At 40.6% G+C, this 72,089-nt stretch overlaps 1 protein-coding gene and 1 non-coding gene across 2 annotated transcripts; both read left to right on the forward strand.

Annotated features, from left to right (window-relative positions):
- The first annotated feature begins 24,108 nt into the window (after nt 1–24,108).
- LOC141619898 (small nucleolar RNA R71) lies at nt 24,109–24,214 on the forward strand. Its single transcript, XR_012531833.1, has one exon. It is a non-coding gene; the product is annotated as a small nucleolar RNA R71 (small nucleolar RNA).
- A 23,272-nt stretch (nt 24,215–47,486) lies between these two features.
- On the forward strand, nt 47,487–49,008 carry LOC141649737 (uncharacterized). Its single transcript, XM_074458418.1, has 3 exons — nt 47,487–47,692; nt 47,822–48,243; nt 48,560–49,008. The coding sequence occupies exons 1-3, from the start codon at nt 47,487–47,489 to the stop codon at nt 49,006–49,008; spliced, it is 1,077 nt and encodes a 358-aa protein (XP_074314519.1).
- Nucleotides 49,009–72,089: the final 23,081 nt, after the last annotated feature.

Consider the following 72,089-nt stretch of genomic DNA (forward strand, 5'->3'; position numbering starts at 1 on the left):
GAGACACCTTCAGAAGAACCTTGTCCCCAACTTGAAACTCTATATCCCGGCGATGTAGATCTGCATAACTCTTTTTTCCTATCCTAAGCTGCTCTCATCCTCTCCCTGATCATCTTAATCTGCTCAACCATCTCATGTACCATCTCTGGTCCTAAAACCACTGCCTCAGCACTGTCGTCCCAACAAATCGGGCTCCTACATCTCCTCCCATATAAAGCCTCAAATGGCGCCATGCCAATACTAGTGTGATAGTTGTTGTTGTAGGAAAACTCAATCAGATCTAACCTCTGTTCCCGGCTACCACTAAAATCCATCACACAAGCTCGTAACATATCCTCAAGAGTCTTGATTGTCCTCTCAGTTTGACCGTCTGTCGCAGGATGAAATGATGTACTCATCTTCAATGTCATTCCCAAAGACTCCTGCAACTCTTTCCAAAAACTTGAGATAAACCTCGAATCTCTGTCAGATACTATGTCTTTAGGCAGCCCATGTAATCTTAACATATACTTCTGATAAGCCATAGCTAACTGTGCCTTAGTCCAAGTATCTTTTATTGGCACAAAATGAGCTGACTTGGTCAGTCGATCCACTATAACCCATATCATGTTGTTATCCTACTGACTCTTTGGCAAACCCACGATAAAATCCATCGAGATGGACTCCCACTTCCACTCAGGTACCTCTAACGACTGAATCTTACCTTGTGGTCGTTGCTGCTTCCCTTTAACTCTCTGATATGTCAAACAACGGGCCACAAACTCAGTTGTTTCTTTCTTCATCTCAGGCCACCAGAAAGTCTTCTTTAAATCCGTGTACAGCTTGTCACCACCTCGATGTACCGAATATGGTGTACAATATGCCTCTGTCATGATTGTCTTTTTCAGCTCCTCATCATTAGGGACACACCACCTCCCATCAAACCTCAAACTACCGTCTGTATGAATAGAGAATCTAGACACTGTCCCGTTCTCTACTCCAACTCTCCACTCCACCATCTTGGGATCCAACACCTACTTACCGCGGATATCATCATAAAGATCAAGCTGCACTGTCAAATCTCTCATGGTATCCCCTTTCTGGATCATATGTATCCCAAACCTCCCAACCTCATCTCTCAATCTCATCAACGGTATAGCTGTGCACAAAGAATGTACACTCTTCCTGCTCAAAGCATCTGCAACCACATTGGCCGTCCCTTCATGGTAGATAATATCCATGTCATAATCGCCAATCAGCTCCATCCACCTCCTCTGTTTCATGTTCTACTCCTTTTGAGTGAAGATGTACTTGAGACTCTTGTGATCTGAAAATACCTTAAAGGTCGCCCCATAAAGGTAATGTCTACAAATCTTGAGAGCAAACACAACTGCACCCAATTCCAGATCGTGTGTAGGATAATTCTCCTCATAAGGCTTCAATTGCCTAGAAACATAGGCAATTACTTTACCGTTCTGCATCAACACACATCCCAAACCATTCCTTGAAGCATCTGTATACACTTCAAAGTTCTCACTCCCTTCAGACAATGCTAAGATTGGAGCTGTGGTCAAACGTTCCTTTAATGTTTGGAATGCCGTCTCACAACTCTCATCCCAACGAAACCTGTTCTCTTTCCTCATCAAAGCCGTCATAGGTCTAGCAATCTTGGAGAAATCTTTCACGAACCGTCTGTAATATCCTGCTAAACCCAAGAAACTCCTGATCTCAGCTACATTCTTTGGTGCTTCCCACTTGGTAACTGCCTCAATCTTTGCAGGATCCACAGCTACCCCTTCCTTTGAAATCACATGCCCCAGAAAGGCAACTTTCTCTAACCAGAACTCACACTTTGACAACTTGGCATACAACTCATGCTCCCTCAAGGTCTGCAACACAATCCTGAGATGCTCCTTATGCTCCTCCTTAGTCTTAGAATAGACTAAGATGTCATCGATGAAAACCACCACAAACTTGTCCAAAAACTGATTGAAGACTCTGTTCATCAAATCGATAAACACAGCGGGTGCATTAGATAACCCAAACGGCATCACCACATACTCATAATGACCATACCTCGACATGACAGCTGTCTTTAGTATGTCCTCCTCTCTAATCTTCACCTGATTGTACCCTGACCTCAAATCAATCTTAGAAAAGACTGCTGCCCCACTCAACTGATCAAACAGATCATCTATCCTTGGAAAAGGATACTTGTTCTTCACCGTCACTCTGTTCAGCTCCCTGTAATCTATGCACAACCTCAGGCTCCCATATTTCTTTTTCACAAACAGAACTGGCGCTCCCCACAGTGATACACTAGGTCTAATATATCCCTTCTCAATCAGATCATCTAACTGCTTCCTGAGCTTCTCCAACTCCTTAGGACCCATCCGATACGGTGCCTTAGAGATTGGCCCCGTCCCCGGTTTCAGCTCAACACTAAAATCTATCTCTCTCTTCGGTGGCAACCCCGGAATCTCCTCTGGGAAGACATCTGAAAACTCCCCCACAACTGGTATCTGATCAACTGTCGGACTCTCCATCCTGTCATCTCTCACATGGCACAAGATCATCGGGCACCCCTTCCTTAGATAGGACTTCAAGGTCACAGCTGCAATCAACTTAACTTTGGGTTTGACAACAAACCCACGATAAGACACACTAATGCCCTTAGGAACTCTCAGAGACACTTTCTTTTGATGACAATCTATCTTAGCTTTGTACTTTCCCAGCCAATCCATCCCGACTATCATCTCAAAACCGTCTAAAGGGAACTCTAACCAGTCTACAGGTAGATCAACTTGCCCAACTAACATGGATACATCTCTATACAAACTCCCACATGATACAGACTCACCCGAAGGTATAAAAACTTCCTCTCTTACAGACTCATACTCTCTCAGACCCAACTGTTTAACATGACTCGAAGATACAAACGACTGTGATTCCCCCAAATCAAACAAAACAAAGGTATAAACACCATTAACAAGAAAAGTACCAGTGATAACATGAGCGTCGTCCTCAGCTGCTTTCTTCTCCATCATGAACAGCTTACCACTGGTCATCTGCCCACCTCCCTGGACAGTACTAGCTGAAGTAGCCGGTTTAGCACCCGACCCCTGGTTGTTGTTGGTGTTTATAGCTGGTTTCTGATAAGAGTTACCGCCATTGCGGTTGGCCCCACCGTTTTTTCTCTGACCTCCCCTGTTGTTCCATGACCCAGCTGGTCTGTTGCTCGCATAACTCTGTGCCGGACCCTGAGAAAAGCTTCCCTGAGCCGATCTCTGAAAACCTCCCGGCATCGCACTGGTACACTCATGTCTCTTGTGGCCTACACAGCCACAGGTAAAACAGGTCATTCCCCAGCTACTGCTACTATTACCACGGCTACGCCCATAGGAAGCCCCAGCACTAAACCCCGAACCAGATGAATATGCTCTAGCCTGAGTGTGGTTGCCCTTCTTGTAATTAGATTGGCCACCACCCTCACTCTCAACCTTTCTTTTCTCAGCACTTCTCTCTCGGGTCATCTCTACCAGCCTCTCAGCCCTCCCAGCTCTCTCATAAGCTTCCTTAACATCTGTAAGGATTCCCACGGGTAACTTCTCCATGATCTTGGGGGTCAACCCCTTCTCAAACCTCAGAGCCAGGTTCTCATCACTCAACCCCATATCCTCAGCATACCTAGCCTTCTCATTAAATTGTCGGTAGTACTCAGCCACCGTCATGTCAGCTGTCATCTTAAACCCATCTAACTCCTCTCTCAGCTGACTCCTCACATGCTCCAACACGAACTCTCGCCTCACAGCCTTTCTAAACTCTTCCCAAGGAATAGTAGGTAACCCCTGCCTCGCATACATATCTCTAGCATTCACCTTTACCTTGTCTCGCCACTCTCTTGCCGCCTCTCTGAAGTAGAACGCAGCTTGTTCCACTTTCATCTCATCCGGGCAGTGCACCAAATCCAGGATGTTCTTCATCTCTCTGTGCCAATTATCCAGAAGAATTGGCTCCCCGGTCCCCTTGTACTCTTTTGGGTTAAACCTCGCTATGTAGCGACTAATCTTTGAATGATCAATATCCTTATCCTTGCCCACTATCTTTAAAGCTTCCGTAAGAGCATCTTGGTGCTCCAACATCTTAACTATGTCATCGGTGGTCATGCTCTCAGCTCTAGCATACAGGGCGTTTCTCTTAGGCGGCATCTTGAAACTATATAAGAAAAGGTAGATATATACACGCATACTTTAACTCAAGCACGTATATAGCCTGCACAGACCCCACTCGATCGAGTACCAAGACCCACTCGATCGAGTTTAGGCTACTCGATCGAGTGCCCAACATACTCGATCGAGTGCCTCGACTCCAGAACCTAATCAGACCTCCTTATCATAAACATACTCGACCAGCTGACATGCCACTCGATCGAGTCAGACCCACTCGATCGAGTCAGACCCACTCGATCGAGCACCTCACCTACTCGATCGAGTGCCCCCCACTCGATCGAGTCATGCTGACTCGTATACACTACCCGCATGTTATCTCACTCTCCCACCTTATATACATTACTATACTTTCAATGATATAATAAATATTCATGTATTTCTAGCAACTCTTTATGCAACCAACAAACACTTCCTTCATGTTATTGAAATGCCATATTATAAACACCCAACATCCTTTTTCATTCAATTCAACATATAAAACACGTCTCCTTCAAATTTTATCCATACTTCCAATTCTCCACATCTAACATCCAACAATTCACAACACATGCTATTAGGTACACATAAGACCAAAAGACAACACATACGACCCTGACACGTACTCCCATGTGACCGGTTTAAAATTGCAGGGCGAGTTCGCGACTTTAGGACGTCTCCCAAGCCTTTGCATTAGCTCCCACAACTTCTTCCCCGTGTTCATTTTAATTGACTCCCTATGTTCATTAGATTCATTGGTTACAGGTTTCAGGATCGTCGCTCTGATACCACTTTGTGACACCTCCATACTCCGAGTGCCTTACCAGGACCACTCATGTATAAGAACGTCACCATCTCGGTTTCCCGAGGCAATGATAATCAAATGACAATAAAGAAACATAATTTAAATAGCCAAACTTTTAAAAGTGATTACAAACCAAATCCAAACTGACAAACGGTGCAATACACGTTCTCAAAAATCAAATGTCTAAACAACTAAAATATGACAGCGGAGGACTCTAATCAGCTCGTGGTGACACATCCCAGCTAGCCCAAATGCCTCTCGTCAAACCTGCTCAACAACTGCTCACCATCCCCGAATGGATCACCAAAGTTTTTAAAATAATTAAACGGGGTCAGTACTAATCACACAATACAATCACAAAAAGACAAGAATCAAAACAGCTCAATCGTCACATCAACCCGAACTCCATCACCAACTCCTCAATATTGACTACACACTAAAGTGTGTAGCCCTGCCAGAGTACCCATCGCAACAGGTTACTCCTCGCCATCAGTGGGGGACCGCAGCCGTTCCCACCTAAGCCCCGCTCATCTCCATCGAGCGATAAACCCAAGTCCATTAATGTGCACATCCCTTCTGTGGCGGGTTCCATAGAAGGCAAACCATGGGCGTGAAGCCACTCCCCCAAGTAACTCCACTCAGCCAGGGATGCACCCCGAAGATCACAGACAGATACAATCAACAATAATCAATAATGATAAGATCCAACAACCGTCACAGTACCAATATTATACTTTAACAACAATCACAACCAAATCACCAATCCACATTATGTGACTAATACTGAGTAGGGAAACCCTACCTGGAATGCAAACATAAGCAGATGATCTTATCAGCTGTCTCAAAACCCTTCCTCTACGAATCCTCCTCCTATCACATAATCACATAATTACTAACAATACAACTAATCACAAAAACCCCCAATCCCATAAATTAGGGCTTAAACAAAGTCAATCAACTGCTATAAAATTGATATGTAGGACTTACCCTCGACGCAAGAATCACAAGGACACAAAGAACAACGAAATCCGACCTCTCAAGCTCCAGGATTTGACAATAACGCGGATGAAGAGAACAACGTAGTTTTAAATCTCCTTTGAGTGAATTAGAATTATGAAAAGCGTTTAGGGAAGAAGACGATATAAAATATATATGCTAAACCGCGTCATTAACAAAACCCGTCAAAATATTACCCGTCAACTGAGCTACTCGATCGAGTGCCAAGGCTACTCGATCGAGTACCCTACAGGAAGACTACTGTTTCGTATCCCAAAACACCCTTACTCGACAGAGTAAGGCCCATTCGATAGAGTACCCAGAGACTCATAAAACCGTAGTATTACATATTCGATGTTTGGGGTATAGATTATCAAGGACCGTTTTCTTCCTCAAAAGGGAATCAATATATTTTGGTCGCCGTTGATTATGTCTCTAAATGGCTAGAGGCAATCGCTACTCCAACAAATGATGCTCGTGCCATGATCAACTTATTCAAGAAGATCATATTTCCAAGGTTTGGTGTTCCAAGAGCGGTCATTAGTGATCGTGGTACTCATTTTGGTGAGAAACCACTTGATGCCTTATTAGAGAAGTATGGAGTCTATCATCGAAGAAGCTTGGCTTACCATCCACAAACTAGTGGCCAAGTGGAGGTTTCTAACCGTGAGATCAAGTCCATACTCGAGAAAGTTGTTGCCAAATCACGAAAGGATTAGAGTATGAAGCTCGATGATACCTTGTGGGCCTACCGTACCGCATATTAGACACCTATTGGTACCTCACCGTATAGGTTGGTGTATGGAAAGGCATGCCGTCTTTCCATTGAGATGGAACAAAAAGCTTATTGGGCGGTTAATGAGCTTAACATGGATCCAAAATTGAGTGGAGAAAAGCGGTTGTTGCAACTTAATGAACTCAATGAATTCCGCTTACAAGCTTATGAGAGCTCCCGTCTCTACAAGGAGAGAACAAAAAGATGGCATGACAAGAAGATATTGAATAAAGAATTTCAAATTTGTGATAAGGTGTTGCTATTCAATTCCCGTTACAAGCTATTTCCGGGAAAGTTACGATCACGGTGGACCGGTGCATATACCGTCACAATTGTCAACAAGTTCGGTTCCGTTGAAGTGATAACCACCAAGGGCGAAAAATTCAAAGAAAATGGCCTTCGTTTGAAGCTCTACCATGAGAATATGGTCGTTGGTGTGATAGAGGAAATGACCGTTCAACCTCTACCAAAGAAAGCTTAAACCGTCTCAAGCTTTCACGTCGTGCGGGATGTTAAACCAGCGCTTCTTGGGAGGCAACCCAAGCTTTTTATTTGCTTTTATTTATTTTTGTTTTTATTTTTCTGCAATTTATTGTTTTACGTAGATTAGTAATAAAATACTCGACTTGACGATATTTCTTTTTGTGATTTTTAGGTGAAAATGAAGAAAAGGAGGTTTATAAGAGAATCTGGCATGCTTCCCCATGTAAGAACCCCATTAGGGGACGTGGTTTTCAAGAAACAGAACAAAATTAAAAAGTAATACGGAAGAAAGTCAAAAAGCGAAGAATGCGTCAACCCTGATCATGGTTGCCAGCCCCGACCCTCGCGGTTTCGTGTTTTCTTGGCAGCTTTATACGGGTAAGTAAAAAAAAAGAGATAGAATTCATTCTATCATACTCAAACCCGACGGTACCTATTTCTCCCTTCTCTCTATCATTTTTCTTCATTTCTTCGCCTACAATCACAAGGAACATCACTTTCTTCATCAATTTTGCAAGAATCAATCAACCATTAACATCAATAGGTAAGTTTTCTTCCCTTTTCTCTTTAATTTCATCAATTTCAGTCAATTAAATCGAATTATGCAAACCCTAACTCAATTTAGGGGAATTTGATTTTGTGCTTTTTAGTACTAGAAATTGATTGTAGAATGCTTTACTCATGTTTGTAGTATGAATTAGTTCACTAATTCGTTCTATTATGTCTATTTGGATGAATTTTGGTTTGCCTTAAGATGAATTTTTGTCTTAAATTTCAGAAAAATGGCACCACCAAGAAGACCTCCTACCCAAGGTGCTTCTAAAAGGAGAAGAGGTGAGGCGGAATCTTCCCATGCTGCGGAGGATGTGCAAATGGAAGAGGTCCCGGAGTGGCAAGACCCGGATTTTCCCGGAGTGATCTTCAATTCACATATAACAATTGGGTCATCCTAAAGAGCAAAAGTATGAAACCAACCAAATTTATCAACCAAGCTTCTTTAAACAACATTGGAATTGAGAAAAATGTTAAAGCATTGTTTAAAAGTCTTGGTATGAAGCATTGTTATACAATGGATTATAAGACTTTTCCCGAACTCACCCTTGAGTTATTAAGCTCTTTTGAGTTTCATAGGTCTAGAAAACCCGGTTTTGTGCTTTTTGTGACCTTCCGATTGTTTAATGATGACCATAGAATGGACCTAGCGGATTTTGCCAACATCTTCCAATTGCCTCACAAGGACTTACCTACCGAGTTACCCGACTCTTACAATCCCGTTTTAACATGGAATTCCATTTCTCACTACCCCTTTCAAAGTTAGGACCATTGCCCTCATCAATATATACATTACCCCGACATAAGGGTTTGGCAAAGGTTTATGGGATGGACCTTTTTTGGGAGAAATGAGCCTCCCTCGGTGAGGAAGATTGAGGTAGAGATTTTGGGTGCATTCTTGAATGTTAATGGTGATGATGCTTGGGGAATCAATATCCCCTACCACTTTGTGGTTCACTTGACCAAACAATGGAACCCCAAAAATAGTTGTATTGTCTTGGGGGGTTTGGTTACTAAGATTGCACACCACTTATGTCGATTCAACCAAGAAAATACCAACTTGAGACCGTTGCTCGTGTCTAGGGAAAAAGAGGTTGGGCTTGATTATGAATATTTTATTTCTTGTAATTGGTTTAGGGATGCTCACCCTAACATGGTTTGGAAGATAGGTAGGCAAGACTCCATTAGTCTACCCGGAGAAAAGAAAGAAATTAAGGCTTTAGTCCACACCAAGCCTTATCATGGGAGTGCCCCTTTTACTAAACCTACTTACCATTTGGACCTAAGAGGTGAGCCACGTATCACCGTTGAGAAGCGTAAGGGAGGTCAACCCTCCCAAGCACGTCACTCCACCTCTAGCATTCATTCACCCTCGAGCCTTGAAATGATGGATATGATGCGGGAATTAAGCTTAAGTGTTAATACCATTCGTGATGACCAAAGACTTGCATTACATCCCATTTATGATCATTTTGTAAGGCAAGGAGTAATCCAACCCGAGGGGCCGCACCCTTCTTTTTATACTTATCCCCCGGGTGGATTTCCTCCTTAGCTTGTACTCCCCCTCCCCCTCCTCCTCCTAACAATGATGCAAGTACTTTTACTACATATGCACCCGGTCCGGATTTTTGTGGTTCGGATTATGGTGTTGAGGCATTACAAGGAGGCTATGAAGGTTATGGCGGATATGGAGGGTATGGTGGGTATAGTAGTTATGGTGATGGTCTTGGTAGTGGCCACAACATTGGTGAGTATATCACTCCTCTTCAAGAGGATGATTCAAGTGGAAGTAGTCAACAAGGTGAATCACGTGGTAGTGGTAAGAAGAAGAAAGGAAGAAAGAGGTTCAACTTTTGGCCATTTTCTTAGATGGTTGATGAAGAAATCCCCCGAATTCATGCTAGCTTGGGGGGAGGCTAGCAAGTCGAGTAAGTTTTTATTTGCTTTGTATTTTAGTTTAGGTCTTGCAATCCATTAAACATGACCTCTAGTCCTTCTTATTTTGTGCTTTGAGCCATTCTTATGGTTTCGTTGGGTAGATTTAATTGTTAGCACAATGAGGACAATGTTATGTTTAGCTTGGGGGAGATTGCATATGCATATAGTGTAGAAAATTTGAAAATTTTTGAGAGAAATTTTTGCTTTGTGCTTGCTTGTAGCCTACTTTCCTCTTTGATTATCCTATTTATAGCTTTTGGCTAATGATTTATTCTTTTATGATGGGATAATAGCTACATGGGAATGTCTTGACATAGTAGGTGAGAGATGGAGAATGAACCGAAAAGGCTTGATCTTGACTTTTGGCGAGCTACAAAATGGTAAGGTAGAGCCTCTTTAGACCAATGCATCCATATCCGGTCTCTCTTAGGTGAGTGTAGGTGTCTCCTTATGATGTGTGTTTCATCAAAACGCACAAGTATGGTTCTCATGTCATCTCTTGGTAAGCATGCTTTCATTTGTTTTAGCATTTTGGAGCCATTCACTTGAATATATTTGCCTTCTTGACCCCTTCACAAACATTTTTCCCTAGCTACATTATAACTTGCCTACCTTGTTGAGCTAGTAGCTTTGTTTGTCTTGTTTGGGTGCTCAATTGGGATTTGTTTCAAAGTTTGAAAATCATGTGAGCTTGGTCTTAATGCTCAAGGAAAAAAAAAGTGAAAAAGAAAAGTGATGAAAAAATGATGGAAAAATGAGAATGAAAAGAAAAAAAGTTGAGAAAAAAAGAAATGAAAAAGCATGAAATGGAAAAAAGAAGTATGAATTGAAATGAAAAAAAAGAGAAGAAGAAATTGATGTGAGAAACTCTCAAGCATTATTCATATATTTTGGAGAGTTTTCTTATAATTTGAATTACAAAATTTGGATTCCAAGCTACCTAGGATGCCAAGAGTTAGGTCTTAACCGGGTGATTAATTGCTCAATTAATCACCCACATAGGATTCTCCAAGCAATTAAGAGGAGAGTTAAGGTAAACGGGCTGGAAATACACGACCCCGATCGGGGCCCCCATCCCCGATTGGGGTTGCATGTCTCTAGCTTGTTTACGTTTCACTCCCTTCCCCTATATAAAGGCCACTTCATAGCTTATGCATCTCATTTTTACGTGTCATATACTTACAATAGCCTTAAGCATTATAATTCTCTCAATAGTTTTCTTATTTTAGATTTCAATATAAGTTAAGCTTGTAGTTATCAATATTTGGTCCTTAATACATTTCAAGCATTTGGTTTTAATTTGTTTCTTCCATACAAGTTCATTTCTATTAAGGTTTTTCTATTTCTAGTTTACATTTTACATTTTACATTTCTATTTAGTTTATGCATAGTTTATTATTAGTACTTTAATCACATTACATTAGCTTTATTTCTTTTACATGTTATATCATTTAGTTTAAATAAATCATGCAATCATGTTTAACATTTCTTACAATATAGTTTATAAATTACACTTCAATATGAGTAGCTAAATTTCCTAGTCTAAGGACTAGGGGAGCCATGCAAAATCAAGTATATAACATGTTAAAATAGGTTGATAATAATATTGTTCAATTGTTTCTATCACATATTTGCACCATAATGTTTAATCTTTGTTTAAGGCCTTATCCATAGATTAAGTTTGTTCATTTATTCTAAAAGTCGAGAGACACGGAATCGAATTAGACAAATCATGTGTAGTAGGACGACCTAGTCATGGACGAGAGATTCTCTAGGACCCGATCTATGGTTGATACTAATGCCGTAAGGTGGGTGTCTCTAAGCTTAAGCAATTGATAATGTTTTTAATACCGAGTTTAACATAATTATATATTTACCTTTGCATATTTGACCCGACCCCCTTAGACTCTCTTTTATTATATAGTTTACATCACAATTTTTATTAGTTATCAAACCAAACAAACAAACCCAAAACGAAATCGATCTTGATAGAAATCTTCCCATAGCATTTCACAACGCAATTCCCGTCTCCTTGTGTTCGACCCCTATTGCTACATTAATTTGTGTCTAGGGTAATTATCTTTGAATAGGTACACGATAAGCCTATCAGGAAGCGCTTTGATGGTATCATTTTTAGAAATTTTATGGAGCTAACGAAATCAGTTAGTAAATATGAGCAAGTATTGAGTGAAGAAAGTCAACAACGGTATAAAGCGTTCAATTGTGTTACCATTGAACAAGAGGATGATTTATGTGAAGTTAATTTAGCAGAAATGCAAAAAAGGCCTCCTTTTCAATTTGCGCCATTAGAAAAGAAAGAAGTTTCGGCTAGTAAGGACATGAAAAATACTAAAAACGCCTCTATACCTTTGATATAACCAAAGGAGAAAAACTTTTTAGGCACCTGCATGCAAATAATATTATTAAAATTAAAGGAAATCGGAAGATTCCTTCAACGCATGAACGTAAGGGAAAAACTTTCTGTTTATGACATAACGCTAGATCTCATGCTACCAATAATTGTTTTGTGTTTAGAAACGTTTTGCAGGATTTGATTGATAGTGGTCAGATTTTGTTTTCAAGTGGTGACAGTGTTAAAACGGATGATGATCCGTTCTCAGTACTGAACTTCAAATGTAATATGTTTGATCTCCATTCATTGCTAACAATTCCAAATTGTGATTGGAAGGAGGAGAGAGCACAACATTTTTTTGACCACTTGGTAGATAAGCGTTTGTTGGTTTTTCCGAAAGTGGACAGCGTGGAGATGAAAGGAATTTGCAAGTGGCATGTAACATTCCGTTTTGGTGGTTGATCTTGTTTGGCGGGTTGTCTTGGTATTGAGTTTGCTAGTGAGCGTTATGGAAGTAAGATAGAGTTGGCAACACTTATGTTGTTGGTATTCGATAGTATTATGGAGTTAGGTGAGTTATTTTATGGATGATGTTATGCTGTGAGCTGCATTGTTGAGATATGCGTTGTTGATTGAGTTAACATCGAGGATATAGGATTTGAGTTGAGTGATGTTGGTTGGCTGAGTGGCATGTGGGTATGCTATGTAAGTATGGGTTTGAACTTCGAGGACGAAGTTTGTTTTAAGGAGAGAAGACTGTAATACCACGGTTTTCTAGGTCTTGTTATTCGGCCGAATAGGCCTTACTCGGACGAGTAGAGCGTCGTGTGTTTTCTGGTCAGGCTACTTTCCAGGAACACTCAGACGAGTAGTGTAATACTCAACCGAGTTGATGTGACTCATATTTGAGCACATTTAATCCCGAATTTACCTCGTTCCCATGCTTTATAGTGCTAATTGGGTCATTTACTATCTTTAGTTTCCCATTTTGCATATTCTTTGAGGTTTTGTCCCCCTTGGTAGGAAAGAAGTGCTAACCTTGCATTTACATGGCGAAATGGAGCTAAATTGATCGCATCTAATGACCAAGCATCAAGGAGAAGACAATACTAGAAAGCCTAAGTAGATATTAAAGTGAATTGGGCAATGTTGAAAGGATCCTTGCATCCTCAACACGATCCTTGCGGATTGTTGGGGAGCAAAAAGAAGAGAAGCTGTCTGTCCCAGAATCCGAGCGGATTTCCCACAATCCGGGCGTCTCCCAACACCACAATCCGGGCGTCTTGTGCCCAGGACGAGCCTCCTACAGCAGCTCAAGCCGAGCGTCTCATCTGTGATCCGCTCGGATCACAACTCAGAACCAACCGTGCCACAACTCAAGACGCGCGGGACGAGCATATTGACGTGGGACTAGCAAGGCGGATATGCTCATTTCCCCCGAGAGGAGCATTTCCTTAACTTTTTTCAAGGGTCTTAATAGTCATTTAATCCCTTAGTAACCCTAATTTTTGTACTTAATCTTTAGTATAAATACCCCTTTGTACTACCTAGATTAGCATCAATTCCTAATCAATTTTTAGGCTTCCTTAATCAATCTTTATTGTTCTCTTAATCTACTCTTAATCATCTCAAATTAGTTGTAATACAATTCATCAATATTAATCACATCTTAATTTCTTCTTAATTTCTCTATTGTTCATCATTTATTTTGGGTAATTAGAAGATCGTTTGAGTTTATTGAGAGATTGACAACCTTCCATCAATCATCAAGTACTTCTATTATTCTTTCCTTTATTATTTTGGAATCTCCATAGGTATAATTCTCTTAACCCTTGTTTTAATTATTGTTAATATTTCTTACTTGTTCATCATGTTTTGCCTTGTTAATATGATTGACAACCTTGCTAGCATGTTAAACTTGATAATGAGTTAGTAGTTTCCTTAGCTAGGGTTAATGGGGAATTAGGGGAAACCAACATGGGGAATGATTCATGCTTAATCTAATATGTTTTCATAATTTATTCGCTTGCTTGTTGTGATTTCAACTTATGCACATGTTATGTTTGATGAAATGCGAGCCTATGAATCCTTGCATTTTTTATCCATCACCTATCTTTTCAATGAGGCTTGTAAGCATATAAACCAACTCATGCCTCATTAGACCATGCATATAGTTGAATAGGAAGAACTAAGTCGACTTGTAGGTGTTGTACAATCTTAACCAATTCGGCTCCGGGAACCAAACCTTCCTAGGGATTGTAAACTTATACACCAACTCAATCCCATCACAACAATAATCGCTTGTTTATAATTTGAGAATATGTTTGTATGATCAACTCCCATGAATCCCCTATGAACCCATGACACCCTAGTGCTTTTAATCAATTGTTTACATCTCCATTTATTTACCTTGATTTGTTTTTATTGTTGATTAGTTTTAGTTGATCTCCTACCTCAACCCTAAATTGTGACACCCTAAGACACGACCATTTGCAATTGAAAATCCTACATCAATACCCGTCCCTTGGGATCCGACCTTTACTTGCCTCTTTGCTAAGAGTAGTTTGTAGAGTTATAAATATTGTTTTGGTTGGTAGTTTTTGACGACAAGTTATAGCCACACCAAAAATGGCGCCGTTGTCGGGGACGGTGTTAACTTGATTTGATTTTTATTAATTGATTTACTTGTGTCTTTCTTTACCTTGGGGAAGTATAACTCCTCAATGTACTTCTCATCTTTTTCTCCTAGTGTACTTTACAAGATGGATATTATAGATTGTTTTGTTGAGGACAATATGAGCATCGCTTTCATCAAAGACCCTATGCAGGCATTGGAGGCCTTAGAAGCAAGTGAGGCCAAATATAAGCATTGGGAATTACAGTTAAATTGCTATGGGTCACAAGATGGGGGGTTTGATTATTGATTTCTAAACTAATAAAGGATTAAAGTAAAGAGAAATTAATTAAGAGCAATAAAAGTGAGAGAATTGTAAATAAGATGATCAAATAGAGAAAGCATGCAAGGATTTCGGTTCACCATGGTAGTCTATCGACTCGGCTGCAAATAGCCTAGACAATCTACTGTGAGATAGATAAGAGAAAGGTCCTTCCGGTCCACTTTCTATCCAAGATTTCCACTAACATAACTTCCATCCTCATTAGGGTAGTCGACTGTTCATAGTAGGTTTATTTAATCCAATCTTCCGATCCAGGAATAAATTTAACCAGATTAAAGGTAACTTAGAAGCGTGCACTCAACCAAGTCGATATTACAGTTAAATTGCTATGGGTACAGGTTCTCACAAATAAATCATCTAGTCTAGTCGCTATATCGTCACAATCCTACCATGGATTCCCTAATCCCGACATAAGAGAAATTAGCTACTCATATTACTAATGGCGTCAACACAATAATAATGAGTGTACTAATGAAAGGCATAATGAACTAACAATAATTAAGCATAAACTGATTAGGACAGAAATAATTAAGAAGAGACAAGGATTAAAGCAAACACAAATAATAAGATTAAGATTAAGGAAGAAGAGTATGATTACAATCTCAAGCAATCCGGAGTAAAGATCAATCCACTAAGCAAGCAAGAGATTAAAGGAAGAGTTTTAACAGTCAAAGAGTATGAGAGAAGGACAGCCTATGAGAAGAAGAGTAAAGATCAATCCACTAAACTTTATGGAGGCCTGGGGATAAATAATAGCCATGTTTGGAATATTGCTAGCATTGGTAAATACTCTTGGTGGGTTGCTAATAAGAAGGACAGCCTATGGGTGAAATGGATTCACCATTTATATGTCAAGCAACATGACTGGTGGAATTACTCTCCTAATATCAATTCGAGCTGGGTTTGGCGCCAAATTTGCAAAGTGAAAGATAAACTGAAGATGTGTTTGGAATATCAGACCTGGCTCCTGTCACCTTATTCCACTCAGAAAACCTATGACTGTTTAATGGGTACCAGAGAAAAGGCTAGTTGGATACCCTTTGTTTGGAACCGTGTATGTCTCCCTAAGGTCAATTTCATTAATTGGCTTTATGCTCAGAATAGACTTCTCACTAAGGTCAGATTACTGAAGTTTGGTGTAATTTCTGATGGTTTCTGTTGCCTCTGTGCGCATGCTCAGGAGTCCCAACAGCACCTTTTCTTTGATTGTCAATTCAGTGCCCAATGTTTGAGTCTGGTTAGACAGTGGCTGGGTGTGACCTGGTCTTTTTCCTTGGATTGCATTCTGCGTAAACGTTTTAAGAGTTTACTGCAGAAGCAGGTCTTAATGGCTAGTTTTGCATGCTTGGTGTACTTAATTTGGCTGAGCAGGAACACGGCTAAACATGACAGTATGATCCCTCGTCCTGCAAGGATTCTTCTGCAAATTCAGAGTATGATTAAATTCAGAGTGCATGCTTTGGAGACTCAGGCTCCTCTGAGAACCCGTGAATGGTTAAGTGCTAGAGGCTTGCTTACTTCCTAATGTTAGATTTGTACTGCAGCTAGTAGAGTCTGTTTTTAGGGCCTTAATTTATTTGGTCCTTCTATGATTGTAACCTTGTATTTGATTTGATGAGCTTAATGAGAATTTTCACATTCTACCAAAAAAAAAAAAGAGTATGAGAGAGAGATTAGGTGTTTTAGAGATGAAAAAGCGTACTAATGACCTAATTAGTGAATGCTTAAATAGGAAAAACAAAGGTTTTACGAAATAAATCCAACACGGGTTACTTAAGCCCGCCTAAGACTAAAACCTCTCGATCGAGTGAACTCAAACCACTAGATCGAGGTCTTCTCCAGCTTTTCCTCTCGATCGAGCAAATAAAGCTCTCGATCGAGGACTTCCAGTAATCAGCATTTCGATCGAGTAAACAAAAGTGCTCGATCGACCTCTCGTGTCCTCCAAACCACTCGATCGAACCAAAAGACTTCTCGATCGAGTGCTTTTCTTCAAAGTCAGCTTCTAATTCGTCTTTGACCGCTTCCTTGACCATCCTTCACGCACTCCAAGGCATGACTCTCGCTCTAACATCTCCGTCTCCTCACTATGCATGCTAAATAGGACGAATAGAGTATGGTTTCACCACTTTCAGGTTCATTCCTGCAATTTAGACAAAACAAACCAAAGTAGCCAATTTGGGGCATATTGCAATACATAACAGCACATAAATGCATAGAAATACGTGCAATATAAGACTAAAAATGCTATATAAAATGCACGTATCAAATCTCCCCAAACCGGACCTTTACTCGTCCTCGAGTAAACTAAATGTAAACTAATGGAATGTAAATGAAAACTTAGAGCTAGCTATAACTTGTCTACTTGAACCAATTTAATGCAAACAAAAATCAACAGTTATAGCTACAACAGTCAATACGCAAACGAGTTATAAGATGTCCATAAATAAAGCTGACCTATCGACCTTGCAAGACCAACAAAATCGGACTCTCACGTGGTCACTCTTCTCTCATGAAGCAAAGGGTGAATTATATATGTATAAGAGAGAAAGAGGAACAATCACTCTCCTAAACTGCGACCTACATAACATGCATGCAACAAAAATGATGGACGATTCAAGTACTATGCATACACTCCAACCAACAATGTCCGTCACAGCCGAGGGCTTACAAATAGTATCGGAAAGTGAGGTTCAGGTGATAAAAGGCAAAACAAATTATGGGAATCCGAAGGTAAAGCGTCAAGCTAGCTCCTAAACAAGACCATATAAGACCATCCAAATCCCAACTGACTGAAAATAAAGCACAAGTGCCCTTCACGGCACAAATCTCACTAACCAAATACATTATCTCCTCAAAAATGTATGAATAAGAACAGAGGAGTAGACCGTCACAAACTTCCCTTTTTTAATACGGTCATGTTTTCAATTCCAATCAAATTTTTCAATCTTTTCTTTCCTTTTCTCTTTTCTTTTCTGCCCGTGTGATTTCAACTTCTTTTTTCATTTTTTTTTCTTTTTTTTTTCTTTCATCACACGTTTTCTCTTTTTTTCTTTTTCATGTCTTTTTTTTCTCATTTTTTTCAATCATCCTTCCTCATTTTCCACCAACTCCAAACAACAAAATTGAGCCAAACTCGCAACATGGATCAACATACCACAAATGACACACTAAACTAGCTTGACTAGGCAGGCTTAGTTTTGGGTGTAGCTAATGGGTCAAAAATTCTAAATTTGGCTTAAGTGAAGCTAAATGGGTGAAAAATGTACGAAAGGGAAATTTGCAAGCACCTCCCTGCATGTGACGCCGACCACAAACTCGAATGTATGCATTTGACGAGAAATCGAATGTCATAAATGTGCAAAAATGATAAACATGCTATGCAAGGAGTACTACTCTCAATTCCTATGTAAACCGGTCATGAATGTCACCAATTATATGGCTCTAGAACTCAGAAATTATAGAGTAGGTTGCCAATTTATCAGGTCAAGTCTACACAGTCAGCTAAATTTGAACAAAAACTCGTAGATATGCGTAAGACTCAGCTAATAACTGTCAATAAAGTGCAAGGCTCAAGTAAAAATGACAATTTACAGTGCAATATCATCACGGAAATCAACCGTTTCGACTCAACCTATATGCAAAATGAAACGTGAATATTTTATTATTCTTTTGATTTTTCTAATTTTTTTTTTGGATTTTTGTGATTTTTTGAAATAAAAGAGAACAATGCAAGCAAAAAATACAAACGTAAATGCAAAAATAAATGCGAATGCAGACTCAAATGATGCATTACCCTCCCCAAACCAACACGGACAACGTCCTCGTTGTCCTCCAGCATACACCAGCAGATAAATACAGGGGAACGAGAAAATACAACCGATAAATGCATGAAAAACAATAAATAAAAAAGAAGACAAAAGAAATAAGAGAACAAGAATGTACATACAAAACACGAATTTCCCCAAACCAGCCAGAAAACTGGGGAAGTGAGTAGACCAGTAGCTACTCGTAAGCCTCGTCCTCCACCGTGAAGTCTGGGTCCACCTCCTACTCTCTCCTCTTCGCCTCCTTAGCCTGAGTACGCGCCTTCTCCTCAGCTGTACCCTCCTCCTCGTCACTGGCTGGCTCTAGGTACCCCTCAGGTAGGTACCGGTAGAAAGACGGGTGTGGCCAACCCTCAGGAACGGGGCGTCGTCGCATCATGTGATACTTGTATAGAGGGAACAAAGTAAGAGCTATGTCCCGCTCCCTACGAGCCTGCCTGCTAAGAAGCTCAAGCAACAAACTGTCACGGTGTCCTTGGTCAAGGACCGCGGACGCCTCAAAGGGTGGAGGAGGAACAAAATTAGCCGGGTAAATGGGTTGTGTCTGGTCGGGCGCAGGAGTAGGAGTAGGGATCGCGGTAGGAATGGCCGTCGAAGTCTGGCCACCTGTAGAAGGTGTGGATCCCTCTCCGGTCTCAGGTCTCTTCCGCTTCTTAGAAGCGGACATGGTAGGAGGTGGACCAAGTGGGAGGTGGTACATGGTTAGTGGTGGAGGTATCCTGCCCCTAACAGTGGGCAGGGGAACGAGACGAGGCAGAGTGGTGCAAGGTAAGGGTACAGACAAGGAACCGCAAATCTTCCATGTCTGATGGTCAGAAGTAAGCCAAGTCATAGACAGCATAGCTGCCAGGTCAAGGTACCTATCAGTGTCTAGGTGCTGTAGGTCACGAGGAAAGTCGGGGAAGATAGAACGGGCAAGAAAAGTGGCTATGCCACCGCAAACAATGGTGCCCGTAGTCTTCTGCTCCACCGTGTGAAAGTACTGGGCGGTCAAGTAAGCAATGTTAAGCACAAAGGGTCCCTCACTGTCAATGTTCAGGTACCCACCTAGAATAGACAGCTCAATGTTGTTCACATTGTTAGGTTCTTTACGGCCAAAGAAGGTCCCACCAATGAGACGCAAGAAGTAACGGGCTGGGGGGAAGGTGGACCTGAGCGAGCTTGCGCTCCTCGTAGCTAGTCTGTGCCAAGGTCCTCCACAACTGGCGGATGACCTTCCTAGGAGAGGCATTGTCACTTGTAAAAGAAATACCTAACCTAGTACCAAACTCCTCTAAGGTCCAAGAAAAAGTCCGGTTAAATAACCGGAAGGAAACAGAAGCACAGGTTGGGTCAGTGGCATAGGCGCCAGAAAAGAAGGTAAAGGAGCTGAAAAACTCAAGGGCCAGCTCCCTGTAGGTCAAGGCACACATGGTAATCAGCCCCGTCATCCCCGCCCCTCTCAAAATCTCAAGTACGGGCTCGTAAATACTAACCTATCAAGTGACTTACGACACAAAAACTTTGTAGACAGAAAATCACAGCTCGTTAAGGCAAATAAATGAGTACGATGAAAAGCGTTAACGAAAATTACCTCGGGGTAGTCGGGATACGGGTCGAGTGAATCATCAACTCGGATAGTGACACGGCCAGCAGAAGATGTAGATCGTCCGTGACCCCGACCTCTAGTACATGCAGAAGAAGCCCGTCCAGTAACGGGGCGAGGTACTAAGGCAGCCCGGTAAGCAGCTGTGACAGTTGGTGACCACGCAGCAGGGGTGGTCACCGTACCAGACGTAGAAGGTGTAGCTGTACGAGTAGAAGCAAAGGCACAGCTAGTAGTTGAGCTAGCTGAGACGGAGGCAGAAACAGAGCTAGCCGCGACAGAGGCGGAACTAGCGATAGCAACAGTAGTAGCAGTAACAACAGCAGCTAAAACAGGGGTAGTAGCAACGGTACTAACAGTCGAAACGACGGTGGTGACAGCAGGGACCATCGTCTCAGTTGAGGATAGAACAATGGTCAAACTAGTCGAAGGCAATGAACTACTTTCCATCCTAATCAAGTAAGCAAGGGGGAATAACAATCAATTAAACAAATAAACCACAGAATCCCCAAAACAGTCGGATTTTTCGAGCTAATTTGCAAAACCCTATTCCCTAATTACTCAAATAAATTCGAAACAATCAATAGATTAACAAAAGAGCAAAAGGGGAAACTTACTTGATCAATAAACCCACAAAATAAGCAAGAAAATCGACTCAAATTGATGCAAATGATGGATTTTCGAATGGAAAATCCGCAAACCCTAAATCCCAAAATCAACCGCAACAAGGACGAAATTTAAGGGGAAAATAGAGGGCAAGTGTCGAATTAAGCACAAGGATTAAAATGTGGGTGTTGGATTTGGTATTTGGGCAAGAAATATGGAGGATTTGGGGTTATTATCGCAAAAGAGGAAGAGCAAATGAAGAATGAAACAAAGTAATGAAAGAATAGAGGTTAAAGAAATAACTTCCTGTGTGCAAATAGCAAATCCACTCGATCGAGTGATTTAAAATCACTCGATCGAGAAGTCGGGCCTTCATTTCACTCGATTGAGCATAATTCCACTCGATCGAGAACTCTTCAATTTTGTTATTTCGATCGAGCAGTAGAAACCTCTCGATCGAACCTTTCTCCTGGGCATTCCTCTAGATCGAGTACAAAAAGTACTCGATCGAGTTCTTTTCTCGTGTAAATCATCCCAATGCAATATAAATTCCCCAAACCTGCATAAAAACACGCAAAAATACATCCCGACAATACCAAATCACACAATACGCAGTCTATAGTCTTTTCTAGCTAAGCTAAATAGTCTAAAAATGCAATAAAGAAGTTCGACGGAAATTTAAAGTTTTACAATTTGTTACAATGAGGCATTCCCCGCTTAATTCCTAAAACATTTCAGTAGCACAAAGGAGGGCTTCTGACGGGAGGAGGTCCCTTCAGCATCTTTGACCGTCCTCTTCGATTTCCATGAGCTTGAATTTGAACCAGTATAGGGTGAGTAGTTGACGTCCACGTATGCACGAACTTCCTTTGTTCCTTTGTCTTTCCCATCAGCTTTGACATCGGCATCTCCATTATTATTGACTTTATTCGCACTTTGACCGTTGACAACTTCGGCGTCTATTCCAGCTGTACATGCAGCAAGGAAAACAGAAGAATGTTACTCCTTTTCGCTCTCAGTCTGAGGCGGAGGGGTTACAATAGCAGCACAAAATTCAACATTCTCAGCCGAAGTGTCTATATCTGAGTCAGTAGAGGATAGGGCATTGCAAGGTTGAGCTTGCATGGGAGCCCTACGAGATTTAAATTGATGAAAAATCAATTCTTCGTCTCCTACCTGAAACGTAAGTGTCTTACCCCCGACATCGATCACTGCGCGAGCAGTGAATAAAAATGGTCTCCCTAAAATAATAGGGGTGTGAGTGTCCTCGGGGATGTCAAGTACTACGAAGTCGACGGGGATAAAGAATATCCCGATCTTAACAGGTATGTCCTCTATAACTCCTAACGGCCGTGATATACTACGGTCGGCAATCTGTACGGTCATGTTAGTGCAATTAAATTTGGTCAAACCAAGTCTCTTAGCGAGAGACAAAGGTAAGACGCTCACGCTAGCACCAAGATCGCATAGCGCGTTATCAATCAAATGGGTTCCTATATGACACGGAATTGAGAAACTACCCGGGTCTGACTGTTTAGGTGGCAACTTATTTTGAACTAGGGCGGTCCCTACCTCAGTTAAAGCTACCGTCTCATGATCGTTTATATGCCTCTTACACGACAAAATTTCATTCATAAACTTTAAGTAAGAGGGTACCTTAGTCAGCAACTCGGCGAACGGAACAGTGACATGTAGCCTTTCAGGAGCTCGGCAAATTTTCCGAACTGTTGATTAGTTTTGGTGCTCTGTAATCGCCTTGGAAAGGGCACCGTAATAGGAATCTCGAGCTCTTTGTTCCTCTCTTCCAACGTCTCAGTAGGTTCAAGGCCTTTTTCACTCGATCGATTCTTTTTACCCCTCAATCGAGTCCTTTCAGGTGAGCTTTCACTTGATCGAACACTTTCATGCTCTCGCTCGAGTTCCTCTATTTTCACAGTGTTCGATCGAGGCAAAGTTCCACTCGATCGAACAGTTTCTTCAATATTTTCACTCGATCGAGTGGTTTTAACCTCTCGATCGATTCCTTGAATATCCAGATTACTCGATCGAGCACTAATTCCATTCGATCGAGTGCTTTCTTCAACATTTTTACTCGATCGACCACCAGAAATCAGTCGATCGAGTATTTCTTTCGTGCTTGGCATATTTTCAGCATTATACGCCTTTCCATCGTCAATAGTAGCTTCCCTCGGGTCTGATATGTCATCTAAAGTCGACAATTTTGGTCCTTCATAAGAACGACCACTTCGCTAATTAATCAAGTTTACCATCTCATTTGGATTCTTCTCAGATTGGGACGGCAGATGACCCGGTTTTGCTTGTGGATTGGCTTGCGGCCAACTGAGCAACTTGAGTTTCAAGTGACTTGATTGAAGCCTCCTTCTGTTGGTCACTTATCTGCAATTGCTTTGTCAATGATTGAATCATTGTCTTTAACTCAGTCAGCTCACTTACCCCACTAGAAGATAAAGCTCCTTGATGCGGCAGAGGGAAAGAAGGGGCTTTTGAAAGCCTTGTTGAGCTTTATGAGGAGGGACTTAAGCTTGCTGCTGCTGCGGTGGAGGAGTTGGATTAAGAACATTCTGACTTGTCCACCTCAAATTGGGATGGACTGCCCCTTGATTATTGTAATAGGAACCTCCTCCTTGCCTATATTGCTGAAAGGCAAGGACTTGTTATTTGTCTGTCAGACAGTCAATAGCAGTATGACCGTCATTGCTCCCACATTTGTCACAGGTGACAGTTTCCTGTCTAGTCAACAAATGAACGTCTGTTGATCACCAGCAGCTTGCATTTTTAATCTATCAAAACGAGCATTCATGGCTTCCAGCTGAGCCACGACCGCGTTATCGACCGAGTGAACAGTCTGAATTCCGTCCCTAGGGTTCCCATATTTAGCACAATGGGTCGCCATCTCCTCAATAATGCCCCATCCCTTATCGTCATCAATGTTCTTTTGAAATCTCCCATTAGATGAGGCGTCAAGTATAGTTCTGTGGTTGTCATACAACCCATTGTAGAACTGGTTGCACAAATACCACTGATCAAAACCATGGTGAGGAAAAGACCTCACCAACTTCTTGAATCGGCACCAAGCTTCATAGAAATTCTCATCAGGTGCCTGCTTGAAACTAGTAATCTTACCCCTCAGCTGATTAGTGCGTTGTGGAGGGAAGTATCTTTTGTAGAAGGCAAGTGCGAGAGTCTCCCAGTTGGTGATACCAAAGAAGATCCGGTCAAGATCGATCGACCACTCACGGCCGAGTCAGTCGATCGAGAGAAAAAAAGAAAAATCACTTCCTTTATCTTGTCTTGTGTTACTCCCTTAGTGGCGGGAATAGTAGAGCAATAGTCAGTAAAGACTTCCATATGCTTTCGCGGATCTTCACCCGCCACACCTCGATATAGGTTTCTTTCCACCAAATTTATGTAAGACGGACGGATATCGAACGTGTTACCGTCCTCAGTTGCGATATTAAAAACTTTAGGAATCGAGGATGCCTTGGGCTCTGAGTGACTTGCAATGTTAGGCATCTTTACTGGTTTGTTAACAGAAATGAGATTGTCTTCTTCACAAGACTGGTCTTCTGCAAATAAGAAGTGTTGTAGCTCGGGTTCGAAAGTACTCAAGTCTTCCTTTCGAATTTCTCTTTACAGACGGAGTCTATGCCGAAACAGTCTTTCTGGCTCAGGATCAGCTGGGACTAGTTCCGACCTGTTCGACCTGGGCATATACAACACTGAAAGAGATAAATGAGAACTATCTCAAGGAATAAAACGTTCCCTGAGACGGATAAAAATAAACGGAAACAAAAACAGATAGGGCTATTGCCTTCCCGGCAACGGCGCCAAAATTTGACAGGCTAATCGTATACCTACCAAAAATAACCAACTGGTCTCTAACTAATATAGCTAGGGAAATCGGGATCGTATCCACAGTGAGGCAAGATATCTGTTAAGGTCCGTCTATTAGGTCACAAAATGGGGGGTTTGATTATTGATTTCTAAACTAATAAAGGATTAAAGGAAAGAGAAATTAATTAAGAGCAATAAAAGTGAGAGAATTGTAAATAAGATGTTCAAATAGAGAAAGCATGCCAGGATTTCGGTTCACCATGGTAGTCTATCGACTCAGCTGCAAATAGCCTAGACAATCTACTGTGAGATAGATAAGAGAAAGGTCCTTCCGGTCCACTTTCTATCCTAGATTTCCACTAACATAACTTCCGTCCTCATTAGGGTAGTCGACTGTTCATAGTAGGTCTATTTAATCCAATCTTCCGATCCAGGAATAAATTTAACCAGATTAAAGGTAACTTAGAAGCGTGCACTCAACCAAGTCATTATTACAGTTAAATTTATATGGGTACAGGTTCTCACAAATAAATCATCTAGTCTAGTCGCTATATCGTCACAATCCTACCATGGATTCCCTAATCCCGACATAAGAGAAATTAGCTACTCATATTACTAATGGCGTCAACACAATAATAATGAGTGTACTAATGAAAGGCATAATGAACTAACAATAATTAAGCATAAACTGATTAGGACAGAAATAATTAAGAAGAGACAAGGATTAAAGCAAACACAAATAATAAGATTAAGATTAAGGAAGAAGAGTATGATTACAATCTCAAGCAATCCGGCGTAAAGATCAATCCACTAAGCAAGCAAGAGATTAAAGGAAGAGTTTTAACAGTCAAAGAGTATGAGAGTGAGATTAGGTGTTTTAGAGATGAAAAAGCGTACTAATGACCTAATTAGTGAATGCTTAAATAAAAAATACAAAGGTTTTACGAAATAAATCCAACCCGGGTTACTTAAGCCCGCCTAAGACTAAAACCTCTCGATCGAGTGAACTCAAACCACTCGATCGAGGTCTTCTCCAGCTTTTCCTCTCGATCGAGCAAATAAAGCTCTCGATCGAGGACTTCCAGTAATCAGCATTTCGATCGAGTAAACAAAAGTGCTCGATTGACCTCTCGTGTCCTCCAAACCACTCGATCGAACCAAAAGACTTCTCGATCGAGTGCTTTTCTTCAAAGTCAGCTTCTAATTCGTCTTTGACCGCTTCCTTTAACCATCCTTCACGCACTCCAAGGCATGACTCTCGCTCTAACATCACATCTCCGCCTCCTCACTATGCATGCTAAATAGGACGAATAGAGTATGGTTTCACCACTTTCAGGTTCATTCCTGCAATTTAGACAAAACAAACTAAAGTAGCCAATTCGGGGCATATTACAATACATAACAGTACATAAATGCATAGAAATACGTGCAATATAAGACTAAAAAGGCTATATAAAATGCACGTATCACCAACAAAGAACTTACTTATGATCAATCCATGTTGATACATGACATTCTTGTGGAAGCATCCCAATCCACTAAGGAGGAACAAGCAATCAAAGAACATACCACACAAGCCGAAGAGCTAGATGAATTTGTCATGGAATTTGAGTATGATGAGATTGGTGAGCTTGAGGAACAAATTGAATATGCCATAAGGATAGAGTGTATAATGGAAATGGAGAAAATCCTTAATGAACCTTCAATGGTGGAAAGTGAGGTACAAACTTCAACTCTAAAACCCCTTCCCCCAAATTTGAAATATGCTTACCTTGATGAATCTAAAACCAAACCCGTGATTTTTAATGATAAACTTGACGAGAATCAATTGGTAAGTTTGCTTAGTGTACTAAGGAAACATGAAAAGGCTATAGGTTATAGTCTAGATGACCTTAAGGGGATAAGTCCCGATTTTTGCATGCATAGAATTCATCTACAAGAGGACCATAGGCCCACTATTCAAGGGCAAAGGAGACTAAACCCCCATTTGTAATAAGTTGTAAAAATGGAAGTTATGAAACTACTTGATGCGGGAATGATTTATCCTATATCAGATTCTTTGTGGGTTAGCCTCGTTCAAGTGGTACCTAAGAAAGGAGGTACCACAGTGGTAACAAATGAAAAGAACGAGCTAATACCCACAAGGAAGATCACTGGTTGGCGTATGTGTATTGACTATCGTAAATTGAATTCCGCAACAAGAAAGGGTCATTTTCCCCTACCATTCATTGACCAAATGCTTGAGAGGTTAGCCTCTAACAAATTATGTTCCTACCTTAACGGGTACTCGGGATTCTTCCAAATCCCAATACACCCGGATGACCAACACAAGACTACTTTCACATGTCCCTATGGAACTTTTGCATATAGGAGATTGCCTTTCGGGCTATGTAATGCCCCCGCTACTTTCCAAAGATGCATGATGAGTGTTTTCTCCAATTATCTAGAAAACATAATGGAAGTTTTAATGGATGATTTTAGCGTTTATGGAAAAGACTTTGACTCATGCTTGCATAATCTTTCTCTTGTATTCCAAAAATGTGAAGATGTTAGCCTTGTTTTGAATTGGGAAAAATGTCACTTTATGGTCAACGAAGGTATTGTCTTGGGTCATTTAATTTCGAAAAAGGGTATCGAAGTTGACAAGGCTAAAGTTGAGGTGATAGAGAAACTCCCACCTCCCATGAATGTTAGGGGAGTAAGGAGCTTTCTTGGTCACGCGGGTTTCTATCGTCGTTTCACAAAAGATTTTTCAAAAATTGTGAAACCCTTCACTCAACTTTTGCTTAAAGATGCTAAATTCCAATTCACTAATGAGTGGGTTGAAGCCTTTGATAGAATTAAGGAAGCACTTATCTCGGCACCAATCATCCAACCACCAAATTGGGAATTACCGTTTGAGATCATGTGCGATGCAAGTAACTACGCCGTGGGCGCGGTTCTTGGCCAACGGGTAGGAAAGGCTTTACATGCTATCTAATACATAAGCAAGACTCTTGATTCCGCACAAGTGAACTATGATACTACCGAGAAGGAACTCCTTGCCATTGTCTATGCCTTAGACAAATTTCGCTCCTATTTGCTTGGATCAAAGGTGATTGTTTTCTCGGACCATCGTGCTCATAGACATCTCTTGATAAAGAAAGAAGCAAAACCAAGATTGTTGAGATGGATTTTTCTACTCCAAGAATTTGATTTAGAGATAAGAGACAAGAAGGGAGCCGAGAATGTGGTAGCAGATCACTTGTCAAGAATTCGATTCCATAGTGATGAGGGAGAGACACCGATCAATGACTCTTTCCCCGATGATATCTTGATGGCCATCCAATCACAACTTGAGAGACACACCACACCGTGGTTTGACGACTATGCTAACTACATTGTGGGAGGAGTCCTTCCTCCAAATTTGAATTACAATCAAAGAAAGAGATTCTTGTTTGAAGTAAAGAGGTATTTTTGGGACGATCCCAATATTTACAAGGAATGTAGTGATGGACTTTACCGAAGATGCATACCTCAATGGGAAGTTCAAGGTGTTTTGGAGGGATGTCATTCATCTCCTTATGGAGTACATCATGGAGCACGAAGAACTATTTCTAAAGTCCTCCAATCGGGCTTCTTTTGGCCAACCATGTTTGAAGATGCTAGAGAATTTATTCTCCATTGTGATCCAAGCCAAAGAACCGAGAACATTTTTGGAGAAATGAGATGTCACAACGAGGAATATTGGAGGTAGAAATTTTCGATGTATTGGGAATTGACTACCAAGGACCATTTGTATCATCTCAAGGAAACAAGTACATTCTTGTAGCTATTGATTATGTATCAAAGTGGGTAGAAGCAATTGCTACTCCAACCGATGATGCCAAAACGGTCACTAAACTTCTCAAGAAAATTATCTTCCCAAGATTCGGAGTCCCTAGAGCAATCATTAGTGATGGAGGGACATATTTCCATGAAAAGAAGCTCACCCCTCTCTTAGCAAAGTATGGTGTTCAACATAGAACCAGCCTGGGATATCATCCTCAAACAAGCGGTCAAGTTGAAGTTTCAAATAGAGAGATCAAACAAATTCTTGAAAAGGTTGTTAACAAGACTCGTAAGGATTGGAGTATGAAGCTTGATGACACTCTTTGGGCTTATAGGACGGCTTATAAGACTCCCATAGGAGCCTCCCCTTACAAACTAGTCTATGGAAAGGCATGCCATTTGCCAATCGAGCTAGAATACAAAGCCTTTTGGGCAATTAAAGTTCTCAACCTTGATCTCAAGTTAAGCGGACAAAAGAGGATAATGAAAATTTAAGAGTTGGAGGAATTCCGACTACAATCTTACGAAAATGCAAAGATCTACAAAGAAAGAACAAAGTTGCTCCATGACAAGAGGATTAGGCAAAAGGCCTTGCACAAGGTAGACAAAGTCCTTCTATTTAACTTCCGATATTGAATTTTTCCTGGGAAGTTAAATTCAAGATGGATGGGTCCCTATGTGATCACCGAAGTGGGAAAGTATGGCGACTTTGAAATAAAATCGGAAGATGGAAACAAGTTCAAAGTCAATGGTCAAAGGTTAAAGCCATATTATGAAGGAGCATTTATTGGAGAAGTAGAGGTCATCTGACTCGAGCCTCTCCCACCATGAAAGGACCATCAAAGAAAGAGTTTGGTGGATTCCTCTCCAAACCACCACTTGTAAATATACTAACCTATGTTACTTGTATTTTTATTACATCTACATTTAATTTTAATAAAAGCATGATTTTGGACATGAGAGTTGGTGAGGGAGTGGTATTAACTCTTTTGATGAATGAAGGATCTAGGAATTAAGTGAGGGGGAGCACTCTTATCAAAAGAGGGAAAGAAGAACACAAAGGAAGAGACCCCCATGGGTAGACCTGAGCCAGTGAAAACCAAAGGTAATCTGGGCGTCTCAGAGGTGTAATCTGAGCATCTCGACACTAAGACGCTCGTCTTGAGATTTCTGGACATGATAAATTGGGACTGTTTTACAATCCGAGTGGATTATGCACAATATGACCGTCTCCAACGAATCCGCTCGTCTCAGTGGAAATCCGCGCGTCCTTACTGCTGGCAAATATTATCATTCCTTGTTGTTTATGAATCCGCGCGTCTCAGCACAGATTGGGAATTCCAGATTGCACTGTCTATGGATCCGAGCGTCCTGTGCTCGATCCGCCCGTCTTATGAAGTACAAATCCGCTCGTCTTGAGCACGGGCCGCGCGTCTCCCTAGCGTGTTTCGCTCCCTCATTTTTTCGACAAATATAAAACTCCTTCCCACCACACATTTCATAACACCTCACCCTTCCTTTTTCTATAAAACATAAAACCCCCTCCCATATGACTCAAATCACATCTAAAGCACTCATTCACTCCTCTAAATCAAAAACCCCCCAAAACCTAGGTTTTCAAGAAAGATCTAAATTACAAAGAATATCTCCATATTTCTAAATCTACTTTTAAAATGAGGTCAAGAGGGTCCTTGCATTATCTCCCAATGGAAGGATTAGCAAGGATTTCACCTCGACGGGGACCCCTCTCCCAAATACCGTCCTACCTCATTCCAACAAATGCAAATCATGCCAATCAAGCAAATCAATCCCCACCTCCGACACAACCTCAACAACATGAACATCAAAAGAATGACAATGAGAAAATTGTTATCCCGCCTTACCCATTTCCGTACCAACCATACAACCATCCTAATCCCTTCATTCTCCCGAGAGACGACTTCGTCATGGGTATACTTCAAGCCATGCACAAAACCCAATATGAAGCAAGGATGGACAACTACTTCGCTCACTACCCACAATTCACTAATTGGGCCGCCAAGGGCACATAAGTGAAGAGGGAATGCTTCCCTCTTGGGCACAAATGGACTTACTTTTTCCAAACTCGTAAAATGTCGATGGTGGAACACATGGAGTCGGAGATGAAGGAGAGTCAAGTGGCGGTGATGCGGTGGAGGTCAACGGTGAGGGGGACGAGTTTATGGACTTTTGTGAGAGTGATGATGTACAAGAAGCCAGTGATCTTGGAGGGGACGATGACGACTATTGAAGATCTTCATGAGCTAGGTGGAGCGGGCATGAGGCACCCACCAAGGCCAAAGTGAAGTATTTCTTATCCCCCTCATTTATTTTTCATGACAAGAATTTCATGCTTTATTAACTTATTTCACAACTAATTGTTTCATCCTTGGGTGTCCTTGTAAAATTGAAGGACTATTTTTTCCACCTAGGCAATATTTGAGTGATGATAAATTAATTGCTCCCACCATGAAAAATCCAAAATGACAAGTTTAGTTTCATGCATAGCATTCTTGTGCATGAACTCCCCCATTCTTACTCGGTTTGGGGAAGTTTAAGCGTACGTATTGGGAGTTAATTTAAATTATGCTCTCCAACCAAACAAAAATTCATGCATCATATAGTATAGTTTATAATGCATTCACTTGTTTATATTTCATATAGCTTGCATTTAGAGTAGAAATCATGCATTCTCATATTAGCTTGCATAATTTCCTATCATATTGGTCATTGAGGACAATGCCCATACTAGTGTGGGGATGGAAAATTCTAACTTGACTTTTAAAACAAAAATGATAAAAATTGAAAAAATTTGAAAATACTAAAACATGTCTTTTTATTTCATAAACAAAAACCCATAAAAATCTAAAAAATTGAAGAAAACCAAAAATATGTTCATTCCTTTCTAGTGTAGAATTGTATATATTGTATATACTTGTTTGTTTGTTTATCTATCCTTCTTCACATTGATCGACTATACCACATCCGAGACATGAGGATCATGAAGATCGCATGGTATCATCTTTCCAATCTCTTTTTTCCTCTTTATGTTAATGACTATGTGGCTTTATTTTGATTGATGCGGTATGAAATAATGTGATTATAGGATTGCATTTAGCTTATATGGCATACTAGCTGGTACAAGCATATGCATTAGGTTGTATAAATGTTAGTTGCATCATGGCATATAGTTGCATTTAGGAAAAATTTTGTGAAATCATCTATTTGGGAAACTTGACAAGTGTATATAGGCCCTTGTAGATACTTTTTCTTCTTGAGACTTTGCTCATTAGAATGCTTGTAAAACACCCTAGGATGTCTCATGCTAGTATCCTTTGACCCATGGATTAAGGCCTAGTCAAGAGTACCTTGTAGTGTGATAACTCCTTGGCTACCGTTTATTCCAAGGTGACCTTTGAAGCCATGCAACCATCTTCCATATTCTACCACACTTTTGTCAACAAAAGGAAATGGGTATAAAAATTGTTCAAATTTGAGTTCAAGCAATGAAAAGAAATAAAAAAGTTTGCAATTTGCATCAAAGAAAAGAGGAGTACAAAAATAAGAACTCCTATGCTTCAAATAAAAGGCACCCTCGTTACTAATTGGGGTGACTTTGAAAATGTTCAAAAGAAAATGCAAAAAGTTGAAAGTTGTCAAGAATTGAAATGCCAAACATCAAAAGAAATGGCAAAAAGAAAATGTTCTCAAATGTCAAATGCCACAAGAAATTGGGGGGAATAACAACAATAAAAGCAAACTCCCACATGAAACTCAAAAATCTATTGATCACTTTTTCCATCGAATCCACTTTTGTGCATGGTAGAGAGGGGACGACCCTTCTTCTTGTCTAGGCAAGAAGGGGAATTCCGCGATCCCCTCCAGTGTCTCTAACACCATAGGGAGCCTACTCTTGACAAAAGCATTTAACAATTGAGGACAAAGGTACTCTAGCTTGACACATTTTGGAGGTGATTTATTGGTATCCTCCTAGGCTTAGTAACTTGAATAAATTGTATCTATAATAGAGTGTGTACCCTTAGATTGTTTCCCTTGTAGATAATTTCCGCCACTTAGATGAAGAAAGTGGCTTCTCATTTTTGTAGATGTATCCATTACTTGTTTTATGTGCTTAATGCTTGGATGTATCGCTATTTTGGCAAGACCCACCTTGCCTTGCAAGAAGGCATCCTACCTCATGTTTGTCTTGTTGTGAGTTGAAGGGGAGGAGTGAGACCCGCTAATTGTCTCATATCGGCTATATTAGTAGGATTGTTTAAATAAGGGTCCTAGTTTTTGTCACCTCTTTACTCGGGACGAGCAAAGGTTTGGTTTGGGGATGTTTGATGTGACTCATATTTGAGCATATTTAGTCCCCGAATTTACCTTGTTCCCATGTTTTATAGTGTATAATTGGGTCATTACTATCTTTAGTTTCCCATTTTGCATATTCTTTGAGGTTTTGTCCCCCTTGGTAGGAAAGGAGTGCTAACCTTGCATTTACATGGCGAAATGGAGCTAAATTGATCGCATATAATGACCAAGCATCAAGGAGAAGACAATACTAGAAGGCCTAAGTAGATAATAAAGTGAATTGGGCAATGATGAAAGGATCCTTGCATCCTCAACACGATGCTTGCGGATTGTTGAGGAGCAAAAAGAAGAGAAGCTGTCTGTCCCAGGATCCGAGCGGATTGCCCACAATCCGGGCGTCTCCCAACACCACAATACGGGCGTCTTGTGCCCAGGACGAGCATCCCACAGTAGCTCAAGCCGAGCGTCTCATCTGTGATCTGCTCGGATCACAAGTCAGAACCAACCGTGCCACAACTCAAGACGCTCGGGACGAGCATATTGACGTGGGACTAGCAAGACGGATATGCTCATTTCCTCCGAGAGGAGCATTTCCTCAACTTTTCTTAAGGTTCTTAATAGTTATTTAATCCCTTAGTAACCCTAATTTTTGTACTTAATCTTTAGTATAAATACCTCTTTGTACTACCTAGATTAGCATCAATTCCTAATCAATTTTTAGGCTTCCTTAATCAATCTTTAATGTTCTCTTAATCTACTCTTAATCATCTCAAATTAGTTGTAATACAATTCATCAATATTAATCACATCTTAATTTCTTCTTAATTTCTCTATTGTTCATCATTTATTTTGGGTAATTAGAAGATCGTTTGAGTTTATTGGGAGATTGACAACCTTCCATCAATCATCAAGTACTTCTATTATTCTTTGCTTTATTATTTTGGAATCTCCATAGGTATAATTCTCTTAACCCTTGTTTTAATTATTGTTAATCTTTCTTACTTGTTCATCATGTTTTGCCTTGTTAATATGATTGACAACTTTGCTAGCATGTTAAACTTGATAATGAGTTAGTAGTTTCCTTAGCTAGGGTTAATGGGGAATTAGGGGAAACCAACATGGGGAATGATTCATGCTTAATCTAATATGTTTTCATAATTTATTCGCTTGCTTGTTGTGATTTCAACTTATGCACATGTTATGTTTGATGAAATACGAGCCTATGAATCCTTGCATTTTTTTATCCATCACCTATATTTTCAATGAGGCTTGTAAGCATATAAACCAACTCGAGCCTCATTAGACCATGCATATAGTTGAATAGGAAGAATTAAGTCGACTTGTAGGTGTTGTACAATCTTAACCGATTCGGCTCCGGGAACCAAACCTTCCTAGGGATTGTAAGCTTATACACCAACCCAATCCCATCACAACAATAATCGCTTGCTTATAATTTGAGAATATGTTTGTATGATCAACTCCCATGAATCCCCTATGAACCCATGACACCCTAGTGCTTTTAATCAATTGTTTACATCTCCATTTATTTACATTGCTTTGTTTTTATTGTTGATTAGTTTTAGTTGATCTACTACCTCAACCCCAAATTGTGACACCCTAAGACACGACCATTTGCAATTGAAAATCATACATCAATACCCGTACCTTGGGATCCGACCTTTACTTTCCTCTTTGCTAAGAGTAGTTTGTAGAGTTATAAATATTGTTTTGGTTGGTAGCTTTTGACGACAAGTTATAGCCACACCACGAGTACTCCACGTACTCGACTGAGTATCCGGTCTGACGGGGTTAATTTTCGCGGTTTGATTAAGGTGATTAGAGATTATATATAAACTTCGTTTAACAGTTACTATCCATTCTATCAAAAACTAAACTACGTTCTTCACTCCTCTAATCACTGTAATCAATCTCAAGGCTAATTGATCGATCTCAAGTCTACACTACCGTCTTTTGTCCCGATTTCGTTAGTAAGTCTCTAGTGCTTTGCAATCAGTTAATAGGTTGTCTTTTAGGGTTTTGCCCTAATTAATTGTGGGCTTTGTAATCACCCATAATTAATGATTTCCCACCAAGTTTCCATTCACCTAAAATTCACATAAATCTATTTGTTTGAAAACCATATAGCACATAATCTCTCATGATACGGTCGTTTCTGTACCAAAAATAAACCTAAAAACAACTAACAGAAGCTAGCAGCAAGTAGGGTCGATCTCCACAGGGAGGCTATTTTGCTAATTATCTGTTTAACTTAGTCTGTCAGGATGTCACAGAAATGGGGGTTTTTAAATGTGATTTTCTAAACTAATAAGAGTAAGGAAAAGAGAATAAGAGAAAGGGATTAAACAGATATAGAGAAACAGCTAAGACAAACGGTTCACCATAATCATTCGGTCAAGTAATCTAGGTCTCAGGTCAATGCAAATACGGTCTAAGGGGTAACGAACGTCACCTTTCGGTCCTTAATTCACCCTAAAGTGTAAACAGCTTAACTTTCGCCCTCACTGCAATACTCTATTGTTCGCTACTAGTCTCGCCTCTTCCAACCTTTCGGTCCAGGTCGAGGATCACTAAGAATTATAGGTCTAATTGCGTCGACTCAATCAGACGGATACAATTAACTGCAGCATTTAACCAACAAAAACAATACCAGCATTAACCCAATAAATCAATTACTCTCCCTTCATAATTATGGATCCCCTATAGTCTTAGCATAATGAAAATTAGCTACTCATGGCCAACGAATTAACAATAACAGTCATATACGAATAAACTAGATCAAGAGGCATAATAAGGGAATTAATAAGATCTACTAGCATAAGAGAAATAAATAACAGTAGAGAAATTAAGGGCAATAAGAAGGGAATTGAGAATAAAACTAAATAGAATTAAAGTCTAAGAGAAGAGAAGAAATTACAAAGGGATCCGACGGAGAAGCGAAGAACGCCGCCCAAAACGTTGTAACGTGATACTGAGTAACAGGAAATGTAATTGATGTTCTCTTAGGTCTAGGTGGTCTCTTATTTATAATAAGAGAACTTATTATCTAAGATAAAATAAATATAACATAACTTAAATAAAGTCTCGACATAAGCCTTCTCGATCGAGTGACAATGGGCTCTCGATCGAGCTTCCTTGCGTTAATTCTTCTCGATCGAACAGACAGGGAGACTGTTCGATCAAACATCTCCATTAGAAGCTCCTTCGATCGAACAGACACGGAGACTGTTCGATCGAGCATTCCAGTAGCAGCTTCCTTTCGATCGACCTGTTTGAACACTCAATCGAACATACTCTTCAACGCAGCTACTAGATTGACTTTAACGCCTTAAGTACAACTTCACGCACTCCAATGCAGCGACATTTCCACTTCAAATCTACTCTTTCTCCAAATGCATGCAAAACGAGCGGTAAAAGGCTTGATTTCACTACTTTATGGCTCATTCCTGCAAATAAGACAAAATAACCCAAAGTAGCATATTCGGGGCATTTCGTAGCATAAAACCACGATAAAAGCATAGAAATACGTGCATAAAATAGGCTAAAAAGACTATACATTAGGCACGTATCAAATCTCCCCAAACCAAACCTTTGCTTGTCCCCAAGCAAATATGAATGCAACTAAGAAACAACAGTGGAACGGGGACCAACGCATCGCCTACAAATCACCCACGAAAACCGATTTAATGCAACAAAATGACAAAGTGGCAAATGAGAAGTACAAACGAGTTAAATCAATGTTTCAAACTTACTGAACCGTCGACCTTGCAAGATTCAAAAGATATCGGACTCTCACGGGTCGCTCGTCACTCAAAATTAGGCACAAGGTGAGTATATATGTGAAAGATAGGAAGAAGTAAGACACTCACCTAACTCGACCTATAAGAACATGCATGCAGTTAACATGAATAAAGTCTCTACAACCGTACATATGCATTCCAACCATACTAATGACCAAGACACATGCCGAGGACTTACATTTGGGTAAGTGAGGTAATGGGTAAGAAGGGGCTAAAATGAATTTGGATATGTGGGGTTAATAGCCAGGCTAGCAACAACGAATCCAAATATAAACTGCATCCCAACTTCGTACTCAATATAGCAAGATGAAACGGTGCAAAATCATGCACTAAACTCACAAAACACCAAGAATCGTCAACTCCCCATAAGATATAGATAAGACTTGGGAGTGAAAATCATAACCAGTTTCTTTTCACAAACGATTTTTCTTTCTTTCTTTTTTCTTCTTTTCTTGTTTCGTTTTTTTTTTCTTTCATTTTTCGTTTCATTTTTCTCAAAAATTCTTTTATTTCATTCCCTTTGATTCTTCCACCATCCTCTGAAATCAGATAAAATAACCCTATTGCAATAGCACATTCCAACAACTACTCATTACTAGCTCGGCTAGGGTAGGAAGTATTATAGAAAGTAGTTAATAGGACAAAAAGGCAATTTGGCTATGTGAGGCTCACGGGTGAGATGAAATAAAGGGAACTGCCTCTCCTAACATGTGTCACCATCCACAGACCGAATGCATACAGGTATTAAGAAGACTAGACTCATGCTTATGCAAATTAATGTTACATGCCTTAAAGAGAGCACTACTCACATCCTAAATGAAACCGGTCATGAATGTCACCAGTTTATAAAGCTCTAACCTCAGAATGTAATGTAGCTTGCCGACATAATGAATCAAGTCTATTCGTTCAGATAAGAGAGAAACAAAAACTCGTAGATTATGCACATAATCATGCCAACTAAATGTCAAGAATATGCAGGGCTCAAGTAAGGGTTCAAAGTAGCATCAATGTTCAAACGTTCCGACTCAATTTAAACATGAAGTTTTTGAAATTTTTATGATTTTATATGATTTTTATATGATTTTTTGAATTAATTAAAACAACAATGCATGCGAGAATAAATAAACGTGCAAGCAAAAATGCAAGAAACATGCAGACACAGATATGGATGCATACCTCCCCAAACCAAACCGTACAATGCCCTCATTGTACCAAAAATAGGGAAAGAAATGCAAACTGAAGAGAAAAGGAGAAGTGGAGTCGGACAACTTACAAAACGTCATAAGGAGGGACCTCCCCAAACCGACCATGAACATGGGAGGTCAAAGAAAGTCAAACAGTAGCTCCATAGACGGAAAACATCAGCTGGGAGTCAAAACTACTCGATCGAGCACTTGGAACATCTCGATCGAGTAAACTGGCGCATTGGAAGGACCCGATCGAGTAGAAAACCGCTCGATCGAGTGGACGTGATTTTGTAAATGGTCGATCGAGGACAATTATCACTCGATCGAGTGAAAACTATGCCAAAAAGTGCTCGATCGAGCTAAAAACCACTCGATCGAGTACTTAGACCTGCAAAACACGCAATTAAAGCAAGGAAATACATAGGGAGTTCGTAAATCAGCGTATAAAGTTCAACAACAAGCTAAGGAAAAATGAAAAGTTCTAAAATTCCGGGCTGCCTCCCGGTAGCGCTAGTTTCAGATAGGTCCCAGCTCGACCTTCTTCCCAGATCATCCAACAGCACAAGTCATTGGCCCACTACTAGGTCTCTGACTGGACGCGGTAGCTTCAGCAATCGTCAAGCGGACATCCGGCCTCCACAACTTGGCAATGTAAGAATAGCAGCTTCCCACAGCATCCGGGTCCCAATCTATCACCTCATCACGCAGCTTTTTCCTAGACGGTGTAGCTTTATCAACACCTCCTCCTGGGTCGTCTATCCAGGCAGTTCCGAACTTCATGCTAAGAGCACCCATCTCACCTCCCGGGTCTTTGAACTTGTCAAGACCTGTAGAAAGAGAAACAAAGACACGTTCCTCCAACTCGCTCCCAGAATGGGGCGGAGGTGTCATAGAAGCAGCAATAATATGTGACTCAAAAGGACTATCAGACGGTATATCAAAGGACTCTTCATGAGGGACATCATCACATGGCGTGATGTGCATGGTTTCCCTAGGGTCATCAGACTTAGTAAAAACCAAGTCCTCTCCTCCGACCTGAAAGGTAAGTGTCCCTGCCCCGACATCAACAATTGCGCCAGCAGTGCACAAAAATGGTCGTCCCAAAATAATGGGAACATTGCGGTCTTCGGGTATGTTTAAGACAATGAAATTTGCGGGAATATAGAAATTCCCGATCCTAACAGGTATGTCATGTAAAGCTCCTTTGACCCGAACATAAGAATGGTCAGCTAGCTGAACAGTCGTTTTAGCGCGTGTGAACTTAGTCAACCCAAATTTCAAGGCAAGAGACAAAGGTAAAACGCTAATACTAGTTCCTAGGTCACATAAAGCACTATCAATTGAATGGGTCCCTATTGAACATGGTATAGAAAAACGAACTGGGTCATACATTTTGGGCGGGGTCCCATTTCGAAGAAGTGCGCTGCACTCTTCAGTCATAGCAACATTCATTACCGTCTTAACATCACTAATATCCTTCTTAGACCAATTAATTTGACCAATAAATTCAGAATAAGAGGGTACCTGGGCAATCATCGCTTTGTAGTGATCAGCGACATTGAGATCTCGGATACGGTCCAGGAATGCACGGTGTGGTAGCAATTGTTGTGGATAAGGAACTTGAACAGAATAGGAGTTGACTATATGTTCCTTTTTATCGTCATTAGAAATAGGCATTATTGACGTATCGTCTTTCATCCCATAGCAAGGCAATTCGATCGAGGTATCACAGTACTCAATCGAGAGCTTTCTTCACTCATATTGCTCGATCGAACAGTCACAGAGACTGTTCGATCCAGATCTTGTTCCTCAACCGTGCTCGATCGAACAGACTTGGTGACTGTTCGATCGAGGTTCTCTTTCCCAGCAGTGATCGATCGAACAGTATCTGAGTCTGTTCGATCGTGGTGATCCCTTCCAGCTTCGTTCGATCGAGTGATGGGATGAAGAAGTTCACTCGATCGAGTTGATTTTTCACTCGATCGAGTGTCTGCATTGCACGCAGCAAGTATTAATTCCAAAAACTCGTCTAAATCATCCTCCGGGGTATCTTCATGAAACGGAATGGTGTCGGTGTTGATAGCATACACCGTCTCACATTGCTCTTGCTCGGTAATTAATTGATCATACCGAGCCTCTAGCTTCTTCATACGGCTATCAAATTCCGCACTAGAATTATGACATTGTAGTGCAAGTGCCAATATCAGTGACTTAACTTCTTCAGCCTCATCATTCCTAGCAAGTGGGGGAATTGGTTGCGGTGAGAAAGAATAACAAGGTGGTGGGTAGCCTTGTTGCAGCAACGGTTGTGGTCTAGGCCTCAGTGGAGGAGCAGTCTCATAGTGATTACCACAACCCCAAGATTCTTTCCTCTCCCAATTAGTATATCTTTCAGTTTGAGCTTCAAACTGAGCAATAAGTCGAGAGACGGACGTCATCTTGGCAAAAGAGTCGAAGGTACTCAAGCCTTCCCTTCGACAATCTTTCTCTAAAAACTGACTAATAGACCTGTAGACCTATCAAAACAGCGCTGAAGAAAAAGATTAGAACGGCCTCAAGGTACTCAGTCTTCCCTTGAGGCGAAAAACAGACAAAATTAAAACGGATAAAGAGCGTCGCCTCCCCGGCAACGGCGCCAAAATTTGATACGGTCGTTTCTGTACCAAAAATAAACCTAAAAACAACTAACAGAAGCTAGCAGCAAGTAGGGTCGATCTCCACAGGGAGGCTATTTTGCTAATTATCTGTTTAACTTAGTCTGTCAGGATGTCACAGAAATGGGGGTTTTTAAATGTGATTTTCTAAACTAATAAGAGTAAGAAAAAGAGAATAAGAGAAAGGGATTAAACAGATATAGAGAAACAGCTAAGACAAACGGTTCACCATAATCATTCGGTCAAGTAATCTAGGTCTCAGGTCAATGCAAATACGGTCTAAGGGGTAACGAACGTCACCTTTCGGTCCTTAATTCACCCTAAAGTGTAAACAGCTTAACTTTCGCCCTCACTGCAATACTCTATTGTTCGCTACTAGTCTCGCCTCTTCCAACCTTTCGGTCCAGGTCGAGGATCACTAAGAATTATAGGTCTAATTGCGTCGACTCAATCGACGGATACAATTAACTCGCAGATTTAACCAACAAAAACAATACCAAAGATTAACCCAATAAATCAATTACTCTCCCTTCATAATTATGGATCCCCTATAGTCTTAGCATAATGAAAATTAGCTACTCATGGCCAACGAATTAACAATAACAGTCATATACGAATAAACTAGATCAAGAGGCATAATAAGGGAATTAATAAGATCTACTAGCATAAGAGAAATAAATAACAAAGAGAGAAATTAAGGGCAATAAGAAGGGAATTGAGAATAAAACTAAATAGAATTAAAGTCTAAGAGAAGAGAAGAAATTACAAAGGGATCCGACGGAGAAGCGAAGAACGCCGCCCAAAACGTTGTAACGTGATACTTGAGTAACAGAAATGTAATTGATGTTCTCTTAGTTCTAGGTGGTCTCTTATTTATAATAAGAGAACTTATTATCTAAGATAAAATAAATATAACATAACTTAAATAAAGTCTCGACATAAGCCTTCTCGATCGAGTGACAATGGGCTCTCGATCGAGCTTCCTTGCGTTAATTCTTCTCGATCGAACAGACAGGGAGACTGTTCGATCAAACATCTCCATTAGAAGCTCCTTCGATCGAACAGACACGGAGACTGTTCGATCGAGCATTCCAATAGAGACTTCCTTTCGATCGACCTGTTTGAACACTCAATCGAACATACTCTTCAACGCAGCTACTAGATTGACTTTAACGCCTTAAGTACAACTTCACGCACTCCAATGCAAATGACATTTCCACTTCAAATCTACTCTTTCTCCAAATGCATGCAAAACGAGCGGTAAAAGGCTTGATTTCACTACTTTATGGCTCATTCCTGCAAATAAGACAAAATAACCCAAAGTAGCATATTCGGGGCATTTCGTAGCATAAAACCACGATAAAAGCATAGAAATACGTGCATAAAATAGGCTAAAAAGACTATACATTAGGCACGTATCATCTCACATTTTTTCTTGCCTTATGCAATATTATCCCATATCATACAATATTTTTACTGATTCTTTCTTAATAAAATAATGTCTTCTAAGAGTTCTGACAATGAGAATATAAGATACATGATATTTTCATGTAAATTTATAAAGTATCCCTATTCGTAAAATATACGCCCTCCATTTTTCTATTTTCACCCCATTTGCTTTATTGCGGTCTCCAAGACGTCACTTTGTCCGTCTTTATTTTTCGGAATTACTTTTTCACATACGAACTTTACTCTTTCACATACATTTCTCCATTAACTTTCCGTCTAATACCCTTCTCATCTGGAACCTAGCCAACTAACTTTTATTTCAACATTTTTTCCTTAAAACTTAATCTATATCAATGGATATTAATTTGCTAATTATTGAAGTAATTAACTTGTTTATCAATTATTCATATTGTTTGTTGATTATTATTTACTAGTATTGGTGCCCGGCTTCGCCCGGGCTATCTCTACTTACCATTAAATTTTTTTTTCATTAAATAAAATTACTTAAAGTTGCATAACCCGTAAATTTATCATTAATATATTTTTTTATGACATATCCTAAAATTACGATGAAATAAATTTTGAGACAAATTCACTACTCCCGCTATTAATATTTTACTCGTATTAATGAAACAATAGTAATAACATTTCACTACTTGCTCGTAATCATTGTTACTTTCACTACTCCTGGGGCGTAATTATTGTTACTGTCACTACTGCCGCATTAATATTGATAATTTCACTACTCCCGCCGTAATTATTGTTACTTTCACTATTACCGCATTAATATTGATTATTTCACTACTCCCGTTGTTGTTTCTACCACTTTCACTAATCTCGCTGGTAATATTATTACTTTGTGGACATGGGCCACCCACGGCACGCGCGGAAGTGCTTGAATAAGCGTGCATTTGTGGAGTCGCCACCAATTTTTATGGGAAATTAGAACCGTTCAAATACCCCGTGTCATGTCAAGACACAAAGTAGTGACATGAACACTAAGAACTCGTTACCCTTAGCATTTTTTGTCTAAAATGACTCTCGTGGATGCCAATGAACACGGATGTTCACAGAGATCTGGAGTAAGGGGTGAGGGTACGTATTAGGAAGTCCTTTTACTGAACACTTAATCGCGCCAGCCTCGATAGCGGCCTCTACTAATGATTAGGGAAATTATTCATATTTGATATGTCGTCGATTATATGCATGCAATGCAACATCCAACGTTTTAGTCCTAGCATGTGAGATTAGACTATGTCGGTGAACAAAGAATTTAGTAATTAATTATGTCGAAGTTGGAATTTAGATTAATTTACATGTGAAAACCAAGTAAATAAATCATACCAAAGAAATACGAAATAAAGAAATAAATTACAACTGATAAACTTGAATTTACGTCATAAACATGCTTAAAAAGGATTTGGAAAGAAAAGAATAAAGAGATAAAAGAAAATAGAAGATATAAGGAAATTAAAAGAAATAGGAAATTAGAAAAAATAAAGAAATTGGAAAAAATAAGGAAATTGGAAGAATAAGGAAATAAAGAGAAATTAGGAAATAAAATAAATTAGGAAGATAAAAATAAGGAAATAAAAAAAAAGGAAATAAAAAAAGTAGAAAATATGGAAAATATGAATTAAATAAAAAATATGTCGAATTATGGTGATAGTAAGAATAATTGTCGATTAAAACCTAATTAGAATGCCTACGTCAAAACAAGACGAGTTCAGAGGCAGAAATCACCTCAGAACAGGCGCAACATCTGCTGCGTCCCTTAGAAGAGGCGCATCAGTTCATGCGCCTGTTCTTGAGTTGGTTTCTGACTGTGAAAGTCATACTCGTTAATTGTTAATGTTCGTTACTAAATTTAAGGCTAATTATTGATATTAGAACTCGAGTTGAAGTGATTAACAGATTACATACATACTAATAATGTTATAAAACGAAGTAAAAGTGAGAATACAACGGTTTAATATGGTTAGTAATGATACGATGTCGGAAACGGGTTTAGATACAAACTCGAAGTTAAAGACGGTTGAAAGCAAAAGATTTCGAATTGGTGAAGAAAACAAATTTAAAACATGTATCAAAGACGAATTCAAGAGACTTGATATGAATGAACCAAGCCTCTTAAAGCCGGGTTTGAATAAGATGACGAAAACCCGCAAATATTGATTATAAGGGATTTAAGTCGAGATTAAACGTTACAAATTGAAAAGGAATTATTAAGATGTGATTACATATTAAAACAAACAAAAGAAACAAGAAATAAGAAAAATAGAAAAGTTGCAGAAGATCGAGAAAGAAGAAGAAGAGCAGGAGCAGCGGCAGCCTCTGGAAGAGGCGCAGCAGATGCTGCGTTTCTTCTCGACGTCTCATTTCCACTGTTTCGCAAAAACAGTTTATAAAAGGGGTTTTAAAATTTGTTTCGAGCATGCTTTTGACGTAAATTTATATTAATAAATGCAAAATAAAAGTACAATAAATAAAATTGAGATTTTACACCCTCAGACTTACATGTTAGCGTCGCGAGATTTAACTAAATTGGTTTTTAGTGGTAACTCGACTCGATCTATGCAAATATGAAAGTGCCCTTGAAAAAGGAATTGAAAAAGATTGAATTATTGATTAGTAATGGTGTAGTGGTCAAATTGGTCGGTCATGCAAACGTGACTGGAACTCAGAATGATCTGAGCTTACGTGGTCGATTGATCAAGCACGTAGGCGTCGAAAGCTTAGAGCAAGGTCTTAGAATGCAAAGGGAGAAGAGAAGAGCGGACACTCGCGTGAAAAATATATGAGGCAAAGGCCTCTATTTATACTAAACACACGGAGGAATTATGGTAAGAGTAGAATTTGAAAAGGAATAGGAAAGAAAGGTCCGAAAATAACCGACTTAGTTGAAACACGAAATCTTGGACAAAAAGAAAGCCTTGAGAAAAGGCGCAGCAGGTGTTGCGTCCTTTAGAAGAGGCGCAGTGCTTACTGCGTCCTTTCTCGGGTAGGATCCTTTTGCGCGTAGAAAACGCGTTTGATAGCCTGTCGTATTTTAGGCATAAGTTTCTCTAAAAGACTCGGATTAAGGTGATTTTGGTAGCGTTGGAAAGCTAAGAGAAAGATATAGAACTTTCTGTGAAATAGGGCAGACCCAAAAAAGTCGTTATCACCTCGTAAAACGGGCCTAAAGGTCGGGTTGTCATTTTAGCTAAATGAAATGCACATTTTGTAATGTAAACTTTAAGTTTAGCCCAAAGAAGTGACATAGGACTCAAAATGAGATATACTCCTAACATTTTATGACATCCTAACTTTAGGAAGACAAGCACATTGCTTTTTGACTCGGGATTTGACAGTTTTAGGAAATGAAGACGGTTTTTGACCCAGACTCCAAATGTACTCTAATTACTGCCAAAACGACCGTAATGAAACTTAGATGACAACCATGAGGTAGACACAAGTGTATGAGTTACCGTTTATTAACCAATTTACAGAACGTCATAAAATCGCGACATATGCTAAACATGCGGCCCAATCATCACTGGGTGGTGGGAGGTGCAGAAACGAGTTATCTACATACTTTTACTATTCAAATGAGTGATAATTATCATATAACTATATCCAATGTTACTACAATTCTTTTCTTTACTGACGAAATTACTTTTACTATTTAAGCATGCAATTTTAAGAGGATTCTATATTTATATAAATATATTCCCTATATGCATTAAATCAAATCGAAACAATTATACAATATTATATATTATGGAATCTAACTTGAATTATTTATAACCTACTTATATTATATTTTTGTATGTTAAATAATTAACATCTCTATACATCTAATAAACTATAAAGTTTAATAAAATTGCATAGATTTTAAATTTAATATATAATTTTATGATGATAATAATTAATAGCATAAGTGTACATGTTTATACTAATTAATTATTTTATTTTAAGGAAATTGACCATCTTCTAGTCTTCTATAAATATTTAGAAAAATTACCAAGCATCTTCTTTCTTTTAGTCTCCTTGAAATTGACCATTTTAATTAATTATTTTATTTTAAGGAAATTGACCATCTTAATTAATTATTTTTTTTTAAGAAAATTGACCATCTTAATTAATTATTTTATTTTAAGGAAATTGACCATGTTTTAGTCTCTTACAAATGTTTAGGAAAATTCCCTAGCTTCTATATAATTACTTTTAGCCCAAACTATATAATATTTGCATTGAGATCCCTTAATCGGGTCCATCACATGGTGCTAGTGATTTAAAACTATATAGTATATTTAATTTGTATAAGATTCTTTAATTACATGAAAGTCCCTTGGTTTTGGATTTAATATATAGTATTGATTTATCAAAGTTGTTTGTTAGAGGATAAAATTAGGGTTATACGAACGAAATCAAGGCAACCCGAAAAGTTTAATATCTGACGCCCATGCGATGAAATACATCATTTGCATCATCAAGCATTTCATTTTGGGAATACACAGCATTCCAAGTTACTAATCTACTATATTCAATTGAAGAAGACAATTGAAGAATCTAACATTCCAACTTTTGGCATGAGCATTTAAAATAGTAATTCTAACAATTACTTCCTCTCCTCATATCCAGTTCCAACAATCCTGTCCTTGGCAGGCGTCGGCGTAGTTGGTGGTGGTGGCGTTGTGCGGCTGGGGCTGGTCGCGGGTATTTGCCAGCTGGGAAGGCGCTAGTGGTCGGGTGATTCTATGTGTTGGGTTTTAAAAAAAAAAGTAATTAGTAATAACAAGGGTAATATCGTAAAAAAAATGTATGTGAAAGAGTAAAATTCGAATGTGAAAAAGCACAATCTTTTTTTTATGTAAAAAATATTATGGATGTAAAAAATATTATGGATGTAATTTTCAAAAAAAAAATTATATAAGACTGTAATTTTCAAAAAGTAGTAGAGAGCAAAAAAGGATGAGTGAGAAAACCTAGAGAGAGAAAGCTCTAGTTTCATAAGCAACAAGGAATAATGGCGCGATCAAAAAAAATCTTTTAATAATAATCCTTCAAAAAATCACAAAAATAATAATAATACTAAAAATGCATCGTCTTCTTCTAATCGAGCTAGGGTGCTGAATTTTGGCAAGGATGCATTACGCCCGCTTGATTTTGACGATAATTTGGAAACTATCGATGAAGAGGAAGAATTGATTGATGAGGCTGCTGATACTACTGAATGGCACATGGTGGGGAGTTCGGAGGTAAATCTTCTTAAACTCACTCATGAGGATGTTAAGAAAGAAATTAATTACAGGAAGTTCTGAAAGAGGGGCACTTGATGTTTGATAACAAACCTGTTATCATCAGAGAGTGGACGCCTACTGCAGAGCTTGTCAAACAGGAACTTAAGTCTCTCCCAATTTGGGTGAAATTGTATGATCTTGACTTGAAATTCTGGGGGACTGAATGCCTTAAGAAAATTGGGGGTTTGACTCGTAAGGTGCTCAAGACGGATGAGGCTACTGAGAAAAGGAATTTTTTGGGGTATGCTCGTCTGTTGATTGAGGTTAAAATGAATCAGAAGTTCCCTGAGAACATTCGATTCCTGGATGAGACTGACAAGGAAAAGAAAATTAAGGTGATGTGTGACTAGCTGCCTGTATCATGTACTAGCTGCAAGGGGATTGTGCATAGGGCAACTGATTGCAGGAACAAAGCCAAGTCTGCACCAAAGGTGTGCAGGAAAAAAGTTGTACCTGTGGTTCTGAGTACTCCTGTGACAGGGGGGCAACGGGTGGTTCCAATTCCACCGTCTCCTGCCAAGGTAGTGAGCAGAATTAATAGACAAGAGACACATGGGGAGCCTGTTGAAACTGCAAAATCACAAGGTGTGAGCACTGAGGCAGAGAGACAACCAGTGGAACAAGGGGATAAGGGCAAGGAGAAGGTCGTTGTGCTGAATGTCTCGCCAGCTGAGATGACTAATATATCTCTAAGTCAGCCTGTTCAGAATGATGGTCAGAATGAATTGATGCAGGTAGTGGAACTAGTCCTCAATGTGATAATTGATAGTATTGGGTATTGGAATGTACGAGGTATGAATAAGTTGAATAAACAGTTAGAAATTAGAATATTTATTCAGTTGAATAAATATTAGTCTGTTTGGCATATTAGAAACTAGAATTAAGAATAAAAATTGGGGAAATGTAAGGAGAAATTTCTGGAATAACTGGGCTATCTGTACTAACAATTCTTGCCACTCTGGGGGTAGGATTTGGGTTGTATGAAATCCGTCTGTATATCAATTGGATATTAAGGATATGAGTGAGCAAGCTATCCATTTGAAAGTCACTACTAGAGGGAATCTAAAACAATTCTGGGTTACCTTTGTTTATGGCTTCAATAAAATAGCTGAGAGGAGGACTTTGTGGAGAGATCTGAGAACTTATAGCTCTTTGGTGGATGATGCTTGGATTATTGGAGGTGATTTCAATAATGTACTTTATTCTAATGAGAGGCTTGGTTCTGAGATCACTCTGGCTGAGGTTAAACCATTCCTGGATTGCACTCATGATTGTAAGATCACTGATTTGAAAGCGGTTGGATCTTTTTTTACATGGAATAATAAGCAGAAGGTGGCCACTAGAGTTTACATCAGGATAGATAGGGCTTTGATAAATGATGAGTGGTTGGAAGCTTTCCCTGATGCATATGCACATTTTATGACTGAGGGGACATTTGATCATTGCCCTTGTATGATACATCTAGATGGACCACCAAGAAGAAAGAATGTTGCCTTTAAATATTACAATATGTGGGCCTTAGCTCCAGCTTTTCAGGAGATTGTGGAGAAGAGTTGAAGCTCACCCGTGATGGGGACCCCCATGTTCAGAGGGGCAACTAAATTGAAAAGGTTGAAGGGTGATTTGAAGCTGTTGAACAAGGAGTTCTTTAATGGCGTGGAGAACAATTCAAGTATGCTGTTACTTGCCCTACATGAAATCCAGAAGAAGCTTAGGGATTCACCCCTTGATCCTAATCTAACTGCTGCTGAGATAGCTATTCAGAAGGATTACATCATTAGGGATAACGCTAGGCAGAACTTCCTAGCCCAAAAAGCAAAAGTTGCTTGGGATAATGATGGTGATGACAACACTTCTTATTTCCACTCTCCTATTAAAAAAGGAGTTTGAATAGAGTTATCCAAATTGCTGGGCAGGATGGACAAATTTGTAGCACAAGGGAAGATATCAATGCAGCTTTTGAAACTTATTTTAAGAGTATATTGGGTGATAATTCCAGTGTAACACCAGTCCACCAAAACACTGTTAGAAAAGGGAAAATCCTTACTGAGGAGCATCATTCTATCCTGTCTAGACCAGTAACAGAGGAGGAGGTTAAACAAGCTATTTTTTCCATACCAGGTTCAAAAGCACCCGGTCCTCATAGATATAATAGCCAGTTTTACAAGGATGCTTGGTTATATATTGGGGATGAGATAACTGCAGCTATCCTTGACTTCTTCAGTAGTGGTAAAATGCTCAAACAGGTCAATAATACTGTGGTTACTCTTGTTCCAAAAGTGGAGCTGCCTAACTCTGTGACTCAATTTCGTCTCATCTCTTGTTGCAATGTTATTTACAAAGCCATATCTAAAATTCTTTGCACCAGACTTGGGGATGTCTTACCTGAGGTGATCAGTCAAAATCAGAGTGCTTTCATAAGAGGAAGAGATATAGTTGAGAATATCCTTATTTGTCAGGATTTAACTAAGTTGTATAATAGAACATCTTGCTCCCCTAGGGTTATCATGAAGCTGGACCTCCAAAAAGCTTATGATTCTCTGGAATGGAGCTTCCTTGAAGAGATGTTACAGGCACATAATTTCCCTAGCACTTTTATCAAGCTGATTATGGAGTGTGTTACTACGTCTCACTACTCTTTGTCCCTTAATGGAGAGATGTTTGGTTTTTTCAAGGGACAGAGAGGTTTAAGACAAAGGGACCCTCTATCCCCCTTGCTCTTTACTGTGTGCATGGAGTATCCTACTAGAGTGTTGAATGTGGTCCAGGAGTATGAGGAGTTCAAATACCATCCTCTTTGCAGGAACATCAAACTGACTCATCTGTGTTTTGCAGATGACTTGTTAATGTTCTGCAAAGGAGATAGAAGTTCTATGATCCTGCTACTCAGGGCTTTTGCTACATTTTCAACTGCCTCAGGACTGAAAATGAATGCTAGTAAATCAAATATTTATGGCAATGGGTTGATACAGGAGATTGCTTGTCTGTCAGGTTGCTTGTCTGTCAGGTCTGAAGGTTGGTTCTTTGCCCTTTAAATACCTGGGGATCCCAATTGCTCCCAGGAAGCTCTCTGTATTGGAATGCAACATTCTGGTTGAGAAGGTTGTGGATAGGCTTAGGGCTTTGGGTGCTAGAAATCTTTCATATGCAGGAAGGCTAGTACTTATAAACTCTGTCCTTGGTTCCCTCCATACCTATTGGGCCAGAATCTTTATTCTCCCATCTAGTGTACTGAAGAAAATTGAGAGTATTTGCAGGAATTTCCTTTGGCAAGGGGATATTCATGCACAAGCTTCTGCTCTGATTTCTTGGGATAGTATATGTCACTCAAAAAAACAAGGTGGTCTAGGGATTACAGATATTACCCTATGGAATAGAGCTGTCATGGGTAAGTATGTTTGGTGGATAATGCAGAAGAAAGACCATCTTTGGGTCAAGTGGGTGCATAGCATCTATATTAAACAGTCAGAGTGGGCATCCTATGAACTAAACTCTGGTGCCAGCTGGTCCTGGAGAAGTCTATGCAGATGTAAGGATCAGTTTATGTCTGGTTATTCTGGGATATGGTGGCAGATTGAGGATGGATGTTATACTGTGTCTAAGGGATATAAATGGCTTAGAGGGGATCAACCTGAGGTTTCATGGCATTCATGGGTATGGATTCGTGTCAATCTCCTAAAGCACAGATTTATAGCCTGGTTAGCAATGAGACAAACATTGTTAACAAAGGATAGGCTATGTAAGATGATGGGTAGTACAGAGGAAGAGTGTGATCTTTGTGGGACTGATAAGGAAACTCATGATCATTTGTTCTTTCAATGCCCTTATAGTATCAGATGTATTCAGTTACTATCAGTTTGGTGTGAGGTTCTGCTACCTATAGCAGACTTGGAGGACTGGTGGAATAAGAAGATTTTTCGGTCTTAGGAGGAGAGTGACATTGTAGTTGCTATCTTAGTTGCTGCAGTGCACCAGCTCTGGTGGATGAGGAATCATTGCAGGCTGGAACAGAAAATCTTTCGGCCTGAGTATGTGTTAAAACAGATTCAAGGTGTGGTTAGAAATCGTTGTATAAGTAAGTGTAGGGAATCTATTTCTCTATATAGGCTTAATGTGTGAATTGTGTATGTCATGTTGGATACAGCATGTCTGTAAGCTTATCTAACACAAAAGTTATAAGAGACGATGTATTATTTGCTCGGTGATGATATAATACTTCCTTACATTTTACCAAAAAAAAAATCAAAAAGTGATTTTTAAAAGGTTGTAATCAACAATTTTCTCTTTTATTTAAGATGTTTTTTTACTACTGTAATTTATTTTGCCATTGAAAAGGCCGAGCCAGGTAGTGTAATATTCTATTCTGTGCGTACGATTGAAAATCGAGTGACGCGTTATATGATTATTCTCTCATAGCCTTCGCTTTGACTACTTATTTACTCCTAGAATATCGGTAGACCCATAGTCCGAGTAAGTTGTTCAACATTGCTATGGATTTCAGCTTTAGATTCTATAAACTTTTCCATAATTAATTTTCATGAAAGGTGATCTTAAAATAAATATTACTCTGTACCTTTATTGACAGGTTTCATGACTAAAACAACAAAGCAATTGTTACAAGGAATAGCGGTGGTTAAAAACAATATTGACGTTATATTGACCTTAGATATATCATTGTTCCTGAACATACCAAAGATTGCCTCAAATGTTACCTCTCACTTGTGTGGTGACATACTTTATTTCATTTTGGTCGATTTGTACATTCAATAATCCAAAGGATTTAGTTGATTAATAAAGAAGTTTATCTCAACTTAATGACACATTATACTATTAATATAAATAAATAAAAGGATAATTTGATAACTTATACCTAGAATAATTCAATTTTTCAAAACTTATACCTAAGATAACTTTTGTTAAAAACTTATACCTAAAATCACGATTTCTCCCAAACTTAATACCAAATCTCAAAATAATAATTCAAAGGACAGTTTTGCCCTCACTAATTAGACCACCCACGAACAACGCCTAAATATCCGCCTTACAAATTCACACTAAACGTGTATAGCAACAATTGCACAAAATTACAACAATTGTTAATCTCCGTACTAATTGATCATACATTACAAATTAAAATCGGAAAATTAACATACGATTACTGCACATGCTAACCTAGTTAACGAATCCGAAACTTTAGCTGCTGATTCTGAAGTATCCAAAGCTTGAGGTAATTCGGAGACGGTAATTTCGGAGGTGTCCATGGCAGATTTACCTGATTTATCCTTTGACATTTTGTTTCGATTTTTCGCAATTGTTGATTGCTTCGTAGAGTAGAGAATTGGGGGCGGAACTGATGATGATAAAACCCTAAAAAAAGGGCTTGATTTATTTTAGTAGTGAAGTACTGTAAGTGTTTGGTTGAATAGGGATTGGGGTTTTATTTGTGGGGGACAGGGTGTTCAACGACAAAGGGTGGAGCTAGAGGGATTTTCCGACAGGAGGGCAGTGTTAGGGCGCCGCAGATGGGGCTGGTGGCGGTGCCAGCGGGGAAGAAATAGGTGTTGTGGTGGTGGCTATGGTGGATTGTGGCGTTAATGGGTCAAGGTGGTGGAGAAATGGTGGGGTGGTCTAACCATTAGTAAGGGTAAAACAGTCCTTTTAAGTATTAGTTTGAGATTTGGTATTAAGTTTGGGAAAAATAGGGATTTTAGGTATAACTTTTTAACAAAAATTATGTTAGGTATAAGTTTTGAAAAATTGAGTTATTGTACGTATAAGTTATCAAATTACCCTAAATAAAATTATATATGTCTGTGCATTTTGCATGGGTATTAAACTGGTTAGTTATAGTCAAAGACGAATTTTACTCTTACTATTTAAACGGGTTATTTCATGAGAATAATCTAAACTAAGTCTCCCCTTCTCATATTAATCCGTACTACTATTTAACTGAGAAAAATCCGAATTATGACCTCATTTATCTTTCATTGAACTTGTGGAAGAGAAACCTGTATAGCCGGTTCCTTAACTTATGAACCTGAATTCCTGAAATCACTCACTCCCTCCTCACCCTAAACAAACACAAAACCCATTCCTAACCTCACAAGCCATGTTAAACAACATAAATTACTAGTTTCAAGTTTTCGAGGACTACAAACAATGGACCAAGCATAGAAGCTTCTATTTAGAGAATTCCAAAGCAGGTTGTATTAGAACGAACCCCTTCAATTGGTAACCCTTAAAACTTTAGCAATGCATCCCCTTTCAACATTGAACAAAATTTGGGTATTTTTTCTGCACTCGGTCAGGCTGTCCATTTCCTCCCCCTTTAGATTCAACTAAATCCATAGAAAAATCCTTCCTAAATTCTTCAATTCGCTCAAGAGAATCCGTCCAAGTCAACTTATTGTCTCCCTCAATATATTCCTTCACCTAACTTTTTCTTCATATAGAGAGATAGCCAATGCAGAATTAATATGGATGTTTTAACTATAGTGTTTCTGGGTTTTTGCTAAAATTTGAGATTATGGTGTGGGTTTTTGCTAAAAATTTGAGATTAATAGTGTTTGATTGGTTTTGTGCTGTGCAATCACGTTATTTGATTAGGTTTTTCTGGATTTTTGTGAAAATTTAGGTTTGTTTTAATTTGGGGAAAGTCATAGATCAAGGAAGAAGAAGAAGAAGAACAAAAAAAGGGCCCCACAAACTTATGACCTGAAACATTACCGGTTCTAACGGGTAAAAATGATGCTGGGTTCATTAAAAGATAAATGAGGTAATAGTTCAGATTTTTCTCAGTTAAATGTTAGTATGGATTAATATAAGGAGGGGCATAGTTTGAATTATTCTCATTAAATAAGCCTTAAATTACAAATATTATCCTACAACCAGTTGTATATTAGCATTATACAACTGGTCTAATCCAACCCCACAGTTAAAAAAAAAATATACCAAAATCAAACGTTAAACCAGATCCCTCTTTAGAAAACTTTCGCTGTTCTCCTATTCATCATATAATGAAAAACAATAAGCAATTAACAGTACCATAAAAAGAAAAAAATGCTTTTAACAATATTTTAAGCTAAATTTCTACATCAATTTGCATATTAATATGTATTTTTTGGGAATATTTTGAGATCTCGAGTTTTATAAGATACATTCTAAGCTTTCGAGTAAACTTCTTGAGCTCTGAATTTTCTTTAGCCTTTATTTTTTTTTTGAGTTTATAAGTAAAGGTTTCAAGTTTTTTAAGATATATTCCGAGCTTGCGAGTAAGTTTTTCGAGCTCGGTAAAAAACTTTTCGAGCTCGGTAAGAAACTTTACGAGCTGTGTAAGAAATATTATGAGCTTACAAACAAATTTTTTCGAGTTTCATATGTATCAAAGTGTAATGCTGTGAATTATTAATAAAGGAAATCAAAGATGAAAACTTAATATATTGTTACGTGTATTAGGCCCCATGCTCGTCTAATCGTCTTATCTCACCTTATTTCTTTGTTTCTCCTTCTTCTTCTACCATTCTTTTACATTTCATTCTACACCTCCATCATCATCTGGTCATTATCATCCCGTCTACTGCTAATTGTCCATTAAATCTTTGATTTTGTTTAGAGATGGAGAATTAAATAGTCGAAATAATGATATTAAGGGAGAAGATGATTGAGTAATTATATATATTGAAGACGCCGTTAGAAAAATATGGAGAATAGTGAGAGGAGAGGAGAGATCTAATGTACGTTGAATTTGTGTTTTAGGTTACAACAATAAGCAATTATAAGGGAAAAAGACTAAAATAACCTTGATTTTATAATACTCCCTCTTGTTCACTATATTCTTCCCCTGTCCTTTTTACCCAAGAACTAAGGAAGTGAATTTGGACTACACAAAATACACTACCCCACTTGCCATTGAATTTAGACCACACAAATCAACCCAAAAAGGAAATAGGGAAGAAAACCCGAATAACCGAATAAGGAAATAGGGAAGAAAACCCTGAATAGGAGGGAGTAATACTAAACAACCGGAGGTATAGTCTATTAACTGCCCTTAAATTTATTATTAAATGCATTACAAAAAAAATAAACCATACGTTATTCATAACTATAAAATACATATTTATTAAATTTAAATAGCACATCCCGTTTCCCAAATTTCATGAAATATCGTGTCGTGTCTAGATTCATAAAAGAGAACATAAGACGGTCTATAGGGGATTTGGTTGTTGTCAAAAGTTAGGGTTTCCTCTTCCCGATTGATTGAAGTAATGGAGAAGATAGTGGGAAAAAACGGGGAGTCATCATCGGAGAAGGAGAAGAAGAAGATAATGGTGCATACGATAAATACAGAAGAGGGAGGGTTTGTGTTTGGAGAATTCTTGACGATTGATTTAAGTAATGGAGAAATGAAAGAAGTTCCTTATGTTCTAGCTGGGGGAGATCGCGGATCGACTGCGATGGTTAATATTGGTTCGACTGTGTATGTTGTTGGGGGTTTTGAGCTTGGTGAGGGTGAAAGTTTCCCCGTAAAACCACCCAATTCTCGTACCAATAACAAAAAGGGGATCCTATATCATCAAGGCATGTCTTATATCGACTTGAATTCTCCTGACTCGAACTCGGGTTGGAAATCAGCACCTTGTAATCGCGATACTATTGATTATTACACTGCTGCTGTTTCCTTAGGTGGTAAGATTTATTCGTTTTGTCATTCTGATTATGCTGGTATTTTCGACCCCGTTTCACAAAAATGGGAGACATTGCTCCCTCCTCCAGAGGCAGGAATATTTGAAATCGACACTCGTACGGAGGTCATTGCTGATCCTGATAATAACAGGCTATTGGTTTTCTTTCGCGAACCCATCAGTGGATACTTAGCTTACTACCCTCATGATAACCATTGGGAACCAACTGATGATCCTTCTCTACCATGGTCTTCCAAACACATACTTCTAGCAGACGATGGCTTGTTTTTTATATACGTACCCAAATTCCCCGATGTGTTCAAGGTCTATGACTCTGTTGCCCAGAAATGGCTTAATGTTGAGTTTACAGAACCCTTCTCTATGTGGGGATACAAGTTTCAAGCTATGGTTTACATGGGGAATGACCTTATCTGTTTGCTTGCTCACTTCCCTACTTATGATAAAAATTGTAATAAAATTAACAGGGTCACTTTATGCAAGTTCAGATTCGTTCGCTCTCCCACTCACCTACTCTTCACCTCGTTTCCTGTCGAGATCTATCCTCTCAACTCCGGCTTCTGCAAGGCTGTCCATTACCTACCTATCTAGGTAGGTAGTATTTGTTTCCATATTTGAGATTATTACTTTTCATTACATCCTCCTACTTTATGATTATCATAATCATTCCATGTTGTTTCATTCTCTAATATTGGAATTGAGATCCATTTTGGCGAGGTCACATGCCTGGCGATTTACGGTTAGATATACTTCCATCTGATTATTCTCTAATTTTGCTGATTTATCATATTATTCTCCAATTTTACTATCATATCTTGATCAATTTTTAGGGTTTAAGATGAATCTTACATATTGTTCAAAATTTAGGATTACAACAAGTTGATCATTATTACCCGTTTTTGATCGATTATGATGTTTTATTGTGTAGAAAATTGTTGATTTTGAAAATTTCCTGTCCAAGATCAGACCGGAATTTGTCTTTAAGTACCCATTTTTTCAAATTCTATTTTTGGTCCGTACCGAAATTAACCGGTTCCGGAATCTTCAAAAGTTGTTGGACCGAACCAGTGCATTTTTCTGGACTGGATTTTGCACACCCCTACTACAATGGTAAGCAAATACGGTAAAAGCAAGCTTTTAATTTGATCACTATGATAAGCATGCCAAGTGATATCTATGTCACGAGCATTGATTGAAAAGGGCTGAAAATTGCATCTATGTGAGCACTAATTCTCATATGCAACCGTCTTACATAAGGGCTTATGTGAGATGGTGCCTCATTTTATCCATTTTTATGTTGTTCGATGTCTCTTTTATATTGTACGAGTTAGTCTAAACTGGGCTTATTTGAGACGGCGCCTTATTGTATCCATCTTCATGCTGTCGAGTGTCGATGTCCCTTTTATATCGTATATATACCCTTTTCTAAATTGGGCTTATGTAAGATGGAGCTTTATTTTATCCGTTTTCATTTTGTCAAGGTCCAGTTTGTGGTGATTGCATGCCTTTAAATTTACAGGTGCACTTGCTGCCACAAGTAAATTTACAAATAGTCTCTTGGCAACAACAGAAATATATATTGATTGGCATTTGTATCAGGGTCAAACAAAGTCACAATTTGTGATTACGAGGCCTATTGCAGCCATAGTTTTGGTAAAAAAGTAATGGAGTAGGGGACGTTGATTTTATATGAAAAACTCTTCTTGACAGATTAGTTAAAAAGAAAATGACAAGTTCTGAAGCAAAGCATTTTCCATCAAAGTGAATGGTGATTTCTCATGTGTAATCCAAGCATTTTTACATGGTGATTTTCAGCAAGAAGTCAAACTTGTTGAGTGGCGTGGCGGCCAAATAGTAGCAGAACACTCTCCGTAGACACTCGTGCACTACACTCTCCGTAGTCAAACTTGTTCGTGAATAGTGGCAAGTGAGCTTTTCTACGCGTGTTCTTGATGAATTCTTTGCACTACACTAGAGTGCTTATGTCCCATTTTGTTGAGCCCAAAATTAATTTTGTATTTTCAGAGGTGGAATTTGCATATGGGTTGCTTCGTATCACTACCCAAATTCAAAAAAAAAATGGTTAAACTTATTAATTTCCGCCACCTGGATCACACCAGGTAGAGATTTTTGCTATTATGTAGCTTCCTCTTGGGGTTCATGTATCCAACGTGAGCTAGACCAAATCAAAGTCCAATTGTGTGGAGAGGAGTTGAGAGAAAGTGAGATCAACTGTTTGATGTGCACACCTAATTGACATAAAGTTTAAGTCTTCATCATCCTAATAACAGAATAAGAAAGTGGTATGATTTGTGTGCGTGTTACAAATATACAAGGTGGTTCGGTCCAATAACTCAACGGTAAGCAGGCATAAGGGTACACTATAGCTAGTCTACATTGTTCAATGAAATCCAAGTACCTTTACCAATCTAGAAATACTTTTGTATATTCCAAATTGCATAAATTGTTGTCGCTGGTTAAACCGAATATTAGACATTCGCCCATCTATTTGTTACCTTTTGTACGTACAGGACAAATGTGTGGCTGTCGCACAATGTAGATCTGATCTCCGGCCACTTTCTCGCTGTCTTGGTTCAGATACTACGTCCATAACGCCCATGTTGCATTCTTCACCTGTAAAATATAGTCATATAGTCAGTAATGAAACTTAAAAGAAGGGCGGGATCTCACGAAAAGTATCAGGTTGATTAAAAGAAGGGCCTACTTGGTTCCGATACCACGTCCACAACAATTTTCTTTTCTTTTTTTAAATTCCTTGCTCAACCTGCATGGTAGAAAGTGGCAACCCCTCTTACATTTGAGTAACGAGTAACGACGTCATAGGAACACTGGCCACATTCACAAATTCTTGTTTCAAACGGACACTTTTGGTCTTATTTGTCAGACGGATAAAATGTTGCCATTTTTTAAGAAAATGTAACCAATTAATTCACAAAATGTTATGACTAGAGGTGTCATTTTTTACCCTGAAAATGATGTGAACAATAATGGTAACATGTTATCAAAAAATAACAACATTTTATTGTAAAATGATGACATGTTACCCGTCTTATTTCAGACAAAAAGCAATGGTCTTAAGAAACCCTGCCTACTAAAGATCGTCGACAATTTACTAAATATAGTCGACAATTTTAATGAACTTCCAAAATTGCCCCTCCCTCACACCCCCCCTTATATTTTCCTTATTATTCAAAAACTACCTTTCACACTTCCAAATTTTGAAAAAAAAAAAAACCGACTCACATAACAACAAAAAAACCGTATCGACCGCATCATTTTCGTCATCAAATTCAAACATTCAACAAGGTATGTGATTGTTATTAATATTTTTTTCTAGTATTTTCTTAGTTTGTAAATTTGTGACGGAATTAGGATAGATGCCTTTATTGTAGACGGAATTAGGATAGATGCTTTCATTTGAATCGGATTAAGTCGTGTTTTGCGCGAAAATCAATCGCAAAATTCAAAAAAAAAACGAAAAACAAAAAAAAAAAGACAAACTGGGCTGGGACGAAGAACATTTTCGTCCAGGTCCAGGCCCAGACGAAAATGTTCTTCGTCCATTATGGGTCTTGGACGAAAAACATTTTCGTCTGGGCCTGAACCTGGACGAAAATGTTCTTCGTCCAAGCCCATTTTCTCGTTTTTTTTTTCTTTTTTTTTTTTTGAATTTCTCGTTTTTTTTTTAAAAAAAAAACTTATTTTTCCGTCTTGTTTTGTTATCGTTATTGATGGGGCATATTCTGCACCGCTGACCAAGTCAACATATTGAGCGAGGTCAAAGATATCCACAGCAAAGTCAACGACTTAGACAGTCTAGCCGATGCAACCCATCTACTGTCACTGGTCTCGGCGGCAACTAGCCAAATGGACACATATCCGTGTACTCATATCCAAGACCCCTCTCCTCGGCCTGCCATAGGTCCATCGGCCGAGGGTAGAACGGTCTTTCCACCTGCTAGCCACTTGGCCACTTGGCCACTACGTGACAAAAGGTGAAAGTTTATAAATACTCCTCAACCTTCATTGAGGAAAGAATCCACAAATTAACCTAAGAATCACTATTCACCTGGTAATATCTTCCTTATCTCTCTACAATATACTTAGCCAAGCAACACATACTTAACCCTTTAAGTTTACTGACTTGAGCGTCGGAGTGAGTACGCTCGGCCAAAGCCGAGCCCTCAGTTTGTTCATCGTTTCAGGAGACCGCAAGGAGGATTCAAGCAAGGACATCATTCTGCAAAGCCACGGGTGGTAACAAATATCTGCTCTGGAATTACACCCGGAACAATTGGCGCCGTCTGTGGGGAAAGACACTAGAAGCTAGTCACATTCATTCCCAAACAAAAAAAAAAACAAACACAAAAACCCACCCCAAAAGCTAAGATGTCAAAACAACAAGAGGTAGTCGCGACCGACGAAACCGCATTCTACCAAGATGATACCTTTCACAATTCTGGAGTCGTGCAACCCTCCACCGGTGGGGTAATCCAACCGGAATTCGGAATGCCGATAATACTGGTTCACGCCGCCGCTGAACCAGGTCACCATCATGGGACATGTGGTTGACACAGCAAAGCTGAAGATGCTCCTGGACCTGATTGGGAATACGCCAGCTCACACTGTCACGCCGACAAGAGCCGCGGAAACCATCCAGGAGACTAGGGCCCAGAACGTGACTCCGAGAAATTTGAACGGAGCACTAGGAGAAGCCGACCCTGCCGAGACGCCGGAGGAGCCCAGAGTGCTAGTGGTGGACCTGAGCCCTCCCCGTCAATGTTGTCAGGATCGGGATTCTACTTTGGATCGATGGGGAGGGTAGGATCGAATCGGTAGAATCGGATCGTAGAATCGCAAGATTCTTCAAACTCACTATATATAATTTTTTATTTGGTAAAAACATATAATTGAAAATCAGAACACTTATTTATTAATATTTATTCATAAAATATTGGTAATTAATGATTTTAGTATCATTGTATGAACAAGTTACATGAAATTTGGGTTTTACGGTGTCATTATATAAAAATATATATTAATTTTTTTATTATAGAATCGGATCGTAGGATCGTAAAATCGTAGGATCGTATTATGATCCCATCTCTAAATATTTTCAAATTAATAGGATCGTAAGATTCTACAGCTATGATAGAATCGTAGGATCCAGGATCGGTCAAGCATTTTTGGATCGTAAAATCGTAGAATCGTTGGATCGAATCGCGATTCTGACAACAATGCTCCCCGTACTCACGAGAGGACAGCGTCGCCGCAGCACCGACGAGGCCTGCCTCAGAGAAACCAGAGAAGCCCGACTCAGCAGAGTCGGAGAAGAAGCCCAAGTCGAAGAAGGAGTCCTTCCCGCTACGAGGAGAGGAGCCGGACTAGGAATGCGAGGAGCCGATCGCCGCGTGTCATCCGACACGTGGTCAGACAGCCCCTCAGCGCCTATGTCCTTGACACTGCCGTGCCAACTAAGCTGAAGTTGCCGGCGTTCACATACAAAGGAGATAGTGACCCAACCGACCACGCCGAGGCTTTCGAGTCTTACATGTCGGTATGGGAGCAGCCCGATGAGGTCTGGTGCCGAGTCTTCCCAACAACTCTGCATGGGATGGCTCAAAATTGGTACAAAGGGCTTCCCGACGGCTCGGTATACTGTTTCGCCGACCTAAAGGACGCCTTCGTAGCGCAGTACTCTTGCAACAAAAGGAGAGCCGTGGAGACGTCGGACCTCCTAACTATCAAACAGGAGGAGGGCGAATCTCTACGAAGCTATGTGAAGAGGTTCGACGGCAAGGTTCAGCAGATTCGAGAGATCAACCCCGAACTGGCGGCTTTCGCACTGATGAAAGGCCTCCCAAAGGGAGTCTTAAAAGACGAGCTCATCAAGTATGGGGGTTTGGGCCTAGATGCCGCCATGAAGATGGCCGACCAGGCCATCAAGGTAGAAGACTATCACAAGACCTGGGTAGGACCCAGCGAGGCCGAGCCCTCAGAAAAGAAGAGCCGCCGGGATGACAACCCGGATGAAAAACGCCGTGATAATAATGGGTCACGGTCCGATGAGAGACGTCGTGACAATAACAGGTCGCGGTCTGACAGATCTGCCAGGAAACAGGACTCGACGGGCGCCGGGGGGGTTCGGGAACGTTTTACCAAAGGCATTACCATGATAAAACCCCTCTGGTCGTGTCGGCCGCCGAGGTCTTCACCCTGAGCAGAAACGAGGGCCAGAAGTGGGAACGGCCCCCCAAGCCAAAAGGAGACGGTGACACGAGCCAGTACTGCGAGTACCACGGCCACACCGGTCACCTCATCGACAACTCGCCGCATCCGAAGAATGCCATTGAAGAGCTGATCCGGAAGGGAAGCCTCGACAAATATGTTGCCAAAGGCCAAAAGACTGACGCCAGCGGTTCAGATAAGAAATCCGTTTTTCAACGGATAGGAGTGATCCATGTGGTCATCGGGGGCAATGAGAACGGTGGGTCAGCTCATGGGCACAAACGGCACCTGAACGAGCTGTATCAGGCCATCAACTTTGTGCCTAACACAGCGATCCCCGCTTCCAACATTCCCGATATGACTATTGGAAGGAAGGACTACGAGGGAGTCATTGCCCCTCACAGCGACCCACTTGTAGTCAACTTGGACATATCCAACCACCTGGTGAAAAGGTGCCTGATTGACACAGGCGCCTACACTAACATCATGTTCAGGGAGTGCTTCCTCAGCCTCGGCCTGAAAATCAAGGACTTGAGCCCCTGCACCAATCCACTGTATAGCTTCTCCGGGCGGGCCCGGTACCCCGGGATCAATCGATCGGGCGGTGATGCTCGGCGAGGGGGATGCGGCTAAGAATGTCCTAGCTGAGTTCGTAGTCATTGACGGCTCGTCCGCCTACAACGTTCTCATAGGCCGAGTCACTCTGAGCGAGATCGACGCAGTAATGTCCGTCCGGGCCCTAACACTGATGTATGTCTCGGACCGGGGGGAAGCGCATAAGCTCGTCTCCAAGGACGAGAAGGACGAGGTAGTCAACGTCCAGATATCTGCCAGAGGATGCAACATGCAATCCCTCAAAGTGGCAAAGCAATCAGAGAGGGGGAAAAGCCCATCCTTACAGCCGGAGGGCGACCTCATGGATGCGACTGACGGCTGACGGGGAAAGGGCGCCTTTAACAAGCCATTAGGACACTGGTGATCTCATGTAAACTTTGTATAACGGCGGAGGTGTCCGAAACAGCTGTGGACACCCCGACGCATGCTTTTATTTAATAAAGAATCGCCCAAGTCTTCCATCGAAATGATCATTTTCCCCACAGTCTCTATGAAGAAACAGACGCCGGCTCACACTGTCATTCCGACAAGAGCGGCAGTCTCTATGAAGAAACAGACGCCGGCTCACACTGTCATTCCGACAAGAGCGGCAGTCTCCATCAAGAAATATAGTGCCGTCGCAGTCACCCCAAGTAGTAGACGCTTCGGCAGTCACTTAAAGTGGTAGACGCCACGTTAGACGCTATCAAGAAACAGACGCCGGCTCACACTGTCATTCCGACAAGAGCGGCAGTCTCCATCAAGAAATATAGCGCCGTCGCAGTCACCCCAAGTAGTAGACGCTTCGGCAGTCACTTAAAGTGGTAGACGCCACGTTAGACGCTATCAAGAAACGACGCGCTCACACTGTCATTCCGACAAGAGCGGCGATCTCTATCAAGAAGCGACGCCGCTCACACTGCGTCATTCCGACAAGAGCGGCATCTCTATCAAAAGCGTACGCCGCTCACACATCGTCATTCCGACAAGAGCGGCAGCTCTATCAAGAAGCAGACGCCGCTTACATCACATTCCGACAAGAGCGGCAGTCTCTATCAAGAAGCAGACGTCGGCTCACACTGTCATTCCGACAAGAGCGGCAGTCTCTATGAAGAAACAGACACCGGCTCATACTGTCATACCGACAAGAGCGGCAGTCTCAGCCAGCGCAGTTTATACTCGCAAAAGCATGCAAAATGCCTTAGAAGCGTTAAACAGTTGAGATACGCACTCTAAACTGACTCGGCCAAGCCGAGGCGAAAACAAAGAAGAGACGCTCAATTAATAACGTAAGAGGACAACCCAGACAAAAACGAGAAAAGACCTCGGCCAAGCCAGAGGCAAAGTGAAAGCGCTAAACACAGTTGAGACGCTCAACTATTAGCGCAAGGAAAAGAAATAAGGTAAAGACCTCGGCCATGCCAAAGGCAAAAAGAAACGAACTCTTATTAAAAATAATAACGGGTTACAGGCGAAGAGAATACAGACGACGGCCGTCCCCATAGGGATAAGCCAAAACACAACCTACCAGAGTTGTACAAAATACAAGGAAAGAAAAGCAAAAAGTTACAAATATGTCATTTGAAGCGCCAAAAGATGGCAGGAAGGAAGGGCTTAATAATTGGCTCCCGAGCAGTGGCTATCCGAGACGCCAGGAGAGCCTGGTGACAACCGCCCGTCTCCCTATGCCTGTTGCTGCTTGCCATCAGCAGCGGTAGCCGCGTCTTCTCCGATGGGCAACCCAGCAGTTTTCCTAGCAGCCTCAGCTTCGGCAGCCTCAGCCTTAGCCTCGGCAGCCTCAGCTGCCCTCATTCTCTCGGCTTCCTCCTTGGCCGCCTTAGCCTTCTCAGCGAGAGCTGCTTTCTCCGCGGCCGCCTCTTTCTCTATTTTCGCCCTCACCGCCTCCTTGGCCTTCTCCGCCACGGCTTTCTCCTTAGCTTCAAGCTTGTCATCAAGCAGCTCGTCATATTTGCCCCACGGAAAGGAACCATCAAGAGGGAAGAGCTCCCCAATCACTTCCCTAGCAGCTCCTTCGGCCAAATCCCGGAATTCAGCACACATGTTAGGAAGCATGACGGTTTGGAGCATCTCAATGTCCTTCTCCTTTTGCCTGATGATGGCCTCTTTGCTCCGAATCACCTCCGCCTGGGCCTTAATCAGGTCCCTGGATTCGTTCCTCTGCTGGAGATAGAGGTCGGCGTGCCTCTGAACAAGGTTACATTTCTCCAGCAGCTTCGCAGCTTCGGCTGCCGCAGCCTCGGCCTTGGCTCTCTCAGCAAGGACCTCCTTTTCAGCGTCCTCCCTGAGTTTTCTCTCAGCCAAGAGCGCCTTCTCAGCATCTTCCCTAAGCCTCTGCTCATTAAGGAGATCCAGCTTCGCCGACACGGCCACCTGCTTAGTGGCATTACGCTCAAAAACAGCTTGAGCCACGGCTTTCTCCTGCTCTATGATACGAGCACCGGTAAGCTCGTTCCACCTCGCCAACTCCTTGATCAGCTTCGTGCCTTCCTCTATAAGCTGGGAGACGGAAGCCTTCTGGGATGAAGAGACAGAGGTGACATTTTGATCACCAGCCTGCAGCTGGGAGAGGGAAGCCTTCTGGGATGAAGAGTTAACGGTGACGTTTTGATCACCAGCCTGCACGGAGACCCCCTCCACTTGCTGCCCAATAAGAGCGACGGCCGACAGCGGCTGATCTACAAAAATTTAATGAAAGCATCAGTGTCAACACGCATTAACATATCAGAGAGCCAGTCATCAGGAGCACCTGATGACCCGGCTAAATTAAAGCCACAGGACGGATAGGTACCATGCTTGGCCGGAGGGGGCATTTCCTTGCCAGCGGTAGAAGTTGTCTCCTTCCTCTTACGGATAAGGGGAGATTCTTCCGCGTCAGAGTCCCCCCCATCAGAAATATCAACGATCACTGTCTCCTTAGGGGGGAGGATGGGAGGTGGAACCGGTGTCGACGCTGTCGCCGCCAAAGACTTTGTCTTCCGCGTCCGGCGCGCCATGCTGCTAACAACCTTGGCCTGGGCCTCCTCCATGTTCAAGCCCTTCAGCCGTTGTTCCATGAGATCATTCGGCGAAGTCCTGCGGTCATGGGCTAGAGCCTTGGGATGCAAGTTAGCAACAGTTTTATCTTTGTGCAGCCCCATTCTCCGGAGGATATCCTCAGACAGGTCCGGTCCAAAGTGGTCTGCGAAAGAAACAAAGCAAAAGTTAAGTAGAAGAAATAAATCGAAGTTCGAGACACAATGAGAACGGTGATGGGCCTCACACCGACCCCACTCACCCTGTGCTAGGGCCGGTATGAGGCCAACATGGCAAAGCGGCTCATCCTGAAGAATGATCTGCGTTGGGGGGATCCATCTTTTCGGCCGCCCACTCTTGTCCACCTCAAAAAGCCTCATTGCCAGCTTCTCGTCCTCTTTAAGAAGGACCTTGCTGGCATCCATTTTGAGCTTCTTTCGGGTGACCCATCTATCATGCTCCGCCTTAGTCTCACACCGCAAATTAACTTGGTGTTGAAAGGAGCGGGGCAGCGGATAGTCGTCCGGCACCTTAACGTACACCCACCGATTTTGCCAGCCCTTGCAAGAAGTAAGTTTGTCAACAGAGACGTAACCTTGCTCCATTTGCACACTGTACCATCCGACGCGGCCAGAGATTGATGGCCGGAGATGATGAAGCCGGTGGAATAAATTCACCGTCGGGGCCTCTCCCTTGAAGAGACAAAGCCAGACAAAGCCGACAATGGTCCTCATAGCCAACGGGTGCAGTTGGGCAACAGCAACGTTCATGGCCCTAATGATAGCCATGACGTACTCGTTCAGCGGAAACCGGAGCCCGTACTCCAGGTGCCGCATGTATACGCCGGTGTAGCCCGGTGGGGGGCAACAGACGGCCTGACCCTCCTCAGGGATAACAATTTTGTATCCCCTGCCAAAGAAAAAATGGCCCTCGAAAAACTTCTCGCCGGAACAACTGGCGAACTTATGGGTCCAAGCACGGTCAAGGCGGACCTTGCAGGCGTCGCCGTGATCCATAACGTACTGCCTCCCCTCATTAGGACGAGCCTTTTCAGCATCGTCACCAAAATCATCGCCGAAATCACCGACATCATCATCATCCTCCCATTCCTCCAGAATTTGAGGATCAACTTCAGGAGAAGGAGACCTAGGGTCCCCCGACGCAGGTTTACTAGGTCCAGCACCAGCAGAAGACATGTTCACAACAATTACTAACAAGATAAAAGAAAATTTGTTTGTTTACCTTAAAGAAAAACACTCACCGGATCAAAGACTCTGAAGATTAGAAGAAAGGGAAGCCCTTGAAAACTTAGAGAGATGAAGATTTTGGAGAAAATTTGAGAAAATGAAATTGGTGGCCAAAATCACGGAGTAACTGCCCTATTTATAGAGAAAAGCCCATGAAGAAGGACCAATCAGGGCACAGCCCATGAAGCGTCAGCCAATCAGCGAGCAGACACGTGTCGAACATGCAACCACGGAATGTCAATCATTGCAACAATTGAACGTCAATCAATGCAACAGTGACCAAGCGTCTTCAACACGCCCATTCACATCTCTTCGCCTATTCGTCTTCCTCAACAAATTCCTAGGTAACTGCTCTCCGCCGGCCACATGATCAACCAAGCTAGGTAGCACCGGCCGGGGGCAATCAAAAACAACCGGCACTCTCAACCCTGGTCTCGGCCTGCATCACTCTCTTTTCCACATCGGATGCCCCTTTACACATCCATATGGAGGGGGGATATGGTACGGCCTAATAAGAACCGGGCCGAGGCCGAGGTAGAAGAAGTCGATGCATCAGAAGAGGCCGACACAGAAAAATTTTGCAAAATACTTGCGCAGAATATACGCTCAAACATACATCGGAGCCCATACCACGGCATAGACTACGCTGGGGGCAAATTGATGGGGCATATTCTGTACCGCTGACCAAGTCAACATATTGAGCGAGGTCAAAGATATCCACAGCAAAGTCAACGACTTAGACAGTCTAGCCGATGCAACCCATCGGCTGTCACTGGTCTCGGCGGCAACTAGCCGCCGGGGGACACATATCCGTGTACTCATATCCAAGACCCCTCGGTCGGCCTGCCATAGGTCCATCGGCCGAGGGTAGAACGGTCTTTCCACCTGCTAGCCACTTGGCCACTTGGCCACTACGTGACAAAAGGTGAAAGTTTATAAATACTCCTCAACCTTCATTGAGGAAAGAATCCACAAATTAACCTAAGAATCACTATTCACCTGGTAATATCTTCCTTATCTCTCTACAATATACTTAGCCAAGCAACACATACTTAACCCTTTAAGTTTACTGACTTGAGCGTCGGAGTGAGTACGCTCGGCCAAAGCCGAGCCCTCAGTTTGTTCATCGTTTCAGGAGACCGCAAGGAGGATTCAAGCAAGGACATCATTCTGCAAAGCCACGGGTGGTAACAAATATCTGCTCTGGAATTACACCCGGAACAGTTATAAACTAATAAATTATTAATAATAAACCTCGTCCGTGGCGAACTCGTTGTAAAATTATTTATTTTATTTTTTAAATTTTAAAAAACTTATTTTTCCGTCTTGTTTTGTTAGCGTTAAAAACTAATAAATTATTAATAATAATTCTCGTCCGTGGCGAACTCGTTGTAAATTTATTTATTTTATTTTTTAACTTTTTTAAAAAAATAAATTCCGTCTCGTTTTGTTTTCGTAAAATATTAATTAATTATTACTAATAAACCCCGTTCGGGGATATTTTGTTTTATTTTAATTTTTTAATTTACTTAAACTTATATTTATAAATTCTTTGTTTTATTAATTTAAGTAATCAATGCGTTTTTATTATTTTTTGAATAGATGGCCGGTGGAGGAAAAGTCCGTCACGTTCGAGCTCGAAAGGGGCTCCAATTTGAGTCTGAGGTTGGAGATGGTAGTACCCAGTCGTGGACTGCGAAGCAGTTGGAGGAGGTGGCTCGGTCTGGTGATGTGATAGGTGAGGAGGAGGCGGGTGATGAGCGAGTGCGTAGGGTGCCCCGTAGACGGGATGAGGAGGGGCGTTTTCAGCGGATGTCGGATGGTAGTTCTAGTAGTGTCGTGGCTCCGAAGAAGAAGAAGTCGGGTAAGGATGTCTCTTGGTTGATTTCCGATCGTGTTCCGGGTGGTCCGATGTTTCCCCACGTGATTCCTAGCTTTGGGGGCCACATTGCCAACACCTTATGGCCGACTCCTAATGAGGTCGGTCGACCAGTTTTGACGGGTTACCACCGGTTTGGTAAGACGAGGTTGTTGAGTTGTTGGCAACTACCTTCGGCCGTTCAGACTATTTATGACGGTAGTGGTCTTTCTCACCTATTAGATTCCATGGTCGAGCATTTTAACATGCCCCTTATTTCTTCTTTCGTTGAGAGATGGCAACCCGACACCAACAGTTTTCACATGCCTTTTGGGGAGATGTTCATACTCCTTCACGATGTTGCGCAAATCTTAGGTGTTCGGGTTGATGGTAACTGTTGTAAGGTGGAGAGTAAGGACGGGAAGTTGGCGGATCCCCTTATGTTTGTTTGTGGCTTCTTTGGGATTTCATCAAACGAGTTGAGGTTGCCGTTAAACCCTAGTAAGAAGGCCCCTATTTACAAGAGTGGGGGTATATTGGTAGATGCAGTTTGTGACATGGCGGCAGCTAGTTGTGATGTTGTTTTTGCTCAGGGGTTTTTGGCTGCGGTGTTGGGGTCGACACTTTTTGTCGACAAATTAGGTGATAGGTTACGTCCTCAGTTGTTTCCTTTAGTGAATGATATTGATTGTGTACACCACTACGCTTGGGGAGCCGGTGTACTAGCCTTCATGTACCGACAGTTGGGTGTGGCTTCACGTGCTGGTGTGAAGACTATTGGTGATTGCTTGACTTTGTTGCAATCGTGGATCTATGAGTATTTTCCTATGTTTAGAACCGGTTCACCTTCGGTAATTGACCCTACTCAGCCTCGGTCGTGTTTTTGGAGATCCGTTGGTCCCTTCGCTCAAAATGCGGAGAAATTGTTGGAGTATCGGAGGTTGTTAGATGGGCTTACTTATGCTTCCATTAGGTGGGATCCGTACGGGCCGCGTTAGGAGGAGTATCATCCTCGTACTCTGTTTGCCGGTTGTGTTCGTTTCATGGACATAGCCGAGCCGTACCAGCCTGATCGGTGTTTACGACAGTTTGGGTATGTGCAGATAATAACCAATCCCATTATGAGATTGGTAGCGCATCGTCCTGCTTCGGGGATAGGGTACGAGGTTAGTGTCGGGGCTGCGGTGGCTGATCATCTTTGGGATTGCTAGGAGGATCACTTGGTTCACCTTTCTCGTAGATCGAGACCAGTTAGTTTCCCGGGTGAGACGACGCCAGATTATGAGGCTTGGTATAATGGGAATTCTCACCCGTTGATCATTGATCCCGACCACCATGGTGCCCCCGCTGCACAGGACGATTTTGATGTTCCTGCTGAGGTAATAATTTTACTTACAGTTGTTGTAATAATTGTTTAACTTTCTTACTGTTCGTCGATAATGTTTATAATGTTTTAGTTATTTTTGTCAATTTGCAGACTGCACGTGCTTTAGTGTTTCAGTTTGTCGAGGCCGGAAGGATTACCGATGACAAGTAACAGCTTTCCTTCTTCTGCAAGATGATGAAGAACATCGACCCATTGGTTGAGAGGGCTAGGGAGATTATACGTCATAGAGGACCTCGTCAAACACCCGGTGATCGTGTTCAGCGTAGATCAGATGGTGTGTACACTGATAGCGAGGAAGAGGATGATCAGTAGTCGGGAGACTAGTTTGTGTTTGTTTTCATTTATGTTGTACGTTTTTGAAGACATTTTTTTATGTTGGATGATTATGTTAGTTGACTATTTGAACCTTGTTTAATTCAAAAAACATGACGGTTTTAAATTCTGAAATTTCTTAAATTTCTTGAATACATAGCAACTGATGCAAATTCATACATTTCTGGAAATACTCACTACTTCATGACAATGGCCAACATAATGAAAACAAACAAATACAAGATACACTTGAAATAAAACTTCATCATCCTTGACATTTCCGAAATCTCCTTTTTTATACCTATCACTTGCACTTTCATGACATTTCCACTTGATGCATCATCACCTTCATCTTCACATGCTATCTTCAACTTTTTTGTTATTGTCAAATGATCTTCAGTCAACCACGACACAAAATGATCGCAAGGTACACACTTAAAATACGCTTTTTTCGGATTAGTAACTGACCCGGAAATCTTGATGATAGCGTTTCTGTGACAACGATTGTAAATTTGATTCTTAAAATCAAGGCCTTCAATTGGGTGGTTTCCCCACATTGAGGATGATGTTGACATAAGTAGAGAGTTGAAGAAGAAAATGGAAGAAGATGAAGATGATTGGAAAATAGAAGAAGTTGAAGATGAGTGCAAAAAATACAAAAATATGTAGATGTTTATATAGGGAAAAATAACCGTTACAATTCAAATGTTACCGTTATAATTCAAAATAACCGTTATAATTCAAAAATAGCCGTTACAATTCAAAATAACCGTTAGAATTTAAATGTTACCGTTACAATTTAAATGTTACCGTTACAATTCAAAATAACCGTTAGAATTCAAAATAACCGTTATAATTCAAAAATAGCCGTTACAATTCAAAATAACCGTTAGAATTTAAATGTTACCGTTACAATTTAAATGTTACCGTTATAATTCAAAATAGCCGTTAGAATTCAAAATAACCGTTATAATTCAAATGTTACCGTTATAATTCAAAATAGTCGTTATAGTTAATAGCTTATAAATAGGCCATTCTATGTCAATTTCAATCACAACATCCAATCCTATTCACTCACTACAATACTAAAATGGTTCTCACAAATACTCAAAAAATCAGAGGTTATCAAGGCAGAATCGATCTAATTGTTCAAAATTTACCAGTTCTAATTGAGCGTCTTAATCAGTGGTTCCCAGTGCCACTGTATGTCACATGCTTGAAGAGCCTCCAATTGGTAGCCTTTGTATAATTTTAACCGG

This window comes from Silene latifolia, chromosome 1, assembly GCF_048544455.1.
Source record: "Silene latifolia isolate original U9 population chromosome 1, ASM4854445v1, whole genome shotgun sequence".
NCBI classification, from domain to species: domain Eukaryota; kingdom Viridiplantae; phylum Streptophyta; class Magnoliopsida; order Caryophyllales; family Caryophyllaceae; genus Silene; species Silene latifolia.

Bases quoted from the DNA above. Each gene is read 5' to 3' on its own strand.
- LOC141649737 (XM_074458418.1), top strand. From the start codon at position 47,487: ATGTTTGATAACAAACCTGTTATCATCAGAGAGTGGACGCCTACTGCA. The intron at 47,693-47,821 runs GTATGCTCGTCT...ATCATGTACTAG, and splicing joins GAGAAAAGGAATTTTTTGGG to CTGCAAGGGGATTGTGCATA. The intron at 48,244-48,559 runs GTATGAATAAGT...TCAATAAAATAG, and splicing joins TGGGTATTGGAATGTACGAG to CTGAGAGGAGGACTTTGTGG.